The sequence below is a fragment of the Musa acuminata genome, unplaced genomic scaffold (genome assembly GCF_036884655.1).
Source record: "Musa acuminata AAA Group cultivar baxijiao unplaced genomic scaffold, Cavendish_Baxijiao_AAA HiC_scaffold_1137, whole genome shotgun sequence".
Lineage (NCBI taxonomy): Eukaryota > Viridiplantae > Streptophyta > Magnoliopsida > Zingiberales > Musaceae > Musa > Musa acuminata.
In genome coordinates, this window is record NW_027021349.1 from 1,192,574 (window position 1) to 1,264,662 (window position 72,089).

The window sequence follows — 72,089 nt, forward strand, 5'->3', positions numbered from 1 at the left end:
TGCATAGATACATATTATTATGCATATCGCTTGGGATAAGCTTAATCAGTGTTTTAGTACTTAGATTGAATTTGAATGTTCAAACAAATGTTTGTTTTAGATATCACCTCTTACACATTTGGCTCATAAAAGTCTTTAATGCCACTTTTGCTAAGTAATTTGGATAATTGAGAGCCCATAACCCGATTATCCAATCAATCAAGTACTCATTACCATATGCTTATATTTTCATTGTAAAAAAACTCACTAATTTTAAATTGTAATCGCATCCTTTGTCTAACATAAATTCATTCATATCAAGCTCTATTAAACTTCCTCAGAGCTTAAACTCATTAATCTAAGCTCAAAGTTAAATTTCTCATTATTCGTATCAAGCAATGCTAATGAACACTCAAGATATTTAGTCGAAATCGACTACATTAATGGATAAAAGATTTTCTCAATTTTGATAATTTACTTAAACTCATTAATCTAAGCTCAAAGTTAATTTTTATATTATTCGTATCAAGCAATGCTAATGAACACTCAACATATTTAGTCGAATTCGACTATAATGCATAAAATGCCATTAGATTTGCTTAGTTTTGATCATTCTTTGTTTGAGGCAACTCTATTAAACTTCCTCAAAGCTTCAACTCATTAATCCAAGTTCAAAGTTAATTTTCTCATTATTCGTATCGAGTAATGCTAATGAACACTCGAGATATTTAGTCGAAATCGACTACATTAATGGATAAAACACTATTAGATTTGCCTAATTTTGATCATTCGCTTAAACTCATTAATCCAAGCTCAAAGTTAATTTTCTATTATTCATATCAAGTAATACTAATGAACACTCAATACATTTAGTCGGACTACATTAATGGATAAAACGCTATTAGATTTGTTCAATTTTGATTATTCTTCGTTTGAGGCAACTCTATTAAACTTCCTCAAAGTTTAAACTCATTAATCCAAGCTCAAAGTTAATTTTCTCATTATTCGTATCAAGCAATGCTAATGAACACTCGAGATATTTAGTCGAAATCGATTACATTAATGGATAAAAGATTTTCTCAATTTTGATCATTTACTTAAACTCATTAATCCAAGCTCAAAGTTAATTTTTATATTATTCGTATCAAGCAATGCTAATGAACACTCAACATATTTAGTCGAATTCGGCTATAATGCATAAAACGCTATTAGATTTGCTTAGTTTTGATCATTCGAGGCAACTTTATTAAACTTCCTCAAAGCCTCAACTCATTAATCCAAGCTCAAAGTTAATTTTCTCATTATTCGTATCAAGCAATGCTAATGAACACTCGAGATATTTAGTCGAAATCGACTACATTAATAGATAAAACACTGTTATATTTGCCTAATTTTGATGATTCGCTTAAACTCATTAATCGAAGCTCAAAATTAATTTTCTATTATTCGTATCAAGCAATGCTAATGAACACTCAATACATTTAGTCAAATTCGACTACATTAATGGATAAAACGCTATTAGATTTGCTCAATTTTGATTATTCTTCGTTTGAGGCAACTCTATTAAACTTCCTCAAAGATGAGTCCAAGCTCAAAGTTAATTTTCTCATTATTCGTATCAAGCAATGCTAATGAACACTTAGTCGAAATCGATGAACACTTAGTTGAAATCGACTACATTAATGGATAAAACGCTATTAGATTTGCTCAAATTTGATTATTCGCTTAAACTCATTAATCCAAGCTCAAAGTTAATTTTTATATTATTCGTATCAAGCAATGCTAATGAACACTCGAGACATTTAGTTGAAATCGACTACATTAATTGATAAAATACTATTAGATTTGTTTAGTTTTAATTATTTTGAGGCAACTGTATTAAACTTCCTCAAAGCTTAAACTCATTAATCCAAACTCAAAGTTAATTTTCTCATTATTCGTATTAAGTAATGCTAATGAATACTCAAGACATTTAGTCGAAATCAACTATATTAATAGATAAAACGCTATTAGATTTTTTCAGTTTTAATTATTTTGACACAACTCTATTAAACTTCCTCAAAGCTTAAACTCATTAATCCAAACTCAAAGTTAATTTTCTCATTATTCGTATTAAGTAATGCTAATGAATACTCAAGACATTTAGTCGAAATCAACTATATTAATAGATAAAACGCTATTAGATTTTTTCAGTTTTAATTATTTTGACGCAACTCTATTAAACTTCCTCAAAGCTTAAACTCATTAATCCAAACTCAAAGTTAATTTTCTCATTATTTGTATTAAGTAATGCTAATGAACACCCGAGACATTTAGTCAAAATCGACTACATGAATGGATAAAACTCTATTATATCTGCTTAAGTTTGATCATTTTCTTAAACTCATTAATCTAAGCTTAAAGTTAATTTTTCTATTATTTGTATCAAGTAATGCTAATGAACACTCAAGACATTTAATCGAAATCAACTACATTAATAGATAAAACGCTATTAGATTTGTTTAGTTTTAATTATTTTGAGGCAACTCTATTAAACTTCCTCAAAGCTTAAACTCATTAATCCACGCTCAAAATTTCTTTTCCCATTATTAATATCAAGTAATGCTAATGAACACTCGAGACATTTAGTCGAAATCGACTACATTAATGGATAAAACTCTATTAGATTTGCTTAATTTTGATCATTTGCTTAAATTCATCAATCCAAGCTCAAAGTTAATTTTTCTATTATTCGTATCTGCTAATGAACACTCGAGACATTTAGTCAAAATCGACTACATTAATAGATAAAATGCTATTAGATTTGTTCAGTTTTAATTATTTTGAGGCAACTCTATTAAACTTCCTCGAAGCTTAAACTCATTAATCCAAGCTCAAAATTAAATTTTCTATTATTCGTATCAAGTAATGCTAATGAACACTCGAGACTTTTAGTCGAAATCGACTACGTTAATAGATCAAGCTATACTAGATTTACTTAATTTTGATCATTCTTTGTCTAAGACAACTCTATTAAACTTTCTAAAAGCTTAAACTCATTGATCCAAGCTCAAAGTTAATTTTCTCATTATTCGTATCTAGTAATGCTAATGAACACTCAGATATTTAGTAAAAATCGACTACATTAATTGATCAAGCTCTACTAGATTTACTAAATTTTGATGATCAATTTTCTACGTGAAAGCAGGAACAAAAAAAACATATGAATTATGGGACGAAGTGGCCTCCACAATGATCCAAAATAACTAAGCAAAGCGACTCTTCGCCTCGTTATTTCTTCTTGGACAGACTAAACACTTCACTCAGTCAATTAACCACGGTTAAAGTCCGTGACACTTGTACGTGACGCTACAGTGATCCCCGACGGATACGGTGTACGTGTGCTTGGGCTTGACGAGGGAGATTGGCAGGCGGAGGAGTGCATTGCAGACGCAGGAGTCGTCTATCTCCTTCAGCCACCGGCAACAACGGTTGCGGTGATGCCCCTTGGCCTCACCCTCGCCATGTCCATGGCTGTGCCCGTGCTCACTTCCACGGCCACGCCGATTCGCCGCGTGTATGATGGTGCAAGCGCGGTTGGCTAGCTCGAACTGCGCCAAGCAGTCGACGACCTTGGTCTGTGCAGAAGTCAGCTCGGGAAGGAGGAGGAGGAGGAGGAGGACGTTTGCGGCGGCCATCGGCGATTGCAGGACCGCCCTTGCCATCTCTTGGCCACCCTGCGGAGAAATGCCGGCTTCTTTTAGCTATTTATGGTGGCAGACGCTGGGTGGACAGGGCTCCAGTTTCTCACTTTCTTGTTGCCAAAAGATGACGGTAGAAGAAGGTGTAGTGCTTCATGCACCAAGCATGAGGGTTGGATTTTGTTGCACCAAGCAAGAAGGTGTAGTGCTTCATGCACCAAGCAAGAAGGTGTAGTGCTTCATGCACCAAGCATGAGAGAGAGAGAGAGAGAGAGAGAGCATGGAATTATGATCATTAGGTTTGATTCAATGCTAGGAAGTGAAGGTAGAAAGTAGTCTGGCAGAAGAAGCTCAAGTTGCATGATACAAATGCATCATTAGATTAGAGACCTAATATTTAGTAAATGATTAAGATAATATATAAATCCTACCACAATCGACACTATTTGGATTGATTGCATATATTGAAGTTAAAAGTATATATTTAAAATTTTATATATAATTTTAAGTTTCTTTATCTTTTCTTATACCACTAATAATATTCATTTCAACTTTTAAATACTACTATCATAAGCATATGTCTATACCACCTTTGTTGGAAATAGTGGTGCATGTGAGACAAAATGAGATGAGCTATGAATTGAAATAATCAAATTACATATATTAGGTTTAGCCCATAGTATAAAAGTCTTAAATTTTTATATTGAATTGATATCAAACCTAATATATGTTTTTTAATCCTAATGTTTGCCAAACTTGACTAATCTGATCTAACTTTTATTGCTATATTTCTGACATAGTATTAGAGTCAGATAGATAAAATTTGATCCGAATGAGTTAAGATTAGGAAAAAAGAAAAAAAGAGATTGATCCAAGCTTGAGCTTGTAATCAATTTGATCCGAATGAGTCAAAAAAAAAAAATATTGATCTAAGATTGGGACAAATAATCAAAGATAAGTTATAATTTCATTGAGTGAAAATAAGTCGATGAGAAAAATATTCGTAAGTGTGAGATGAAAGGAGATGGACTAGGAGGATAGTATCACATCGGTAAAGATCGAAAGAATTAGGTTACATATACTAGGTTTAACCCATAGTCTAAAAGCATAAATATTTTGATTGAATTAGTGTCAAACATGATGTATGTTAAATTGGATTACACATAAAATCTTAATTATTTTCGATTAAAACAATGTCAAATCATCTTAATGTTAATCAATTTGACTTAGACTCATCATTATTAGATTTATGACAATCTTAAACAATTGATATAAATTTTTTTACATTTAGATCCTATGCTCCAAATATTTATGTACTATTAAAAGGTAAAGATCAACTAAAATTCATATACTAATCAAAACCTACCCCTTACAACCAATGTGTTAGTAATCAGATTAAAGTAATATTGTAATCACATCAAATATTTAAGTTAGGAATTGATTTTCTTTCCTTACTTGTTATTATAATTTAAGGAAATCCTAATCTACTTCCTTGTTTGTTAATATGAATTAAGAAAATAACTAGTAAGTATTCCAAATATGATGATATCATATTTGGTAGTATATTAAATGGAAATAATTTATATTAAATAAATACGAAAATTAAAATTTATTTCCCTTAATAGAGGCTCACCTCCTATTTAAAGGGGAGGGATCTCTCTCTCCTTCGTTCCTCACCTAGTCGAGCCTGGCAGCGGGAGGAACAAGGAGTTACACCCTGTTGACAAGAGAACGAGGAGTTACACCCTGTTGACAAGAGGTAGGTTTTCCCTACCTTTCTTAAAAGTTTTAGCTTTTATTTTGATTCTTTAAATGTTGAAAGTTTTATAGTTTGAAAAATGTGTATCAATTCTTTAAATGTCAAATTTTTTTGTATTAAAGTAATCAGTTAAAGTTTTCAAAATATTCTCTGACCCATGATTAAGGTTTTTATTGTAGAATTAAATATGTTAAAAAGGTATATGTTTTATATGATATATTTTCTGTATTACAGTTTATCTTTAATCTTATCTGGATTAAAATCTTGTTATACTAGAATATGTTATCTAAAATCCCTTTTTGATATTCTTTGATCTGAATTTTAAAATATATTATTCTGAATGATTTAAAATATGACTAGAATATGTTGAAATTTTATGTGTTGAAAACATGATTTTTATTTGAATTTAGAAAGCTATTTCCTTGTGTTAAAAACTTATCTCCTAGTCCCTCTTTTAATGTCTTATGATTTCTAGTCAAATTGAGAATGTTATTTCTTTGTATTAAAACTTTTCTCTTCATCTATCTTTTAATGCATTATTATGTTTTCATATATGTTGTTAATGGGTATATGCTATGACTAGTCCATGGGCTAAGGCTGGATCAGTTTTATGTAATGCATGCTCAATCATGTATAATGCACATGACCAATAGATGGACTGGCTCAATCTAGCCCAATATTATTGTTGAACTTGAGCCCAAATATTGATTGAATTAAACTATACTTGATTAGTCTAGATCAATTCAGGGTGATTCCGAATTGATTGACTTATTCAAGTTAGTTTAACCTAAATTGAACTTAATCTAGTCTAAATTATACTAGTCTAGGGTGGTTCCAGACCAGTTAAATAAGGATTAGAGATCAGTTCAGTTAGGCTCTAGTAAATCGAGTTCAATTGAATCGATTAAACTAGAGTTCAAGTCAATTGAGGGTTAATTTATATTATTTGATATTGATGATTTTTGAAAGAGACGTTTTAAATATGTTATTTCATCCCGAAATGGATATGACCAGTGTGAGATTATATTCCTGCCAAGAGCACGTAGGGCGATTCCCTTCGGGGATTAGCGGGCCGTCAGACGTGGCGGCTGGACGGTTCCTCCATCCGCTGTTGGGAGGAACGTGTCCCCACTTTGGCGGGTGTGGGACACCACTCCATCCGCTGTTGGGAGTGTGATATGAGTTTGCCTCCATCCGCTGTTGGGAGAACACAAACTCATCCCGTAGGATAAAGCCTCTCCATCCGCTGTTGGGGGAGTGCTCCTTCGGGTACTTGATATACGCCAATGGGATGATTGATTGAATTTTGGTCATGTATTTATCTTGATTTGACTTTTGGGGTTCCTACTCAGCGTTGCTGAATTTTCTTTGTTTTTGATTTTCAGAGCAGCCTCCCTCTAGTACTAAATCGGATTCCAGTAGAGAGCGAACATTCCTCTACCGCTAGGTAGAGCCACTTGGATGACTCTTGAAGTTAACTTTTCTATTTGTAATTTGATGAATAAATGAATTGTAATAAATGGTTATAGATGATGAATAAAGTGATGTTTATTTATTTGGCCTGTGTGAAAATATATGAAAAAAAAAAAAAAAATTCAGGATGTGACAAATATAAACTAAGACATGATATCTTTGAGTATTATTGTCATCTTCTCCTTCTCTTTGAGAAAGGTATTATCCCAAGTTCTAAGATTGGAAACTCAAAAATGTGAAGTGAAGAAAAATAAAATAAAATAATATAAAAAATCTAAACTAAAATAGAACACACACACACACACATAAAATAAGAAAAAAGCCAATCTTAAATATGAGCAATATGCTTAGCTTGGTTGGACCTTATTATGGCCTCTCTCTCCTCCTTGCATGTTACATTTTGCTTGGCCCAACAGTTAAATAACAGAGAAGGATAGATATATGCTCAATTGCTTCAGTGATATCTCCACAAGGCATGCACTGAGCAGTGGTATTGAAGTTCAACTTATATGCAAATATTTCGAGTTAGATAATCTTTTTGTACAGTAGTTTATGACAGGAAAATTTTCCTCGAGGATTTCCAACCCTACCAGTGATTGTTATATGGATAGGAAGCCTTTAGGAAATTATAAGCAGACTTACCTATGGCTTTGCCATACAAATCTATTTATTATTATTATAAGGAATCGACGATATCTCTAAGCTCTTTAAAGTGTCTAATATAGTACGATTGAACATGTCTTGAAGAAGTTAGAAGTTTCGATCACCCGATCGGATTAACAATGTGACGAGGATAAAATCATTCCTTCATAACTTGATTCGTCGATACTTATATGACACAAAATAACAAACTACGTTATGCTAGATTTACCACTTGGTATGTTAATGCTTGTTATTTCGGATCTACCTCGCCAGTGACATTTCTAATAAAAAGATTTTTTTAAATATTTTTTTAATTTTTTTTAATTGAAATACTAGTTGAGAATATCCGATATATATGTTTTTTATCATATGTATCTCACTTTGGCTTTGTATTAATAGATCCGGTATGATATCGATGGTTTAACCCTAGCTCTACTTCTCGACACCTTGGGTCAGATCGACATGCTATATTTTGAACTCAAACCTAGTCGTCATATCGTCCCATCACCATGACAATAGAGTGCACAAATCATGCCAATTAGGTTGTAATTAGTGTTGAACAAAGGTAAGCTTCCATGGGATGAGTGTGCCGAATTTGAATGGTGTTTGCAAGTGTAAGAAACAAAGCTGGTTGACACAAATGAGACAATATTTCACTTGCGTAGGACAAGGACAGGATAATTAAGATGATCATAATCTAACAATGAAGCTTGTAGTTTATGGCTTCACATTAGAGAAGCAAAAAGCATCATAGGGAAGCAACAATGAGAGTGTTTTCTTCTGCAAGATGAGCCCTGAAACCATTCATCATCTGCAACAAAATCTTCACCATCACAATGCCTTTCTACAGATGGCTTTCCTTCTCGGAGTTTATGGGAACCAGACATCAACTTCTATCATATTCACTTTTCGACACCTTGATGCAACTTTCAACAGCTGAATGCAATTGATTTGGATGTGTGTTGGTTGGAGCACACGACAAGCTAGAAACCACATCTCTAATGAAGTCGTCAACGGACCTCCATGGATTCTTGGGATATGTTTCGGTACGTACAGTGATTGTCCTGTATGTTGGTTCTCTCTCAACACATGGAAGTGGTGAAGAGATGCTTCTGTCAAGTTTGTCTGATTGCTTCAGGGATGAGCTGTGGTGTTGTCTTTTAGCCCCTCTATTTCCTACTGATTCATTGATTTCTGTGTCAAATGATAAGTTATTTTTGTCATTTATTTCTTTTCTTTTTCTTGTTGATTTGTATCTTTCTCCAAAAAGATGGATCATCTCAAATCATACCCTAGATATTAATTTCAATTATGATGCATTAAACACCACAATTTTTTTTTCTCTCAGGAAAAAAATATATTTAAAAAAAAAACACTAAATTATGTCAATGAAAAATTCTCATACACCCGTCTCATCTATTGTGGAAGGGCCAGAAACCTCGAATTCAAGAGAAAAAAAATTTAAATTCTTCACTATATATTTAGATTTATCTTAAATTTTTGAAAAAAAATTAATAGCTAAAAAATATCATGAATCATATTAGTAATAATGATAATATTGAGATTTTATGATTTTATTATTGTAGTCTTCATGTGAAAAATCTTTACGAATGAATAGGAATAATCTTGTTATATAAGTTTGATATTTGTGCAGTATTCTATATATTAATTTCAATTATGATCCGTTAAACATCACAATAATTTTTTTTTCGCTCAGAAAATTTTTTTTTTTCCTAAAAAAGAGACACTAAATTATGTCAATAAAAAATTCTCATGCACCGGTCTCATCTCTTATCGGAGGGCTCAAAACCTCGAATTCAAAAGAAAATACTTAAATTATTCTCTATATATTTAGATTTATTTTAAATTTCTCAAAAATTTCACAATCATATTAGTAATGGTCCAGAGGAGATCATTAATTTTTCGACATTAATATTGGGACTTTATGATTTTATTATTGTAGTCTCTACGTGAGGGATTCTTTACGAATGAATAATTATAATCTTGTTATATAAGTTTGATATTTGTGGAGTGCTCTTATAACCTACAAACAAAAACATGCCAGCATCAGATCTTAAAAATGAAACCTCACCCCCAATATATATATATGTTGTTGTCTTAGAAAATAAGCAATTCTTGCTTGTGGTGTTCTGTACTAACATCTCTGGATTCTTTTGTCATATTAAGGCTAGTGTTTTGATTTCTTCCCTGGAAACATCAATAAAGTTATTGTTATGGTATCTGAGTTCTAATCATTTGTTATGCTTTTACTCTAGAATTTAGAATACAAGGAACATGTTGATATTTGCTAATCCTTTTGGCCTGTCTCCTTCCTAAACAAATGTTCTGAATTGATGATTTACCACATAGCATATACACATTGATCAATAATTAACAGTAAACTACTGTCCCAATACTTGCCAAAGGATGTGGATCTTTCAAGTCTCACTTCAAATGAAAACAGCCATAAAATAATCTTAATACTATTGGCCTGCAATTTTTCTCCTGTAAAAATCTCCAAATTGTTTTAAGTGGTATTGAAGGACAAAAAGCTCTATCAAATGACACTATATTTGCAAGGAATGGAGACAACATTCAAGGACTTGCAGGTTATTAGATCATAATTATCAACCATTGATTAAATTGGTGAATATAAAATTTCAAGGAACCATTAAATTGATGAATATTATATCATAAATTGATGAATACTATTGCTGCTGTCTCTTTTTCTTTGCTAGCTAAAAACTGATTCATGCCACAAAAATTATTCTTATGTAGCTTTCATATATATGTTATATCAGTGAAAAGTCATCTAATGCTGCTGAAGACATCTATTTGCTCATCAAAGCATCTTTCTTGAAGCAACTCCAATTTACTTTCTGAATGTTACAGATTAAGCTACATTTACAACATGTGAAGCCTGAAACACCCACCCTGATTTCTAAATGAATTCTTTGGAGGAAGAGATATCCCATGCTGAGTCAGTTACAGGGAGCTAAGTTTTCATATTCATATATATATATATATATAATATTTGGGAAATTACACTCTTGTTTTTTTATTTAAAAAAAAAAAAATTTAGAAACTTCATTTAAGAGATGAACAATTTGTATAAACAACAAAACTAACATTTGATTTCTGCATATAGGCCATTGGAAATATCTGATTAAGAATTAAATAGTTGCAATAGACAAAAAGAATTTGTGATTATGTAAACAGAGATAAGGCAAGGATCAATCACTAAATGTATATATCAAAATCAAACTCAACTAACTAGACAAAATATCTTCTCTAATGGTCCATTTTGATGGCCAATGGTCATTATCATTAAGATAGAGAGTGTTGGGATTCATTGAATTTTTTTAGTCCTAAACTAACGTAAAGAACATATTTTATTGAGTTATGTAATTCCAATAGGAGTCGGCTTGGCCTTCTGGTCGACTAAGGGTATAGTTGAGATTTATTATTTTGATTAGGAGTCCTCCAAATCCTAGTAGACTAAGGGGTGGAACTCTATAAATAGGGATGTATATGTTTCTTTACACTATCAAGGAAATACTTTTTAGTCTTTGGTAAAACCTAGGAGGTCGATCCCCTCGAAGTGATAAGAAGGCTGATCCTCTCGAAGTTATCTTATCCCTTTCTTCCCCTTCTTCTAAGGTAAAACCCTAAGGGTCTTATCATATGGTATTAAAGCCATGATCCTCGATGTTTCCACTACAACTCTCCACACCGATCGCTTGGCATCCCGGTGCAACTTCCCAACTATGCGATCTTGCTACTATGCTTGTTGCCCTCTAGCTCATCCACGTCGCCCTCTTGAGTGCCTCGAATAATGGCGACGATCAGCAGACCACCCCCTCGTCGCCTCGGCTAGGATTGCTAGCGTCCCGTCCCAACCGCGTGACTGACGCTGCTCCTAGCCACGACCCTCGGTGTTCTCGTTGCAACAACCATGCCTTCATTGCTGCCTCCTAGCCGTGCCACCGACGTTGCCCTCCAACTATGTGTCCTCCATGCAGCGACCGCAGTGAGCCCTCACACTGCTCTCGACTCTATCGTTGCTTTCCAACTGTGCAATCTTGCTGTTCTGCCCGTCGACTCATCCACATTGCCCTCTCGAGCGCCTCAAATAGCAGCAATACCAACAGACCACCCCCTCATCGCCCCGACCAGGATCGCCAGCATCCCGTCCTAGCCGCGAGATTGCCAGCATCTCGTCCCAATCACGTGACTGATTTTGCTCCTGGTCGCAACCCTCGGCATTCCTGTTGCAACAATCATGCCTCCACCGTTGCCTCCTAGCCACACCATTGGCATTGCCCTCCAACCACTCATCTTCCACGCAGCGACCACAGCGAGCCCTCACATTGCTCTCGACTTCGTCGTTGCCTCCCAACCACACCACCGACGTTGTCCTCTAGTTGCATGCCCTCCATGTAGCGACCGTAGCGAGCCCTCATGCTACTATCGATGGCCAAGGCTTCCTCGGCATCCTTGTAGCGATCCTTTATGACCCGACACCAAAAATAGGAGTTGGGAATTACAAATATGTAGTCCTTCGCAATGGCTACCGACAATTCAATGAGAGCTCAACTAGAAGCCTTAGAAGCCAAAATTGAGAATAGGCTATAGGAAACCCTTAATGATTTTAAAAGGAGCCTATTGGAGAATTTGAATAAGTTTCAACAAGAAGAGAGCTCAAGTCCAGCGTTAAACTGATCTAGAGACAAAAAAAGGCACCAAGAACATGACATAAGCTACCCACGTATGAATGTAGAATTTCTAAGATGGGAAGATGGGGATCCGACTAGTTGGATCTCTAGGGCAAAAAATCTTTCCGCTTTCACAGAACTCTAGAAGAATTCAAGGTGGAAATATCTTCAATCCAATTAGATGGAGATGTAATTCAATGGTATGATTGGTACGAAACCTGTCACGGGATCCCCTCGTGGGAGCAATTCAAGAGACGACTTCTTGTTTATTTTGGACCATCCGAATACAAGAATGTTGATGGACAGGTCGCCAAAATTCTTTAGACCTCTATAGTGCTACAATATCACAATTGATTTGAACAACTATCAAATCAAGCCAGAGATTAGTTTGAATGACAACTAGTGGATGAATTTATTGAAGGGTTTAATCCAGATATCCGGTGTAAAGTTAAGGCTTGCCAACCCCGTACTATGACCATTGCAATCTCATTTGCACATTTTCATAAAGAAAAAAATCAGTATGGAGAATCATCGAAATAGATGTGTCAACAAATAGGTAATCAACAAGTCGCCCACCCTATCTACTCTCAACCGAAACCCTAATACCCGAAGACTAACCCGAGAAGAACTCAATAAAAGATCAATGAAGGGTTTTGTGCTGGCATTGTGGTAAAAAGTGAAGTAAGAAGCATCGATGCAAATAAAGAAAGCTTCTGATGATTGAGCCAAATAAGGAGGAACTAGAAGTTGACGATATGGACTTTGATCATGAAGGTATGGATACTAATAAAAATATTGAACCTATCACACATATAGTGCATGCATTGGCCGGCTACTCTAACTCACAAATTATGAAAGTTGGAGGAACTTTAAAACATCAACATATTACTGTTTTGATTGATACTGGTAACACTAATAATTTTATGGACAATAAGATTGCTACTCAATTGGCTTACCATATTGATGGCTATAATAAATTTGAAGTAAAGGTCACTGATGGACATATTCTCACTTATGATAGTAAGTGTTCAAAGATAAAACTGATTATGCAGGGCCAAGATTTGCTTATGGATTTCTTTTTGCTACCCTTGGAAGACTATGAAGTGGTGCTTGGAATTAAATGACTATCAACCTTAGGTGATGTTTCCTAAAATTTTTTAAATTGATTATGAAATTTTTTATGGAAAGCAAGTGATCCTAAAGGGAAGATATAGAAATAAGGTCACAACTATCACTAGCCATCGGATGGAGAGGATTCTTCGAAAGACACACTAAATTCTTTGTACAATTGTAGAGCATTGAAAAGAAAGCGACAGTGCACAACCAGATCGAAGATGTCGAATAATTGCTCAAAGAGTTTGCAGATGTATTTGTAGAGCTACAAGGACTCCCACCTCTTTGACCTCATGATCACTGAATTCCGATTTTACCTAGGAGAGTACTAACTAATGTTCGACCCTATATCTACATATTTTTAAAAGGTAAAGATAGAGAAGATTGTCAAAGAGATGTTGGAAACAGAGGTCATAAGAGCTAGCGTTAGCCTATATTCCTCTCGAGTCCTATTGGTAAGAAAGAATGATGGCTCATGACAAATGTGTGTGAACTACAGAGCACTCAATAACATTATAGTGAAAAACAAATATCTTATTCCAGTGGTAGATAAGCTATTAGATGAATTGGGAGGAGCATAGATTTTCACTAAATTGGACCTACGGTTGAGCTATCACTAAATTAGAGTGCATGAAGATGATATGTAGAAAGCTATCTTTAGAATACATAACGACTACTATGAATTTCTGGTAATGCCTTTTGGGTTAACCAATGCACCCTCTACATTTCAGAGTTTAATGAATGATATATTTCGGGCTTATCTCCATAAGTTTATTTTGATTTTCTTTGATAATATTCTAATATATAGTCCATTCTTAGAGAGTCATTTATTACATTTATGGACTATCTTTACTATTCTTCATGAGCATTGTCTTTCTATCAAGAAATCAAAGTACAGGTTTGTGCAACCAAAGGTCGAGTATTTCGGCCATATCATCTCTCAAAAGGGTGTTACAATTGATCATTTAAAAATCCAAGTAATGAAAGATTGGCCAATCTTGGGACTCACGGGCTATTACCAAAAGTATATGAAGAATATGGCAAAATCAGTGCCCTCTTGACATCACTTCTGAAGAAAGATGCATTCAAATGGTTAGAAAAGGCAACTTAGGGGTTTAACTCTTTGAAGACTACAATGACTACTACATCAGTGCTTGCTCTATCTGATTTTAACAAGTTATTTATGATTGACTCTGATGCTTCTGGAATAGGTAAATAACCTATATTTATGTGGGAAGGTCAACCCATTACTTACACTAGTAAGGTTCTTTCCTTTTCTCATCTGAGTTTATCTATTTATGATAAGGAGATGCTAGCTATTGTATATCAAGTCACGAAGTGGAGACCCTGCTTAATTGACCGACGGTTTCAAATACGCATAGATCACAAAAGCTTAAAATATTTCCTGGAGCAAAAGATTTCTTCTTTAGAGCAACAAAAGTGGGTCACCAAGCTATTAAGATTCAATTATGAGATTACTTCTAAAAACAGGAGCAAGAATTTAGTTGCAGATGCACTCTCACGGCTTCCATAACAACCTGAACTAGTAGCTATCTCCATTCCTACTCGTGAGACTTTATAAATTATCAAGAGAAAATGGTTAGATAATTCTAAGATCCAGGATATTATTAGAAGACTAGAAGAAGCTTCAGGTTCTATTCCAAATTATAGGTGAGATTTGGTGAACTTACGCTATAAAGGCCGAATAGTTGTAGCACCATATTCTTCTTGCTAAGCGATAATTCCGAAGGAGTTCCATTCATCACCAATTGCTGATCATTTTTTATTTCTCCACACTTACAGATGAGTCTGATAACTTTTCTATTAGAAGGGTATGAAAAATTTTATCAAGAAATTTGTTACTGAATATGATGTTTGCCAATGCCACAAAAGTGAGACAGTAACTACCCTAGATTTGCTTCAGCCCCTCTCTATTCCTGATGTTGCTTGGACCGACATATCCATGGACTTCATTAATAGACTCCCACCATCACAAGGAAAAAGCATTATATTTGTAGTTGTGGAGTAGCTTACGAAATATGCTCATTTTTATGCTTTATGACATCCTTATACTGCCATAAGTATTACTCGTATTTTTGTTGAGAACATAGTTAAATTGTATGGGATTCCTCATTCCATTGTTAGTGACAGAGATAGGATTTTTACTAGCACATTTTGGACAAAACTTTTTTGTTTACAGGGTACCCATTTGAATATAAGTACTACTTATCATCCACAAACATATGAGCAAACTGAAGTGGTAAATAGGTGCCTAGAAAATTATCTAAGATGCTTTATCGGTAACAAGCTAAAGGAATAGACAAAATGACTTCCCTTAACAAAGTGGTGGTATAATACTTCCTACCAATTTCTTATTAAAATGACTCCTTTTGAATCAGTTTATGGTCGAACCCCACCTACAATTACAAAATATGTACTCAGCACCTCTAAATTTGATTAAGTATATAAGGAATTACTTGATAGAGACAAGATTATTCAGCTTTTAAGGGATAACCTTGCAGTTGCATAAGTAAGAATGAAATAACAAGTTGATAAATACCAACATGAACGAGAATTTATCATGGGTGATTGGGTTTTCCTTTGTATTCAGCCCTACAAGCAAACTTTCATAAAGGTATGGTCTTCTATGAAGTTGTCTCCTCGATTTTTCGGGCCTTATAAAGTATTAGAACGCATTGGACCAGTTGGTAACCGTTTAGATTTGTTGGCTAGCTCCAAGATACACCCAGTTTTTAATGTTTCCTATCTTAAAAAGAAGTTAGGTGAAGATAAGATAGTGCAACACCATTTGCTGGACATCTTTGCTGCTAGTGAAGTTCAAGTTCAATCGCAAGCCATACTTGATCGACGAGTTGTGATGCATCGTAGACATCTTGTGATTGAAGTTCTAGTGCAATGGGCCAACTTACTAAAGGAAGATGCTACATGATAGTTCTACAATATACTGAAAGAGAAGTTTCTAGAGTTTGATGCTGCTCATCCTTGAGGACAAAGCTGAATTAAAAGAGAAAGGAATGTTAGGATCCTCTGAATTCTCTAAGTCCTAAATTAAAGTAAAGAACATATTCTCTTAAGTTCTATAGCTCTGGTATGAGTCAACTAAACCTTCTAGTCGGCTAAGTGTTTAGTTAAGATTTGTTATTTTGATTAGAAGTCCAAGTCCAAAAGGACTAAGGGGTAGAACTTTATAAATATGAATGTATTTGATTCTTTTTACTATCAAGGAAATACTTTTTAGCCTTTAGCAAATAGTAGGAGATCGATCTCCTCGAAGTGATCAAGGAGGTCAATCCCCTTGAAGTAATCTTATCCCTTTTTTTCTCTTCTTCTAAGGTAATACCTTATTTGTTGAAGCTGTCGTGCTTAACCCGAGACCATTGTTTAATTGATAAAGAAAGATGACACTCATGTAGCTAAATATCTTGAGGCAATTGCTATGTTGAATATTACTTGTGATAAGGTGATTGTGGAATTAGGGAGCTGAGACTCATGTACCTCTATATATCAATTCAAATCTCCACTAACATCATCATGATGCAGGACTAACTTGGTTAAATTTAAATTAATAAATTTATCTAACCCTGTATACGATTCAAATTTATGGAGATACATAGTTTTACAACCATGAGATGCTGATTTAGAACCACTACAAACCATACGATTAGAATTTTTTGAAGTTAAGTCAAAATTTTGTTATCTAACAAGGATGTTGATTTGGATCCAACCAAGGTCCTCTGCTGCATATGTCTTAAAGTGATATAGTGTCGAAAGTGATATAGTGTCAGATGAAGAAACAATCTAAACTAAGATCCTATAAGATTTTATTAGGGGTGTGTGATACGATATATTTTGGCCTCCAAGACACGCCAGGTCATAATCCGTACTAAGACACTACACGGCCTCGGGAACCCCAAGACGAGGTCGCTCCCAAGACACACAAAGTCAGAATCCGTATTAAGGCACTGCTCAGCCTCGAGAACCCCGAGATGATGCCACCCCCAAGACACGCCAAGTCAGAATCCATACTAAGGCACTGCTCGGCACGTCCACCATGCTAATCTGCGTACGACCAACCCACGTACAGTAATATAAAGACCTCTAGCTAGCATCTGGCAAGAGAGGGCAAAAAATCAATTGATCACTCAACTGACTTTCTTGTCGGAGGGGCCTCGTCGGGTGATCTCGACGAGGGTCATTTTTGTAGGAAAACGCGGCCACCTCATGAAGGCGAGCTGCCAACCACCCAGGAATCGTCGTCCAGTGCACAAAGGAGAACAGCCAACCGGCCCGGATCCTGACTAACGCCAACCAGCACCCCTTCCCAAGGGCGCAGCCACCCTGTGAAGATGAGCTGCCAACCACCCCGAAGAAGGAGAGACGCAGCTCGGCGTACACAGCGCCCGAATCAGCACACTAAGGAACGCTGATCAGCACCTCGTCGTGGGTGCCCGATCGACCTCGGCATCCAGCTTAGCTGATAGAAGACTCCCGATATCGACCTGTGGATCAGTTTGTGCTGACTCACCAACCACGACACATTTGTTCACTAAAAAATTAGCGTTAGAAGGAGGGCCATGTCGCAAGAGCATCCCGCGGGAGCTCTCCCCGAGGGAGAACTACCGGCCTGTCACCCTTCTATCGGGCTCGGAGATCAGCCCCTCCCCATTCTTCGAGATGGGGGGATCCCGGCCTCGACGCCAGATCGCTACTAGCGCCCGTTCAATGACCCGGGGTTACCACCTCCCGGACTTACCACGAGACCCTCGGCCGTGTCGCCCGAGGCGTTCCTCAGCCTAACCAAGCAAGTACAAGCGATGGCAGGGATGATGCAGACGCTCATCCCACTCATTCCCTAGATCATGCAGCTAGCAGCTCCTTCGATCGACCCGACCCGGCAGCGGTCGAGCGGGGAGCAGGTCGGGGCCGGAGAAGCCCGAGAGCAAGCAACAGACCCGAGAGGTCCACCCAAGCAGAGCATACCCACGCCCTATCAAATCACACCGCCCGGCTCTGAGCTCGACACCATAACGTCCGACTCGACGGATGACTCGTTCAGGATCCAACTGTCCCAGGTCAACCAACGTCTGGACGCATTCTAGCGTGAGTTTCGAAAATCGTGGGGCGAGTCCAACGAAGGCAGCTCGAGCGGGTCCCCTTTCACTCAAGAAGTGTAGGACAAGCTGGTACCTCTCAACTTCAGGCTACCGACATTGGAGACATACGACGACACCTCCACATTCCGGGCTCAGATGGCCCTCTATGGCACTTCCGATGCATTGATGTGCCAGGCATTTCCGACCACTCTAAGGGGACCGACATGAGCATGGTTCAACCGGCTATGCCTATCCTCGGTCTCATCCTTCGACCAACTCGCCGAGGAGTTTGAGCAGAACTTCCTCGCGAGTGCGTGACCTAGGCCTTCCATGGCCACCCTGCTTGTGCTATCCCAGCATGAAGATGAGTCGCTCTCTCAGTTCGTGGCACGCTTTGCCACTGAGATCCGGGGATTCCCGGATGCTCACCCCTCTCTTATCATGCAGGCATTTCTGATAGGCTTGAAGCCTTCAAGGTTCTTATGGTCACTGATCGAGAAGCCGTCGGTAACCATCCTCGAGATGCTCCAGCGCGCCAATCAGTACATTGCCGCTGAAGCTCTGGTGGCGGGAAAGCACATGAATAGCAAGAGGCTAAGGGCAAAACAATCCCGGGGAACAACTTCAGCAGCCTCGGTGCAACCCCGCCAGAGGCCCGACTGACAAGAGCTACTACTCTCGAGGCCTCCGCCTCTCCCTTTGAGCACGTTCCACTGGGACTACGACCATGACACGGAAGATTGTCGTGACCTCCAGAATCAAAGCAAGGACTTCATCCGAAAAGGTCACCTCGGGCGCTATCTCGAGGAACCCCGAGAAGCAACTCCACGTCCCAGGGGACCCATCGAAAGATGCCTCGTCATCCAAAATCTCCCGTCGAAAAGCCACTCGCGATAAGAGGTTCACAGGCTCTCCAGATTGGTTCCCGACCTACGGCCTGCCGGCCCAACTCTTGCCCGAGCCTCTCCAGATAAGTTCCCGACCTGTGGCTCGCCAGCCTAGCTCTTACTCGAGCCTCTCCAGATCATTTCCCGACCTGTGGCCCATCAGCCCAGCTCTTACCCGAGCCTCTCCAGATCGGTTCCTGACCTACGGCTCACCGGCCCAGCTCTTGCCCGAGCCTCTCTAGATCGGTTCCCGACCTACGGCCCGTTGGCCCAACTCTTGCCCAAGCCTCTCCAGATAGGTTTCCGACCTATAGCTCGCCAGCCTAGCTCTTGCCCGAGCCTCTCCAGATCGGTTCCTGACCTGGGGCTCGTCGGCCCAGCTCTTGCCCGAGCCTCTCTAGATCGGTTCCCGACCTACGACTCACCGGCCTAGCTCTTGCCCGAGCCTCTCTAGATCGCTCCCGACTAGTGACCCGTTAGATCCAATTTGGAGCCAAGCTCACAACTCGGTCCCCAAATTCAATTTAGAGCCGAGCTCACAACTCGGTCCCCAGATTCTATTCGGAGCTGAGCTCACAACTCGGTCCCCAGATTCAATTTGGAGTTGAGCTCACAACTCGGTCCCCAGATTCAATTCGGAATGAGCTCACAACTTGGTCCCCAGATTTAATTCGGAGCCGAGCTCACAACTCGGTCCCTAGATTCTATTTGGAGCCGAGCTCACAACTCGGTCCCCAGATTCAATTCGGAGCCGAGCTCACAACTCGGTCCCCAGATTCAATTCGGAGCCGAGCTCACAACTCGGTCCCTAGACTCAATTCGGAGCCAAGCTCATAAACTTAATCCCCAGATTCAATTCGGAGCCGAGCCCACAAACTCGGTCCTCAGACTCAATTTGGAGCCGAGCTCACAAACTCGGTCCCTAAACTTGATTCGAAACAGAACTTATTCAGTCCCCAGGTCCTATTCAGAGCTGAATCTATCCACTCGGCCAATCTAACGCCCGAGCCATATCTCGGCCAATCTAATGTCCGAGTCGCATCTTGACCAAATCCAACGTCCGAGTCGCATCTCGGTAAATCCAACGCATGAGTCGCATCTCGGCCAAATCCAGCGTCCGAGCCATGCACCTCAGCCATCGAATGCCCAAGCCATGCATCTCAGCCAATCCAATGCCCGAGCCACGCCTTAGCGCACCTCGGCCAATCCAACGCCTAAGCCATGCCTCAGCGCATCTCGAACAACCTAACGCCCGAGTCATACCTCACGGTCGATCTGATGCCCGAGCCGCATCTTGAACAACCTAACGCTAGAGTCACACCTCGCAACCGATCCGACGCCCCTCCCCGTCCAATGCCCAAGTCGCTCCACGTCAATCCACGACTCGCAGCTCTAACCGGGTCACCTCGATCCGCTCGTCGAATCACAAAATCGGGGTCCGTAACTTCGACCCGCACCAAACTGGTTATCTGATCGACTAAGCACAATAGGCCCCGACAGCTCAATTCGCAGAATCAATCCTGCTCAAGGCACAAGGCGTTGCCCCTCTAATCGCCCTACCCCACCCACCCCCACCCCCCCCTAAGTGATCAATATCCCTCCAACCCAAGCATGCCTCCTGGCCCGTTAAGGCCCCCGCGACACGTCTTGATGTGGGGGGGGGGAGAGAGAGAAGTGATACATCATATTTTGGCCCCCAAGACACGCTAGGTCAGAATCTATACTAAGGCACTGCTCGGCCTCGGGAACCCCGAGACGATGCCACCCCCAAGAAACGCCAAGTTAGAATCCGTACTAAGGCACTACTCGGCACGTCCACCACGCCAACCTACGTACGACCGACCCACGTACAGTAATATAAAGACCTCTAGCCAGCATCTGGCAAGAGAGGACAAAAAATCAATCGATCACTCAACTGATTTACTCGTCGAAGGGGCCTCGTCGGGTGATCCCGACGAGGGCTATTTTTGTAGGAAAACGTGACCACCTCACGAAGGCGAACTGCCAACTACCCGGGAATCGTCGTCCAGTGCATGAAGGAGAACAGCCAATCGACCCGAATCCCGACCAACGCTAACCAGCACCCCTTCCCGAGGGCGCGGCCACCCCGCGAAGACAAGCTGCCAACCACCCCGGAGAAGGAGAGATGCAATTAGGCGTACACAGCGCCTGGATCAGCACACCAAGGAACGTTGATCAGCACCTCGTCGTGAGTGTCCGGTCGACCTCGGCATCCAGCTCAGCCGACAGAAGACTCCCGACATCGACCCGTGGACCAGGCCGTGCTGACTCACCAGCCACGACACATTTGTTCACTAACAGTGTGTATCCGAAAAGATCCATCTGATGCATAAGTTAATTTTTCGTTTGGAGGATTCGATCAAGGAATTTTTTTTATTTGGAGGATTTATAATTTTTTTATTTTAAGGAATTTATATATTTGAACATATCTCAAAGATCTCAAATGCTATCACCCAATCAAAGAATAATAATTTTAATATTTTTATTTTTTATCATAAATTTGTGGAAAACAGAATTACCGAAGAGAGTATTTAGGATCACTTGTAATTCAAAAACTCAGCTCAACAAAGAAAACTTTGTAGAAGCAATCTAAGTTATCGATTCAAACGGACGATCCAGATTACATCTAGTAATCTACCAAATCACATCAAGCGGGAGAGACTACGGAGCATCGACTGATACTTCCATTCCTCTTCTCTTGTTTTGTCTCTCATGGCCAGCCAGCTTACATGGTGGATATCTGGTTTTTTGCAAGTATGTACAGCTAGAGAACACTGGATCGAACTCAACTGTCATGTCCCCAACTTGTCACCTTGGGCAAATGTTGAGTTGGCCACTCCACAGCGACAGCCTACTGATCCATGTGACTTCCTCTGTCCCTCACTTGTCTTTCCAACCTCATTATATATATATTTATATATATACATATAAAAATAATATATTATTTTAAATTAATAACTTTCATATTTATATAGTATGATTAAGGAAATAATTAAAATTAATTTTCTTAATCATATGGACGAGTTAAAATTTTTTTTCAATCAACTAAATTATTAATTAATTTATTTCCTGATGGATAATATGATTTTTAAGAAGTAAATAGTTTATATTCTATTTTTGTGTATGAATCATAAGAAATAAATATTATATTTCGTATGTGAAAGTAAAATAAAATTAAATTAAAAATTAAATTATTATTTATCTTTCAGAGAAAGCTCATCTTCTCGAGGCTCGTTTTCCTTTATTCCTTACCAAGCTTGGCAATGGAATGATCGAGGAGAGGATTCATTGAAGTGAGGATTCTCGAGGAGAGGTATGATCTTTCATTCTTTTCTAATAATTATTTATTCATATTTTGAAATATTTGATATTAGAATTGTTATAATTTTATTATGCATAATAATATTTTAATTTTAAAATTTTATAATAAATAAATAATGATAATTGATTTGTGATGTTAAAATGATTAGTTGACTTATAATGGTCTCTTAAGCTTAAGTAAATTTTTTTTTTTTTATTTTGGATTAATATAATAGTTTAGTTTATTTAATTAGATATATCTATATTTCAAGAATTATATATGAATTTTTATGATTTAGTTAGTTTTAAATTTAAGATCAAGAATTGAAATTCTTTAATTCATGGATTTGAGTTATTTTTAATAAAAAAAATAACTAGGTATAACTCGTCATGTATGACCCAATTCATGTAGCTAAGCAAGACCCAACCCATGTAGCTATATATGACTCAACCTATATGGTCAGGGATAACCCAGCTCATGTGGCAAGACGCTAGTCTTAGGTGTCCTGCAAGCCAATCACGTGAGTGATAACATGTGTGATATGATATGCACTCTTTTTATTTAATATATTATTTGATATTTTATCATTTTATCTTATATATTGCATATATTGTGATGTCCATGGATCTTTGTAATGTGAATCAGATCATGATTAGATCATGATATTGAGACCGATTTGCCTTTAAACACAGACCCTAAATAATCCCGGTTATAGGTCACTCGAGAGGAACATCGAGATAACTGAATAGACTAGTGTGTTGTACACCTATCCATATGATAGAGGTAGTTGGTCTCATAATTATTCATATGGGGATACTAGGGATACCGCATAGGTGCTCATTGGAGAATGAGTTCACTAATTGATCCACTTACAGAATTTTGGATGATTGATGATACCTCATTGTCAAATAGCGATTCTATCATACCCCATTGCCAGACAACGATTCCGTCATCTCAGTAGTGTATATGATCCTTGGACTTGAGACACCAAGGATGTCCTGCATGAGTACTTTACTCTTTGATACCGAACTTATAGGCTTGGAAGTTTCAGATCTAGCACAACCAATCATCGGGAGTGGCAACCAACTTTACGAGAACTATAGATGATCATCCTCTCTTGATGTAATGAGAGAAATATCTCATATGTTCTCACTCAAACAAATCCCTCGTCGCGATCATTCAGATTGAGAGAGAAAGAGTTCTTTGAGAGAATCCGATTAGAGCAAGACTCGAGTAGAAACTAGTGTGGGCCTAACAGCACCATACCCGGTATACGATCTCTAGGATATTAGATGAATGAGAGATTATAGGTACATAGTAACTGAGGATAGATAGGCCCAAAGGATTAGATTCCCCTATATCATCTGGGGATTGTGGTGTAATGACATAGTACGTTTGTAGTCGATGAGTCGAGTAAATTATTATGGAGATAATAATCCACTAAGCTAGAAGGAGTTCTGACAAGTATGACTCATGACCAACTCGATATTGGGCCTAGAGGGTTACACACATATGGTAGGTGTTACGACGAGTAGAGGTTCGAATATGAGATATTCATTAGAGCCCCTATCTTATTGGATATCCAATAAGCCCTTGAATCATTGAATCATATAGATGAGATCTAATAAGAGCTAATAAGAGATTATTGGGTACAAACATACCAATTTAAGAGGCTTGGATAGTTTGACAGAGATCTAGTACCCAATAGGGTAGAATCCATTAGGGTTAAGTTGATATGGGGCCTCTAAATAGGAGAGAACCAAAGGGTCATAGGCTAGGCCTTTTTTGTTGCCACTTCCTAATCTCCTCTCTCCTTCTCCTTCTCAGCCAATAACCCCTATTTAGGGTATATGGAGATTTGGGTAATGATTCAAGGAGCGTCTTCACAGCCTTTATCGTGTGGATCACCTCTAAAGAGGAGGACAGTTGACATCCTTCATCCTCTCCTATATATCGATAGAAATTCAGAAATATATGATCTCCTTAGATAACACAACTTTATGATATGAATAGTTTTCGGTTTCGTATGTTTTTGCGCACCAATCTTCGTATGACGATGAAACCTTTTTGTGAAAATATGGGAATTAGATTTTTATGCACCAATCTTCGCACCAATCTTTACCTATGAGGTGGTAGTGATCGCAACACAACAGGTAGGGAAGGAGAATTAGGTTTTTGTATAAAAGGATAATTTTGCCTATCTAAATTTTAGAAATTTTGAGTTTTATCCTTTTTGTCCAAAGTACAATCATTCTAAAGGAGGTGTGAGGATTACTTGTAAAAGAGAGTTGTAAATGTTTTCTTCTAAGCTTCTGAAAAGTAGAAAAGAGTTGTAACAAGGGTAGTTGATCTTTGCCCATTGAAAAGGAGATCGTTAGTGAAAGTCGGTGGCCTCGACAGAGGAGGAATCAGGAGTGGACGTAGGTCGCGATGATCGAACCACTATAAATTCAATATGCATTTCCTTTTTTGCTCTTTATTACTATTGCTTACTGATTTAATTGCTTACTACACTTATATTCTAAGTTAAATATATTTTCGATACCAGTTTTATTAAATAAATTTTTTGAATCATTTCTCAATTTTGAAAGCACTAATTCACCCTCCCTTTTAATACGTTTGTAATCCTAATAGATAGATGTTCTCTTAACCATAAGGGTCGAGGTCCGAAAGGCACCTTGGGTCAATCTTTGAGTTGTTAAACTAAGAGGGAACTAAAGGACCATAGGCTAGGTATTTTTTACTAGTATATCCTATTCTCCTCCCCCCTTCTCCTCCTCAGCTAGCAGCCCCTATTTGGGGCATGTGGAGATTTGGGTAGCGATCTCCAGGGATTTATAACAATTGACCTCCTTCATCATCTCCGATAGATTTATAGGAATTCAGGGATATACGATCTCCCTAGGTAACATAACTTTCTTATATATATATGTAATTTTTGGTTTTGTAGGTTTTTGCATACTAATCTTCTTACGACGACCATTTTGTGAAAATTTGGGAATTAGGTTTTTGTATACCAATCTTCGTCGGCGGGGTGATAGTGGTCGCAATGCAACGGGCAGGGAAGGGGAATTACGTTTTTGGATAAAAGGATAATTTTTCGCCTTTGAATTTTAGAAATTTTGAGTTTTATCCTTTTTATCCAAATTACAATCATTCTACGGGAGGTGTGAGGATTACTTGTAAAAAAGAGTTATAAAAGTTCTCTCCTAAGCCTATGAAAAGGAGAAAAGAGTTGTAACAAGGGTAGTTGATCTTCGCCCGTTGAAAAGAAGATTGTTATTAAAAGCTGGTGGCCTTAACGGAGGAGAAATCGGGAGTGGATGTAGGTCGCGATGATCGAACTACTATAAATTCAATGTGTATTTCCTTTTATGCTCTTCGTTACTTTACTATTGCTTACTGATTTAATTGCTTACTATACTTATATTCTAAGTTAAACATATTTCTGATACTAATTTCATTGAACAAATTTTTTGAATAATTTCTCCATTTCGAAAGCATTAATTCACCCCCTTTTAGTGCCTTTACGATCCTAATAGACAGACGTTCTCTTAACCTTAAGGGTCAAGGTCTGAAAGGCAGCTTGGATCAATTTTCGAGTCACCGAACTACTGAGTTGACAAGTTGCTTAGACAACTTCGAAAAAGACTAAAAGGTAGTTCCGATTGGTTATGAATCAACTATCATACCGAATATCCACAAGAATATTTTGAGAAGATTGAGAGACAATGTGGATCAGTTATGAATCAGCTTCCTCTATGGAATATCTATAGGAATTTTTTGATGAGATCAAGGGACAGTTCTGATCAGTTACAATCGATTACCAACATATTTTGAGAAGACCAAGGGGCAGTTTGGGCTAGTTATAAATTGCCCCACAACCCACCCCCCCACCCGCCCTCTCTCCTCGACCTTGGTCTTTGTACAAGACAAGGAGGGAAAGACTTCATATCACCTTGGACGACTTGGACCACGTTATGCTGATACAAATATTTATCACTCAATTTCTTGGATGCATGGATGAATATAAATGAAAGATTATAGTTGTTTATGTATCCTTGCTTAGGGTAGATAGAGGAATTCTCTTTGGGGATTAATTAGCCATCAAACGTGATGGTTAGACGGTTCCTCTATTCGTTATTGAGATGAATGTGTCCCTACTTAGGCAGGTGAGGGATACTACTCCATCTATTATTGGGAGTGCGATATGGGTTTCTCCATTCACTATTGGGAGGAATTCATCCCGTGGAGTATACATCTCCATCTTTGTTATCTGACTATTATGTATGTGTTGAATATGACTGATGTATGATTTTATTTATTACATAAGAGTTATCATTATTTTTTATGTATGAGTTTTATAATGAATCGATATATTATCATTTCATATTGGATTATTAATATTTATATATGTTTTACGAATATTAAAGATTATTTTCATGATTTTAGATATTTTTCTACCCGCATATGCGGTTGTTGATATATTTTTATCTTATATTTATTTTCAGAATAATCTACTACTTCGTAATAGATTTGAAGCTTGGATAGAAGATTTTTTTTTTGTTATTTGTCATCTTATCAAAAAGATGTGATTCTTTTTTTAGTTAATAAAATATTTATTATTGTAAAGATTGAGATTTGAATTCAAGGATAAAAATATATATATCTTCCGTCAGTTATGGATAATAAAATAATAATTTATTATTTTTTATAAATATAGGATCTGACATCTCCTTTCTAAAGAAAAGTCTTTCTTCTCTTTCTTTCACGACAATACATCACACCACTTGTTGCATATGATTTTAGGATACATCACTCACCGTCTTCTATTGACCACATAGAAGGCAGGGAAGGTAGAGAGAAGGCTTCAATGGCCATAACGAAGGATGTGGAGAATGGTGTAGGCATGCATGATGCACAGGGTAACGAAGCGAGGCAGCCTCTTCTCATCCACCAGAAGGAGTCTTCAGCTGATAGCCAGGGATCGATATGGATGGTTCTGCTTAGCACTGCAGTCGTGGTCTGTGGCTCCTTCGAGTTTGGATCATGCGTAAGTTATTCATCATCATCTTCAATCTCCAAGTCTGTGAATTCTTCATGATAAACCTGTGCCACTAAATGCTAGTACTATTATGAAGATGGCCAGAACCGATACAGAATAAGAACATTGCTGTTGCTGGAATTTTGCTCATATTTCCTAAAACATATCTCTTCAGTTCTGTTTCAGCTGAGGTTGATGGGAACTATGTATTTAGGATAAATGATCCTAAAATTTGGATCTTATAAACTGGTCACTGGCTCAAGTTGGTGTTAATCCAAAACAAGTTGTAATTAGGATAAAAGGGTACACGGTTTGATGAATCAGTCTGAAACTATGAAATCTATTGATGCTCTGAAAATTTTCTTGTGAGCTCGATATGTATCTTGAATTTTGTAGGTTGGCTACTCTGCACCAACTCAGTCAGGGATTACAAAGGACATCGGCCTCTCTCTATCCGAGGTGAGTTCACAATGTCATATCCAGACCCATTAAATCTCATTATGTCAATTGTTCTTGGCTATGACAATCTTAAAGATGTTGAGAGAGAAAACAAGAGGAAAAAAAAAACAAAGCATAAAATCAAAAGAGTAAAACAATTTAATGTAACAGATTACACCCCAAGTTATTGCCAGATTATCATATTACCATAGAAATGTTAATGAAATGCAATAGGAACATAATTATCTTGCATATCATAAATTTAATGAATGCAATTCTCTATCAATTTTGCAGTACTCAGTTTTTGGTTCGATATTAACTATTGGGGCGATGATCGGTGCAGTCACAAGTGGGCATCTTGCAGATTTTATTGGTCGAAAAGGAGTAGGAAGCACAAGTCTTATGCATTAATGTGCAAGATTTACTTCTGCACACACTCACTAGATCTCTATCTATATGATGCAGGCCATGAGAGTGTCTGCTGTCATCTGCATTATTGGATGGCTTGCCATTTACTTTGCAAAGGTTACCACTAAAATTGCAAATTTCTTCACTGATTTGCTTTTAAGAGACTTTTAAGCTAATTAAATGTTGTTTCCTTTCTAAGGGTGCTGTCTTGCTGTATTTTGGAAGAATTTCCTCAGGATATGGGATTGGAGTACTTTCCTATGTGGTATGATTTATTGAATTGTTTCTTTGTTATAATTTTTAGCAGACAATCTCACTTCAAGATGTTAAACATGGTCTGAATGATTAATGTTGAGAAAAAGAGAATGTTTTGATGACATAACAACAAAATGCTTTTAGGTGGCCAGGAACTAATAAAATTTGACAGGAACTAGTATCATGCTGAACAAAGGAGAGATCGAGAAATAGGCTTACAATTTAGGGAAACTAATCACTCACTGAAGATAATAGATTTATAATGAGATCATACCATCACAGGTACCTGTTTTCATTGCTGAAATAGCACCGAAGAATCTGCGAGGTGGACTTGCAACCCTGAATCAGGTAAAGCATAAATTTTCCAACCATCAGCATGATAATACAGTAAAAACTCTCCTTTGCTCACAATAATGACCTCGATACATGTTATTACTTACGTTGCACTTCTTTCTCACAGCTGCTGATATGTGGTGGCCATTCGGTTGCTTTCGTAGTCGGCACTCTTGTTACCTGGCGCACGCTGGTGTTAGTCGGTAATTATATCTTAAAATGTTTATCTTATATTCACTATGGATGCACAAAACACAAAAAAAGATAACAATTTATGAAGACACTACAAAGTCAGACAAATGTTCATATTATGCTAACTGATATTAAGCACAAAAAATAGCTGAATTGGCTTTATGCAGGATTTCTCCCTTGCCTTCTTCTACTTCTCGGACTTGTTTTTGTTCCAGAATCTCCAAGATGGCTGGTACCTCTTCCATTTAGTATACAATCGGGCCCAGTACACAATAGAATAAATCTTCCTTGGTGACATGAGAATAAATTTCAGGCAAAGGTGGGGAACCAGAAAGAGTTCACAGCTGCATTGCAAAAGCTTCGTGGAGAAGATGCTGATATCACTCAAGAAGCAGAAGAGATTCAAGTGTGTTTATTAGCATAGTGTTTCTCATTCTAAAGCATCAAAGTTAAAGGATGAAACAGTAACAGTAGACTAAACTTGCTATGCAGGAATACATTGAAGACCTTCAGACCCTTCCCAAGGCTGGGATTCAAGACCTGTTTCAAAGCATATATATCCGTTCTGTGATTGTAAGCGACCTCTTAAATTCATTAGCCGCAATAAACTTATCTGCATGAAATTTGATAGATCACATTGACCATGTTCAGGTAGGTGTTGGCCTCATGGTGTTTCAGCAAATTGGGGGCATCAATGGAGTTGGATTTTATGCAAGCGAAATTTTTGTATCTGCAGGTAGACAAATAGCTTCAGACAATATGAGGTTACTGTATTTTGACTCTTCTTGACAACTACAAATAAAAATTGAGGATTATAATGCATGTTGTGACTGCAGGATTTTCCTCAGGCAAACTTGGGACCATTCTGATGGGATCCATTCAGGTTTCAATTCTTTCAAATGCTTAATCATCTACGAATTACTATTACTAAAGTTATGCTACTAAGAGTCTGATACATAGGTACCCATCACAATGGTGGGAGCTATTTTAATGGACAGGAGTGGTCGAATCCCTCTGCTAATGGTAGGCAAAGTGTGGTTCAAATTCTTTGCTCTGCCAATCAGCTTCAAAGGAGTGACAATCTTTTGCAATGCAGGTTTCTGCATCAGGGACTTTCATTGGTTGCTTTATCACAGGGACATCATTCTATCTCAAGGTAAGTCTGAATCAAAGACTCTGGAGTGAGCTTGACTTTGGTTGAAGTTAACCATACCTGTTGAAACAGGCACAGGGAATTTATATGGAATGGGTTCCTACACTGGCTCTCTGCGGCATATTGGTAAGCAAGAACATCAAGTTTGGGGTTGTTTTCATTGGGGGATCCATCTAACATTCTAATTCCAAACTATCATTGCCAGACTTATACCAAATAGCCAACTGCACTAAATTTGACTTAATAAAAGCTTCTACCAATTTTACAAAATTCCATGTGCCATATCCAATTGCATAGTTGTGCACAGTTCAACAGTTGGTGATTATGTAAATGATGTGTTCCATTATTTGCTTTTAAGCAAACTCTAAAGCTCCAACTCACTCCATTTCAACAAGTAGGTGTACATGGGTGCATTTTCAATAGGAATGGGTGCTGTTCCTTGGGTCATCATGTCTGAAGTAAGATAATTTTGTTAATTTTCATTGCAATCGAAAAGGCTATTTGAGATCTCACATTGTCTCCACTTCTTTGTTTTCCACAGGTATTCCCCATAAACATAAAAGGAATTGGAGGAAGCCTAGTGACTTTGGTGAACTGGTTTGGTTCTTGGGCAGTCTCTTATGCTTTCAACTTTCTCATGAGTTGGAGTTCAGCAGGTAAGGGGTCTGCTACTACATTATGCACTGCATTGCTGGTGCTCAAAATTATTTAGTAATCATGTATAGTCGCAATCTAATATGACTGATAACTATCCAAAGAAAAGGAAAGATAAAAGAGGCAAGTTCATTCTAAGAATCTCGTAATAAAGATCATAAAATTCGAAGTTGAGTACCTTTTCTACGTATTAGAGTAATCACATTACTAGAAGGATTCCACATGCCATTCAGAAATTTAGCTCTCTGTTTGTGTTTTTTTTTGTTAAGAACTCCATGAACAAATAATATGGTAGATTTCATTATAGTAATATAGGAGATCAAAGAATGAGGAAAGCTTGTTGATGTAGAATAAAATAAAATTAAAAAAATAAGTGCTAGAAAGGATTCTAACAAACTAAGGAAGAATGAGAGAAACCAACTTCATATAGTGGAAAGATCTTCACCATACTTGAAGATATTATTTTTTGATGATTCCATAAGCTCAGAAGGGATTTTTATTTATACTAGTTTTAAGTCTTGAAAACTAGTTAACTAATAATATAGGATAAAAGAAATATAAAATGACAAGTGGATAACTTTAGGCTCTTTAAAAATAATCTTCTTCTGTTTGTTCCATATTAATCCCCTCCACTCGAGAAAAACTCGTCTCGAGTCTATGTACGGATATAATGAATTCTTATTTGGAAAGTAGTTATACAAGTCTATAACATTGAAGGTCTTTGAGATCCCCCCCAATCATTTGGTAAATCAATCACATAGGCATTGTTATTTATTTTTTTTAAGACCTTGTAAGGACCATACTTCTTGGGCTTTAATTTATTATAAGTGTCTATAAAAAATCTCTTCTTTCATAAGTATACCATAATCATACCTCCTTCCTTGAACACCTTCTCTCTCCTATGCTTACCAGCTGCTTCTTTATACTTGGTATTAGTAGCTTCCAACTTCTTCTTCACTTCAGCTTGGGTTGATTGTATTTGCTCAGCCATGTTGTTAGCTAATACACTCATTCCAGGAGTCACCATAAATGTAACTAAATTTAGAACATGCTTCGGCACTTTAGTGTAAACAAAAGAGGATGGTGACGCTCTGATAGAACTATGAATTTTGCTGTTATAAACAAATTTAACTTGTGCCAATGCGAAATCCCATTATCTTAGTTTGTCACCACAAATATAACGAATCAAATTTTCCAGAGTCCTATTAGTTAGCTCCATCTGACCATTAGTTTATAGGTGATATGTTCTGCTAAACTTCAAACTTACGTCAAATCTTTTCCACAAGATCAGCAAAAAATAAGATAAAAATTTAGAATCTCTGTCAGAAGTGCTTGATTTTGGTACCCCATATAGGCATATAACTTCTTGAAAGAATAGCTTGGCAATATATATCGTATCTAAAGTCTTCCAACATGGTATGAAATGAGCCATCTTGGTGAATCGATCCACAATCACAAATACAGAATCAACTCCCCTCTGAATTCTTCACAATCCCAATATAAAATCTATGAATGAATCCTCCTAAATGTCTTCTAAAACTAGTACTGTCATATACAAGCTAGTGTTTTGCGACTAGTTCTTTGTAGTTTGATAAGCTAGATATTTTCTTATAAAATTACTAATATCTCTTTTTAATTATGGCCAAAAGTATCTCTCCTCGATGCTTGCTATTGTTTTGTCTCAATTGAAATACCTGTTAAGTCCTCCTCTATGTTAATCTTGAATAATCTTTTCTCGTATAGACATCCTCGGAACACATAGGTTATTATATTTAAATAAGCAATCATCATGGATATAAAAATCACCCATAGGTTGCCTTGTCAAATGCTTCTCCCCAAGGATTGAAATATCGTACCGTATCGGAGTTTCGACATTTTCTCGGTACAATACGATACTGTATATCGAGCAGTATATCGTTCAGTATACCACTCGGTATATATATATATATATAATTCGGTGGCATCGCCAAAGCGATGTCGCCTCGTTTATATATATATATATATATATATGTATGTATATATATATATGTATGTATATATATATATATATACATATATATATATATACATACATATATATATATACATACATACATACATACATACATATATATATATATATATGTATGTATGTATATATATATATATATATATATATACATACATACATATATATATATATATATATATATGTATGTATGTATGTATGTATGTATATATATATATATATGTATATATATACATATATATATACATATATATATTTTATAAAAGGCGACATCGCATCGCCTTGGTGACGTCGTCTTTTCCTTCTCCCACGCGAGGCGACGTTGCTAAGGTGACCCGACGTCGCCGGGGCAACGCGACGTTGCCTTGTTTATATATATATATATATATATATATATTCTTTTAAAAGGTGACGTCGCGTCGCCTCGACGACATCACCTTTTATAAAAATATTTATATATTCCACTTGCATCATATTCTACTTTAAAAAGCCTTTTAAAATTGAGTAATGCAAGCACTGGTGCAATAGTCAACTTTTCTTTAATCTTAGAAGCCTTTCTTGGTAGCCTCAGTCCATAAAAACTTTCCTTTCTTCAAACAATTAGTGATAGGAGTAACAATACTACTAAAGTTTATAATGAATCTCTAATAGAAAGTAGCAAGATCATGAAAACTCCTTACTTCTGTGACATCTTTGGGGTAGGCCATTCTCAAATGGCACAAATCTCTTTTTCATCTATATGAATCGCATCAGCACTCACAATGAACCCTAGGAAGATTAGTCGATTTATCAGGAAGTCATACTTCTTCAAATTGATATATAACTTATTGTCTTGCAAAACAATTAGGACTTATCATAAATGATCCATATATTCTTCTCTACCGTGACTATAGATTAGAATGTTATCAAAGTAGACTATTACAAATTTCATGATTAATGATTTAAGTACCTAATTCATAAGTCTCATGAATGTACTTGGTGCATTGGACAAATAAATAACATAACTAAGCATTCATATAAGCCTTCACTTATCTTGAATGTAGTCTTCTATTCATCTCCATGTCTTATGCAAATTTGATGATATCCGCTACAGAGATCAATTTTTGAGAATATCTTGAAGCTTTATAGTTGATCTAACATATCTTCTAGTCAAGGTATGGGAATGCGATACATGGCTATGATTTTGTTAATGACTTTGCTATCTACACACATCCTTTATCTTTCATCTTTTTTGGGTGTCAACAAAGCTAGGGCAACATGGGCTCGTACTTTCTTGAATATATCCCTTCCACATCAATTCTTCTACCCTCTCCCTCAGTATTTCATTCTATTTTGTGTTCATCTAGTAGTGAGATAAATTTGGTAGACTTGCTCCTAGAGCCAAATCATTTTGGTGTTGTATATCTCTCACGGGTGGAAGTCTATTTAGTAATTCTTCAAGAGTAATCTCTTTGAATTCTTCCAACATTGATCTTAATTCTTTTGGAATCTTTACTTTAGGTGGCTTTTCTCTCTTCACAATAAAAGTATAGCATACTCTTGTTTCTATAGAACGGACAATAAATTCTTACATAGAGTTGGAAATAGACATGAAAGACTTTCCTTCCACTTTAGAAGTGTTGGATTTATCTCCCTTTTTGTTAGTCGGTAGAATGACAATCTTCTTACCGTTCTACCAAAATATATAGACATTCTTTCTTCCAAGATGAGTTGCATTCACATCATACTGCCATGGCCTTCCAAGTAGCATATGACATACATCTATGTCGACTATTTTACATATAACTTTTTCTTTGTAACTTTTCCTAATTGAGAGAGGAACTCTACAGATCTTAGTTATAATGATAGTTGGGCCTTCTTTAATCTACCTTAGCTTGTATGGTATTGGATGGGCTTTCATCTATAATTTTAAGTATCTCACTAGTGATTTGGATATAATATTGTCATAGGTTACATTGTTTATAATCAATGCGCAAACTTTGTTATGAATATTATATTGAGAATGAAATATTTTCTTATATTGAGATAGATCTTCTGGCCTTGGGATGAGTAATAATCTTTTTACAACACATGCGATATGTTTCCTTTCTTCCTTTGTTATTTCAGCATTATCAATATCATTAATCGTATCATCTTGGGCATCTCTTTCTTCTTCAAAGTCATTTTTGTGATGTACGGTTGATAGTTTTACAAGCATGACACTCGTTGGAACGATGACTAGGTTCCCCACATTTGAAATATTTTCTAACCAAGGGTTGAGCATATCGATTATTTGAGGTAATTAGGATATGCTTAGCTTCCCTTGTTGCTCCTCCAATGTTTGTGCCTTGATTTGTTGGTTGTATTTCAACCTTTAATGCCATATTGTGAGCTTCATCTGCTATCCATATCAGAGTTAAAGACATTCTATCTTTAATTACAAATTTTAGTCCATTGACATACCTTGCTATATGTTGGTCTTTTGACTTTGATAAGTTATATCTAGCTAAAAGGTGCAAGAATTCATCGGTATACTTGGTTATAAATTGAGTGCCTTAGATGTAATTTTGGTATTGTTGAAATAATAGTTGTTCATAGTCTAGGGGTAGAAGTCTTCCTTTGATAAGTTGCTTCATCTTTCACCACGTCTAAATCGGTGCCTTCCCTTATCTTCGTTTGTTATATTATAATGTACCCCACTAAGCTATTGCACCTTCTTTCAACTTGTATATAACAAGCTTGACTTGTTTGTGATTAGGAACATCCATCATCTTGAAAATTTTCTCTACTTAATAACTCCAGTCAAGAAAAGCTTCATTATTGAGGTGGATATTAAAATTGGGGAGGTCTACTTGGAGGTGGTAGTCCTCAAATAGTTTATTTCATCTTGTTAGTACTTGATGTCTTTCGTATCGTTCATTGTAATCTTTTGAGTCATCATCATATACTGTTGGTTGTTGTAGGCAAATAGTACCACATCGATTGTAGTGTCAAGGTTGAGCTACACCTATACCTCTCCTTTGGTTGGCTTTGTGATAGTCCACAATTCCTTTTTCGTCTGACTCATATTCATAGGCTGGTTGCCTATGCTGGATTGTAGGGCTATGTTGATTATTAGGTTGGCCATTAGCATCAACTCTAGTGTAGTTGATTCTACCATCATCATGAACTCTGTTGGCGCCTATACCCATGTTAGTATGTCATGAATCTCTCGAAGTTCCTAGGTCATTCTCACTTCTTGTGCTTCTAATATAGCCCATAGAGTTGGCACTCATCAATCATTATTGTTGAGATTATTACTATTATCTCTATCACCAAGTCATCACCGTCGAAATTGCCATTGTCATCGCTAATAACACCGTCACCATTCCCACCATTATTGCCACTAGACTCATCTTGATGGGCTATAAGATTATACTTGACAAATTAAATTTTTGATACATAAAATCTGCTATAAGTGGCAAGTGTAGAGCATATCTCTTAATTTTCTAACCACAGACCTATTATGCTAACACCAAGAGTAAGGCTCTGATAGACAGACGCATAATGTAAATAAAATTACAAAAATACTACTAGAAAGGATTCTAGCAAACTGACCTGATAAGGAAGGATGAGAGAAATCAACTCGTTATAGTGGAGAATATTTTTATAATATTTAAAGATATTATTTATTGATGATTCTATAAGCTTAGAGGGGCTTTTATTTATACTAGTTTTAGATCTTGAAAACTAATTAACTAGTAACGTGGGATAAAAAATATATAAAAGTAATAACTGAATAATTTTAGATTTTTTTAAAAATAATCTTCTTCTGTTTATTCCACTTATTCTGATAACCTAATACAATTGGACTTTGACTTTTCTTTTAGTGGTGTAATTTAGCAAGATGAATACCTGCTCTTTCTTCACCTGTTCTACAGGTACCTTTTTCATCTTTTCAGCAGCTAATGCAGCAACCATTGTATTTGTGGCAATGGTAGTACCTGAAACAAAAGGCCGTTCATTGGAAGAGATCCAAGAATCACTGAATTCCTCCAAGTAAGAGAAAGATTATTAAGATTTTGTTGGTAAATTGTTTCTTGGGGACTACCAGGAGTTGCTGTGCATCTGAAGTACAAGAAGATGGCAAATTACAATCCATTTATCACTCTCTAAGAGCTAATAATTGATTATATACTGGAATAGATTGTAATACTGCAATGGAAGCTGAGGATCCAAATGATGTCAACAATATAAATGACTAATATCAACATCAAAATATGTACTTCTGGTTGTATCTTATCATGAAGGAAATCAGAACTTGAAGATACTCTTTTGAACTTGCGATGAAATTGATTTAGTCATTATCTAATGATACTCTTTTGAACTTGTCCTTAGCTTTTCAGTAGGGCATCTTCATAGTTGTAACTACACATGGTAATATATAGGACACTAAAAAAGATTTAGATCTCACCTCTGTGGAAGTCTTAGATCCTTCATTTCATAGGTTTTTCAGTAGGGAGATGGACATTATAAGAACTGTAGATCTCATCTCTGTGAAAGTCTTAATCATTCATCAGATAGAAAAGGAAAATTAAGCTTCTTAAAATACCTCTGATCAAGAATCATCTCGAAGATTGAAGATGGTGTCTGATACCTAGGGGAAGTTTGCAAAATTAATCTTCAAAAAGAAAAAAAGAAGCCTTTATCATGTATAAAAGGCAGGATAAACTTGATATCCTCTCGGCACCAAGTGCAGTTCCCATATGTCAAACTTTAACATAATAGCAAAGAAGAAACTAGACAAAACAAGTTCTTATAACTTGCCAAAAATTCAATGCTAGCAAGTCCTTTGTTATCCCTTCTGCAAAAAATTAAAGCACCTCATGATTATTCACCAAATTCACCTTGTTGTTGTGATTTTGATAAGCAAATCATCTAAGACAAAACCCAAGTTGCTTTGTGCTCCAAAATTTGGGACACCTATAGATGATGAAACAATTAGTATAAGTGATATGAGAAGAGTTAGAAGATAACCCAAGAAGACTGTAATAGAATCAGATGATCTTGATTAATTAATGATAATGCCTTGCAAAACCTCAAAATGATCCATAGAGCCTACCACAAATAGCTGAGACAGTTGGTATGCACCAAGCCATCTTCTGAAGCATCTAATGTTGGCTAAAGGTAGACAACTGTGAGGAACTCGAGTTGGGGATGAAGGACTACAAATAGGACACCAAGCAGCTAAAATTCTAGTAGATAGCCTGGCCAAGTTCTACTCATCGTACATGACTCAGCAGACAAATGATCAGATAAAAGTACTTCAAAAAGTTATATATAGTGTAGAGATTCTTACCTGAATGCGGCTGCTTGATGCTGCATCCACAAGCAGTTATATGCCACCAATTCACAGACCTTTCAGCTGCAAGTGCGCCACAAATGCCCGAGTTCTTTATGGCATTTCAACAAACAGTAAATAAGCGTCCATGAAAACAAAGGCAACACCGTCAAATTTCAAGCATAATTAACTGGAGAGGAGGAGAAAAAGGTCAGCTTGCACTCGGAAATCAGGCGAAACATCAGGTATTTAGATAGAGAAAATGGTTTTGATGAGGATTAAATAGTTTGTGAAAATGTGAGCATATTATTTGAAAAGGACCTTGATTATTTAGAGCTCCTTTCTTGATGTTCACACTCCTTCAAAAACCCATCAATCGTTGTTGTCGATCACCGCTCCCAACGATCCCCACCACCCTTACCATTGATTGCTACCCCCATCCTATCCCTCACCACTCCCTATCGCCTACGCAAATTGTTGTCACTAACTCTCCATACTAATAATCACCATTGATCACCGCCTTAGTCTATCCCTCATTGCCCACTCTCTCTTGTGCTTGTTACCATCGATCACCATCAAAGGCCTGCCCCCCACTGATCCCTATTGCTACGTACCCTAGTATCATAGACTCTCCCTGTTGCTCATTGTCGCCAATCACCACCCATGGCCTGCCCCTCATCACTCCCTATCGTTGATGTTATCGACTCTCCCCGTTGCATACTATTGAAAATATAAGGACATTTAACTAAAATAAATAGTATATTAAGTATAGATTAATCAACTAATGAATTATTATATCATCTGATGCCATCTATCATCTTTTATTTGAATGCCTAAATTATAGTATTATTCTTAAACCATACTACCCAGATAGGATATATGAATAATATCAAGTATATAACTATCGTCTATACTCGACATATTGAAATGGCAGAGTGAAATCCATTTTATATTATTATTAATAGGAATATAAATATGTACGATATAGCTGAAAAAAAACCCCTTAAAAGAATCATTAATAGAATTGCAAGAGTGAAATAAAAACACACAGCCACAACAAAGTTGATACCTTTCGGTAAACACAAACTATAGCCAACTTAATGATAGACAAGCGGAACAATAATTGACCATGCACGACGGCAAGTCAACCGACATAGTTTAGTAGTGCATTCTATGATCCTAAAATAGCACCGAACATATACAGTATATTTCCACATTCAGATGACCTTAAACTAAGGAACTTTATTACATAAATGGCAAAACCATCTGCCGAAGAAACCATTTATGACTTTTAGTCCTAACCATCTGATTGCATGCCTCTAAGCATGTTCATGATAGAAAGGAAGAGGTTGAGTATGTCGAGGTAGAGGACAACTGATGCCCAAATGTACTCATCGTAGTTGTAGCGCTTGATCAAGTTGTCAGTGTCATACACGATGAAAGCAGAGAAAACCACAGCTCCAAGCCCACCAAATATCGCAACCGATGTCGGTCCAAGAGGGAAGAATATCTGCAGTATCAGTCGTTCACAACCACATTGTCAGTTGAGAAAGAAATAACTAATCGAAAGAAATTCTCCGAGAGGGCATTCTTAAGCTAAGAATATGATATCATAATGTCCACCCACAAGCAACAAAAGAACAAAACAATTCAGTGAAAGTTTTCTAAGAGTAGGTTCTTCAGCGAAGAAGATGATATATATGTTTAAGCGTAAGCATCAAACACTATGGGCAGAAACTTTAGCAATGAAAACTGGAAAAATTATCAACGTAAATTGGTTGGAGTCGAAGCTTTGTTTTCTTTTCTTTGTATTATCTTCCTCGATGGTCTTCTTCAAAACTTAAAGCAAGTCCTTTACTGATCTAAGATAATTCCTCTGCTAGTTGGGACACATCTAATGCATGATTCAAGATCTGGGAAATTCTATGACAATAAACTATCCCAGGGCCTGTTATCGAGATTTCTTAATTTATGTGCTTATGAGTGTTGCAGGTCTATATCAAACTGGTTTCCACCATCTTGAGAGTTCAGATGTTTCAGACTGATATTGGACCCTCAAGTTATAAAGGGGATCAAATGAAGAGATTATTCATCATGGAAATTTTCTCGTTCCAAGAAGAGTTTTTGTGTTGCTGCTGTAAATAATTAGAAGGGAGGCAAGAGATGAAGCAGGTGCTTCACCAACTCATCAAAGGGAAGGCCAATTTAGGTATTTGATGTATTTATGTATGATCTGGTGCCTTCTCTCCAAGTGCCATCAGCACCCATACGTCAGCACCATAAATGCAATTTCATAGCTGCCAGCCAAATCCAGGGGATAAGTGAAATTTCAATGCCTGATTTGGTGTATCACATTTCCAGCCAGTAGGGTATGTTGATATGCAACTTAAACTCTTAGTTACAACATGCAGAATGACGGTCATTAACCAATCTACTTAACAAAACTAGGTTTGACAATATGCTTATTTTTAAAATCTTTCAAAAGTGACCTTATTTATTTGAACTCCCAGGATCTCAATAACTATTCTTGCATGCCTTTCAGTAACTTCCATCCTATAATATTTCCATATGGACATGCTCTAGTTTTGAATGCTTCCATTCTTAAGTACATAGGAGCAGTCAACATCCTTACTGAACAACTTTTAGAGGGAGCACAGTAAATTGCAGTTTTGCAGACATCAACATAACAGAAACTCCTAAGACCTGTAGCCAATCAATATCGCGGACTAATAATGTCACCAATCATATATATCTTTGTAGATTGCATTATTTCCAAGCTGCTCTTGGCCTAAAATTTTGGTACCCAGTTAGTAAGAGAAAAATCCGGTTTTTGAGAAAAGTTTGCTTATTGTAAAATTAAATATGTAGAGCCTAAGCACTAACAATGCTGAAACAGATATCGCTACTTCAATGTAATTGAACAAAACAAATTTTTTTTCAGAAACAACAGATCGATTGACAAATTGTTGCAACATAGCATGATCCTTAGCCCCCTCGCAACAGCTAAGAGGCAGCAATAGGAGGCCAGACCAGACCAACATCTACACAGAATAGAACTATCACATTGCATCTGGTTCCAAGAAAGGCCTGACTCGGCCTTTTCTTTGTTCAACCAAGGGCCACAAGGACAAGGATCTAACTCTTTCTGGGTTAGGACTATACCTCTAACAGTTGGCGCGAACCACTCGATTTACTGTGATTAACTGTAATATAATATAGGAACTTAAAGGAAAAAAATGAGATATGTCAAATTCTAGTTAAGTGGGAAAGGCCCAGCTATGGCATGGTGCAATCCAAATGCTAACGGCTTGAGGAATCAACAACAAAAACAAAGAGGTACAGCCTTTGTAAGTCAATCTAACACACAGATGCAAAAAAGAACACTATGTACTGTGAATTGGTCGTTATAAAAAAAGGGCTTGAATAAGAACTACGAGATGGAATACAAAGAATTAAAATTGAATTAGGTGCTAATGTCTTGGTCAAAGTGTTACACAAGGAGATGCTACAGACTTGGTCCCTTTTTAATATGGTTAGGAGTCTTAAATATGTTGTTATATATTTAGAGTTCTATGTGGAAGTCAATATCTCTCATAATAGGATGGGTAACTAGTTAACTAATTTTGTGAGACGATGCAAGTATATTAAGATTTGGAGATCTGACTGCCCCTAGAATCATACTTTATGTTGCACTTTGATGTGCAGGCTTTTTTGAAACATATTTCTGAAATAAAGGTTTAGATTGTAAAAAGTAGCAGCTGCAACAAATAGGGTTATTTATTTCTTTAAAGCTATTGCAAAAAAGAATGGCTCTCTTGCAAATAAGAGTGCAGAATGATAACCTCAAAATAAAGTCAGAAAAGACCACTTAGAATCTCCATTGTCATCCTTGCCATATTTTAGTTATAAATTATTCCGACAATAAAATATCTTCTTTTTTTTCCTGGTATTTTGCTCTTGGAAGCCTAGTTTTCTTCCTTGAATTTAAGAAGCACTTTTTAGAGGTGCGTAATACCTAAAAGTTTAGTGTCAGTTCAAGGTTGTATAAAGTCTATTCCAGCAACCTATATGTGTTCGAATGGTATCATTGATGCCAATATTACAGGAGCTGAGTCCCCTCATTATGTCAGGGATTCAATGACTCGAAGAAATGAGAATGCGACATGGTTCTTCAACACCTCAACAAGTCTGATGGCGTCAACCTCTATACAACTTTAACACCCCAACAAGTTTGATGGTGTCAACCTCTATGCATCTTCAACACCTCAACAAGTTAGATGGCATCAATCGAGTGTGGTAGATTTGAGGAAGGCACAAAGCCTTTGTCATATCATGATCTACATCAGATCATTGCTTAAGTTACTTTACAGACTTCAACAAGAAAGTCACCTGGAATGAGAACTTTCGTGCTTATACATTTTGACTTTTGATGCCTCCATAGAGCTTTCTAATGCTATTGCTTGTCATAATTTTACATAAAGATAGACTGGAACATAAATATACAAATTGACACCTTAAAGAAAATTTTAACTCAATACCATAATAATTGAACATGAATAACCCCCAGGTAATCTGATATGAATGGAGAAAATATTGTCTGTAATTCAGTATTTACTAATGGTAGGTTGGCTCCTGAAGGTAAATACAAATAATTGTCATTTGAACTAAATAATATTTTCTTATAAACAACTTTAGATGTCACTCAAGTTATCTGTGGTAGAAGCATAATATTATGCATATGGGACCAAAGGTTCTTGTGAAAAAATAATAAACAGTCATCTGAATATTCAAATTTGAATAAAGAGTTTCTCAACCATATGGTTGATTTCCAATGCATCTACAAATTGCTTATCATTTAGAATAAACAGAAGTTTAAAAAAGATTCTTAAAAGCCAGACAAGAGTTAGTTACATCCTTTTGCGAATTAGTATAAGAAAATTATCCTTTCATGTTGCTTCAGCATACTTCTTAGTCTAGATAAAATCAAAAATTAAATTGGCATACCTGGATAAAAGTTGACAAAAATAGCACCATGAGACCAGAAAATACAATTGGTCCAAGGTAACTGAAGTCCTTCCCCTTTCTTGAAGCCCAGAAAGTATATCCAGTCAAGGATAAAACGACAGCAGAAGTTAAAATCAATGCTTCCAGAACAATCCTTCCTGCACAGTAATTGAAGCAATAGGAGTTTATTAAAGCAGCATAGAGACTATTGACACAAAAAAAAGACAGAAACTACAATGAAAACCAACTCGACAATAGTATTACCTTGAGTGTTTGCACAGGCCACACCGACACTTAAGCTTAGACACACAGTGAACAGTCCAAGGAACAAAAAGTTTAGTGGATGCTTTTGTTGATAATAGTATAATGGGCACAACACTGGAAAACAACATTAAGTCAGTTAAAGTGCTGTTTGATATTATGACAAAACAAATATCTACAACTTATATCCACCTCTCTGGAATGAAAGCTAAAAGATATATACATACTCTTAGTAAACAGTTCCTTCTAGCATAAACTGAAATTTGAACTTCATTCATGAATAAAAACTAACAAATATGATCACCAAACATCAGGTCCAGGGTGTACAACTGGTACCTGGGTGTCCGCTAGAAAATGACATATCAGCAGCCATGATAAAATTTCAAAAATATCAAGAGATGAAGAAATAGGAACATGATTCCTATTGTTGGATCAAGTTCTAAATGGGCATGCATATACATCTATATGCATGTCAATATATATATAATGTATATCAATAAATATGTATATAATTCAGAGCATCCATATAAATATGTTTGTATATCAACATATATGTGTATATATATAATGTATGAAGAAATGTGGTATGGACACGCTGGTAATTAGATCCATTGCCACAGTCCCTGCAAACCTACCAATGGCAGGGGAGAGATGTCAGAGAAGTTTTGTTTCTATTTTATAAATATTCCTGAGTTCTTGATATTTTCTAGCTCTAAATTACTATATGAAACATTTATCACCATGAACAATCTAAAAAAAATCCAAGAAATTTAAAAGGAATTCAAATATCTATCAGCTAATCCAAAGGTACAATCAGCACATTTAATGAATACATGGGCATATATTTACACATGAAGCATGAAAGTAGTGTACAGTATAATTATATGTTTATCCATACATGTATCTATATTTTATATCCACACATAGTAGCATAGGTACAAATACAAATATGGATGTATATATAAATATATAAAAGGAGAGAGAGTTAGGCATACAACCTCAAGCTGGAGATAAGTATGCGGAGTCAGTGCATAATATTTCCCCAAAGAAAATAAGAAAAAGAACATAGAAATAGAGAATATTGAAGCTATAATAGAAGACCCTAAATCACTAAAACTCCGTGTTTAGAAACAAAGACAGGCATGCAAATTCTCATCCTACGCAAATACCTAATTAAGACACAATTAATATATCTCATGATTCAGTGCCTATACAGTTTTCATGGCATTCATTTTTAATGATAACCAAAGGAGACATTTCTTTAAAAACAATCCTAACACTTGTGTCCACATCATCGTGGCATTATTTTATCCAATTGCAACATATGTGTGGCCAAATGAAAGGAAAATTTTGTTGGAACCTGAAGGGAAAAACTCCGGGATCCTTTTCTAAACTTCCTACTTAATTTTCACTCATATTGCATTTTTATCTATTTAATCGGAGTATTGATTTTTGTAATGTTGTTCCGACAAAGTTAATCAAGAGCTAATCATGCCGATAGACCAAGTCATAGCATTTAGATCGAATCGGATTTGTTATGGTCACATGCAATCTAAAACCTTAACATTATGCGAATTACCGAGAATCGAAGGGAAAAGAAATCAACCGAACCACCATCAACAAATATCAGATCCACAGATCAAAGAACAAGAAAGCAGGAGGGATCGGGGTCGTACAGAAGAGGGGGAGAAAAGCGAGGCAGAGAGCGAGGCCGGGGCTGGAGGCGAGGGCGGCATTGACGGGGCGGTAGAGGACTGTGGCGGCGGAGACGGCGGTGGTGAGAAGCACCTGGGCGGCGAGGATGCCATAGACTTTGCGGACGAACCCCCATCGGAGCTCGTTGTCGCCGCGGGAGAGCCCCGGGTAGAGCGTCCCCGCCTCGATGTCGCCGCCGGGGGCGGCGCCTTTTTCCACCCGCTCGTAGCCGTGCATTCTTCTTCTTCTTCTTAATTGGAACAATTGGACGGGGCAAAAAGGCCGGCGTCCCACTCCAATTTATGTCCGGTGCAAAGCGAAACGGATGAACGGACAGGAATGAGAGTTGCAGAATCCTTCCGGATCATGCGGTTGGAAACGAATCTTCACGATCCCCTTTATTCTCCGCTGCGTACGGCCTCCAACTCGGGTCGGGTTTGCTTTTGTGGTTTTCGGATTCCCACGTCCGATCGATCCGCTTAAAGCAATTAAAATATCCATTTGATAAGGGTCGCACGCCTGGATGATCTGACGTCAGGTCACACTCTGTCAATCACCACGTCGGTATATCGAACGGACATTATAATTCAATACATATAATTCATCAAATATCCAAAAATGAGGTAATTTCTATATCTTATCTTAAATTATCTGTATATTTATATTTACAATCTCAATAGGATTTATACACTATTTCTGAAATAATTAACCCTATTTTATATCAAAAAATATAAAAAATTAGATACTAAGGTTATAATTCAAGAAATCTACTACATATTCTTAAGTCTTACATATTGTCATAATAACAAAGAAGAGTGAATAGTCACACTATTTTTCATAATATTTTGTAACTTTTATAAAATAAAATAATATTATGTAATACATAAAATATTTGTTTAATGATGAGTAGTGTACCAAACCTAGTGTAAATTATTGATATGAATATACCCTCATATTTCATTTAAGGGTGTTTTTCTTGCAAAAGGAGCTTACTATTTAGAGTCTTTTCTTAGTATTCAAAACCTTCTTACTATTTACATTTTCTTAAAAAATTAATTAAATAATAATTTATTATTTACAATCTCTCTAATTTTATTTTTACCCTTTTTTTTTTCTACCTCCTCTTGGATGTTTAGATTGTCTCATTTTTATTATCTGATTGGGAGGACAAGGATAAAAAAAAAAAAAAAAGGATTGTGGATAAAAAGTGAGAAGATTTTATTGGAATAAAGTTATAGAATGAGGACATATATGTCTATTTATAAATGAGTAACTTATAAATATTAAAAGACCTTGATTTTATTTTTCTTAGATAACACCCTTTTTTTTTTTTCTTCCTGTAAATGCCCCACTCTTTCCCTGTCGTCACCTTCGTCTTGCGCGAGACCTCATTGCTTGTCTTTTCTCACATGTTCCCAAGGCGCCCAATGCCCCTACTCCCAATATCCATCATCAACCATTCAATCATTCGTAATAAATATTTAACTAATATAACTATCATCCGTAATAAATATTTAACCAATATAAATAGCTTGTAAGAAAGCTCTAATCCATCAATATTTCTCAATCATTAGTGATGGATATACTGTAAATATTAACCATTGTCTTCTTAGATTAGTGATATTCATTTTTTTCTTAACCCATCCAAATCATGACTTGTAAAGGTGCAAAATAAATGGATTTTCATATAAATCCTATTTGCTGGAATCTTTTTAAGAAGGTGGGGCTCAATGGTAATTTACCTTTGCAATCATATTCTCACTGAAACTTGATTGATTATAATATACAAGATTCCATGAATTATAGGTATTATTATTTATGTTAGTGTTAATTTTGATTGCTTTTTTAAATCTTATCGTAAGTAGCTGACAAAAAAAATAAGAAGAGGATTCCAAAGTTTAGAATGAGCTTTGAGTATTAAAAGTTAGTGACATATAAGTCCTTACTATAGTACTCATTGTCTGATCGTTTTCATTTATTGAGGCCAAACGCATTAACGGAGAAATACTCCCTTCAGATCTGATGCCGATGTGATGTCTTCATTTAGCTCATCGTACTGAGGTGACATGCTTATTTAGCTCATCTTCGCTGATGTGATATGTTCGTTTAGCTCATCAGTCTTCATTGATTGTAGGTAAATGACATATCAAATTATTAGATGTACTATTCAACCCATAAATTTCAGGTTTTATAGGCTTTTTAATATAAAAAAAGGATGAGATTTTTATAGATTCCAATGGCTTCAAAATTGAAATAAAAAAGTGTCACATCCCCAAATTTCGGAGTACTAGTGGTACCACCGTCATTTCTACTGCCTGACAAGGATGGTACCACCATTGGCAACATTCACTATCGGCGGTACCATCGCCCAGTCTGGGCGGTTCCACCACCCAGATAACCTGGGGCACTGCTTTCTAAGCGGTGCCATTGCCGGCCTTGGCGGTGCCACTATCGGTCATGTTTTCAGGTGCTAAATTGGCTGCTCATTTCGATTCAATTTAGCCTTGTTAAAGGCCCAGTTGACCCCTAATTAAGTTAATGGGATTACCTCTCAATCCTAACTTAATTTAAGATCTAACTACCTTAATTAAGACATAATCATAGCACTTCTTGTTCCTGTGCGTCAATTGCTCTTCGGACGAACATCCGATGAACTCTCGGCAATGCTTCGATGGACTCCAAGCAGGCTCCTGGATTTTATGATGATCTTTTTTACGAGTTCCGATGAGCTTCTTTGGTAAGCTCCTGGACTTCTCGACAGAACTTTCGATGAACGTTCGGACTTCTGATGAACTCTTGAACTCCTAATTAGATCTCGATCTTGACTCCAGCATAACACATGCTTTGTATCTTACTGCTATCATAGTTAATCCTACATACTTTTCTTAACATAACACCTTTGCTCTCGACATCATCTTTTACCTCACTCTAGACATCCAATGCCACCTCGGAGGTGCTCAAGTCCATCGTCAACCATTCAATCATCAGTAATAAATATTTAATAAGCTTGTAAGAGTGCTCTAATCCATCAATATTTCTCAATCATTAGTAATAGATATGCTCTAAATATTAACCATTGCCTTCTTAGATTAGTGATATTCATTTTTTTTCTTAGCCCATCCAAATCATGGCTTGTAAAGGTGTAAAATAAATGGATTTTCATATAAATCCTATTTGTTGGAATCTTTTTAAGAAGGTGGGGCTCAATGGTAATTTACCTTTGCAATCATATTCTCACTGAAACTTGATTGATTATAATATACAAGATTCCATGAATTATAGGTATTATTATTTATGTTAGTGTTGATTTTGATTGTTTTTTCAAATCTTATCGTCAAGTCTGCTGACAAAAAAAATAAGAAGAGGATTCCAACGTTTAGAATGAGCTTTGAGTCTTAAAAGTTAGTGACATATAAGTCCTTACTATAGTACTCATTGTCTGATCGTTGTCAATGATGGAGGGCCAATCGCATTAATGGAGAAACACTCACATCAGATCTGATGCCGATGTGATGTGTTCATTTAGCTCATCGTACTGAGGTGACATGCTTATTTAGCTCATCTTCGCTGATGTGATATGTTCGTTTAGCTCATCAGTCTTCATTGATTGCAGGTAAATGACACATCAAATTATTAGATGCACTATTCAACCCATAAATTTCATGTTTTATAAGCTGTTAAATATACTACAATGTACACTTTCGTACTGCAGAAAAGGATAAGATTTGTTAAAATAAAGAGATAAATGAGTTGTAGAAGAAGAAGTCGAATGTTATTGACATATCCTCCGTCTTTATATACAGGTTAGAAGGAGAAGTTTCCTCAACGGGTTAGAGGATTTCCCTCAACAGAGTAGAGAGATTTCCTCAACAGTTAGGGAAATCTCATCTACTTATCATGCCCCCGCAAGATGGTGCTCCTATCAAGGAGGCCAATCTTGGACTGATGTAATGCAAACAGCTTACGAGCTATAGGCTTCGTAAGTGAGTCGGCCAATTGATCAGCCGTATGAACATGAGAAACACGGAGTTGACGGCGGACAACTTGATCACGTACAAAGTGGAAGTCAATAGCAATATGTTTCATGCGGGAGTGGAATACCGGATTAGCGCACAGATAGGTAGCTCCAATATTATCACAATATATTGTAGGAGTGGAATCGATGTTGAGTTCCTGGAGAAGATTCGTGATCCAATTGAGTTCTGCAGTGGTAGCGGCAATGGCACGGTATTCAGCTTCAGTTGTAGACCGGGCGACTGTCTTTTGCTTCTTAGAACTCCAACTGATTGGATGAGCACCAAGGAAGATAATATACCCCGATGTGGATGTTCTATCATCAAGGTTGCTCGCCCAATCAGCATCGGCAAATGCATGAAGACGAAGTGGAGAGTGTTTACGAAAAAAGAGTCCATGATTTAGAGTCCCTTTAAGATATCGTAGAAGTCTCTTGACCGCAGACCAGTGTAGAGTAGATGGTTGCTGCATAAACTGTGATAATTTGTTCACAGCAAATGAGATGTCTGGACGCGTGAGAGCTAAGTATTGTAAAGAGCCAACAACTTGGCGGTATTGAGTGGGTTCCGTAGCAGGACTTCCATCTGATAATTTGAGAGAACCGCTAGTAGAGATGGGGGTTGTAACTGCATTTGCATCCTGCATGTTTGTCTTTAATAACAAATCTTGAATGTACTTGCGTTGTGATAAAAGGAGACCGGAAGATGTGAAGGTAGCTTCGACGCCCAAAAAGTAGCTCAAGGGTCCGAGATCCTTAAGCGAGAATCGAGCTGCCAGCTGTTTGACGAACGCTTGGATGCTGGCGGGATTGTTGCCTGTGACAATAATATCATCCACATATACCAGAATATACATTGTGTTTCCATGATGATGTCGCAGAAACAACGAAGTGTCAGATTTGGAGTTAAGAAAGCCGACAGAAGTCAAAAATGAGCTAAGTTGAGTGTACCAAGCTCTCGGAGCCTGACGAAGTCCATAAATGGCTTTCCGAAGTTTGCAAACATGCTGTGGATACTGAGGATGAGTAAAACCGGGGGGTTGTTGCATAAAAACATCTTCGGATAGAGATCCCTGTAGAAAGGCATTATTAACATCCAATTGTCGTAATTGCCAGCCTTTAGTGGTAGCCAGACTCAAGATAAGCCGGATTGTAGTGGGTTTAACAACAGGACTAAACGTCTCAGTGAAATCAACTCCAGGTCGTTGATGGAACCCTTTGGCGACCAAGCGTGCCTTATATCGAGCAACTGAGCCATCTGGGTTCCGCTTAATTCTAAAGACCCACTTACACCCGATGATGTTTTGTGAAGGATGAAAAGGAATTAGATCCCATGTTGAATTATGGAGGAGGGCAGTATATTCCTCGCTCATGGCAATACGCCAATGCGGAGATTTTTGGGCTTGAGTGAAGGTGGTGGGTTCAATGTTGGGGGATGAGGAATTCATGACAGCTTGTAGGTTAAGTACTTGACGAGGTTTAAAAATACCATGCTTAGAGCGAGTGGTCATAGGATGATTGGAGATGACAGGATTAGGAGGTAATGTTGGGTGAGGATCAGTGGCACAAGCCGGGTCAAGTGGAGACACGTCAGGGGCACTTGGGCGAGAAGGAGGTAAAGAGGATGGTTGTGTTTCGGAACATATTGCCCCATCAATTGGAGAAGAGTGGAGTGGAGTAGGAACAGAGGAAACGGGCAAGTGTTGAACTGGAGTGATATAGTGCGGATCAGGAGGGGAGGAAGTAGACGAAGACATGGGAGGCTCGTCCGATTGATCCGAAGGTATACTCCAGTGAGATAGTGAAGTGGTCCGTATGGCAGGATATGGAAGGGTTTGGAAAGGAAAGTTAGACTCAACAAAGATAACGTGACGTGATACAAAGATTTTGTGAGTGTGGAGATTATAGCAGCGGAAAGCATTATGGTCAAGTGAGTAACCAATAAAGACGCAAGGAGAAGATCGGGATGTTAACTTATGAGAGGCATAGGGACGTAACCAAGGATAACATAAACAACCGAACACGCGGAGTTTACGAAGGTTAGGGGGTTTGTGGAACAGTGTGTCAAAGGGGGACTGGTGTTGTAGAACTGGTGTAGGCATCCGATTAATTAGGTAGACAGCAGTTTGAAAGGCTGCTGTCCAGAAAGTTGAAGGCATGGAAGCCTGATGTAAAAGTGTGAGTCCAGTTTCTACTATATGCCGATGTTTGCGTTCGGCAGAACCAACTAGTTGAGGAGTATGTGGAGGAGACTTGAGGTGAGGAATGCCACAAGCTGAGAGATGAGACGCCAGGGCTTGATATTCACCGCCACCATCAGAGTAGACTGTTTTAATGGTAGACTGAAAATAGTTTTCGACCAACTTCTGGAAAGTGGAAAAAACGTGAGAAACGTCAGATTTATGAGAAAGAGAATATATCCATGTGTACTTGGAGAAGTGATCTACAAAAATAACATAAAATCGAAACTTATCAAAAGATAAGATTGGAGCAGGACCCCAAACATCAGTATATATAATTTCAAAAGGTTTAGAGGAGGAAATTGAAGATGAACCAAAAGGCTGCTGATGACTCTTATTACTAAGACAAGCATCACAATGCATCATAGAATTAGGGGACTTAAAAAGAGGAAGAGAGTGACGAGATAATAATCTCTGCTGAATAAAGGGTGAGGGATGGCCAAGCCGACGATGCCACACATCAACTGGAGCCGCAACAGAAGAATGAACAGTGGGCTCGGTCATTCGAGAGGCTGACGGCCATTCATAAATGTTGTCTTTATTCGGGCCTTGGACCAATGATGCCCCCGTGCTCAAATCCTTAACAAGAAATGAATCAGGAAAGAATTCAATGGAAGTATTGTTATGTTTGCAAAATTGAGAAACAGAAATGAGGTTGCGTTTAATATGAGGGGCGCATAAAACATCATCGAGAGTAAATGTATTAGAGTCAGAATTAAGCGTTGTGGAACCAGTATGAGTTATAGAAAGTCCTTTACCATCACCGATGATGATATCTTCATTGCCGCCATAGGGATTGTGAAGAGACAAATTCTGAAGATCAGCGGTGATGTGATGAGAGGCACCAGAGTCGACAATCCAGTTGGACTGGCTAGGTGTCGGAGTAGTTAGGAGATTTGCCTGTGGCCAGTGTGACGGAGTAGGGAGGCGGGGACGAGACCGGCAAACTTTAGCGGAATGGCCGACTTTGTCACACAGTTAGCAAACGACCCGTCTCTGATGGCTCGGTAGGGCAGGACACCAAGACGGATGATGGCTGGAGTCGTCACTTTGCTAGAAGGGATGACTAGGAGGATAGGAGGGGTGTTGCATGGAACTCACAGAATCAAGAGGCGTAGTAGCCAAACCTTGGGTGATGTTCGGTGAGTACCGAGTGTTCTTCCGTTTAGACTTGTGACTGACTTGAGCTGTGACAGTTGATCCAGGCAGTTTGTCCGCACGCTTCAAAGACATCTCGTAGTCAGTCAACTTATCATAGAGATCTTCAAAAGAGATTGGCGAGTCGCGTGCCCGAATTGCAGCAGCCAATTCTTTGTAGTCGGTGTCGAGACCATTGAGGGTATGAATGACAACCTCTTCGTCACATAGGGAATGACCTATCAAGGCCAAGTCATCGATGATAACCTTGATAAGTTGTAAATAATCAGATATAGTACTTCCCTCTTGTTTTGTCTCCATAAGCTTGGATAGAAGACTGAGCTTGCGAGTACGCGAATGATTTGCCAGGGTGGTTTGTAGTTTAGACCATGCATCGGCAGCTGTCACACATGAAGATATCAAGGGAGCAACGGATCCAGCAACTGAAGCTTGAATGGCTTGGAGAATGAGACGATCTTGACGTAGCCACAGTTTGTGAGCTGGATTGGGTACTGGATTAGGATCACCGGGGATGTTGAGCATGGCCGGAGGACAACTGAAAGAACCATCAACGTAACCTAACAAATCATATCCAAATAAAAGATTAGAGAATTGAGCTCGCCAGGACGTATAGTTGCCACCCTTTGATAACTTAAAGGGGATCAGCGTGGCAGCATTGATGGAGATAAGCCCTGTAGAAGAACAAGAAGTGGGAGTCCCTACAGGAACTGAAACATCAGAAGAAGTGAACGAAGACATTTTCCTTCTTCTTTTTTTTTTTTTTTTTTTTTTTGTAGAAGGCAGCGAACCTTGTGTGATACTCAGGTCACACAAGGTGGAGAATGAGGGAGGGGGCTGCTGCTATAGATTGCTTGCTTTTGCTTGCTGTAGCAGATTGAGCAATCTACAACAGTGCCAAAAGCTGCCGGCAGCTGCTGTGGATTGCTGCTTGCTGCTGCAGATTGTAGGGACTGCAGTTCGCCGGGAGATGGCTGCAAAAACTGCAGCGGTACTCAAGACTGCAGTTCGCTGCTGTGGATTGCTGCTTGCTGCAGCAGATTGTAGAGGCTGCAGTTCGCCGGAAGATGGCTGCGAAAACTACAGCGGTACTCAAGACTGCGGTTCGCCGGAAAATGACCGCAAAAATCTGCAGCAGTACTCAAGGAAACTGCAGTGAGAGAAATCTGTAGCAATTAGGTGTATAGAGAAAAGCGGCAATGAAAGCTGCTGCGATAGAGGAAGGAAGATGCAGCGGTTGCGGCTGCTGCTGGCCGGGAAGTGGTTGCGACAGCGAAGGAGGAAGACGCGAGAAAGACACCGTCGTTCGCCGTTCGTCGCTATTGAGGAGGAAGACACCGCCGTTGAGGAGGCGTCGTTGTGTAGAGGGAAACGGCAGCGAAAGCTGCTGCGGTAGAGGAAGATGCAGCAGTTGCGACAGCTACTGGCCGGAGAAGTGCAGGAGGCGGCTGCTGCGATAGAGGAAGATGCAGCAGTTGCGACTGCTACTGGCCGGAGAAGTGCAGGAGGCGGCTGATGTCTTCTCTGGTGCTGCCCAACGTGGGGCTGAAGGACCACGTTGTCCTTCCGGCGAAGAAGAAGGAAGAGGAAGGTGCAGCAGTTGCGACTGCTACTGGCCGGGAAGCGAGGAAGACACCGCTGTTCGCCGTTCACTGCTATTGAGGAGAGAATGTTTTCCTCCTTGCGTGACGGCGACGGAGAGTGTCTGCTGTAGGCAGCAAATAGGAGAGGGAGCAAGGCCGGCGAAGAAAAGCAAGACCGGTTAGCACTGGCTCTGAATCCGTGTCTTGGTGCTTCTTCAATGACTCCGCTTGAGGCAACGTGCTACTGTGGCCGCTTGGCTAACACATGGCGATGCTGCTGTCGCCAAGAGGAGCTGCTCTGATACCATGTTAAAATAAAGAGATAAATGAGTTGTAGAAGAAGAAGTTGAATGTTATTGACATATCCTCCGTCTTTATATACAGGTTAGAAGGAGAAGTTTCCTCAACGGGTTAGAGGATTTCCCTCAACAGAGTAGAGAGATTTCCTCAACAGTTAGGGAAATCTCATCTACTTATCAAGATTTTTATAGACTCCAATGACTTAAAAATTGAAGTCAAAAAGTGTCACATCCTCAAATTTCGGGGTACTAGTGGTACCACCGTCGTTTCTACTGCCTGACAAGGATGGTACCATCGTTGGCAACATTCACTATCGGCGGTACCATCGCCCGGTCTGGGCGTTTCCACCACCCAGATAACCTGGGGCACTGCTTTCTAAGCAGTGTCATTGCCAGCCCTGGCGGTGCCACTATCGGTCATGTTTTCAGGTGCTAAATTGGCTGCTCATTTCGATCCAATTTAGTCTTGTTAAGGGCCCAGTTGATCCCTAATTAAGTTAATGGGATTATCTCCCAATCCTAACTTAATTTACGATCTAACTACCATAATTAAGACATAATCATAGCACTTCTTGTTCCGGTGCGTTAATTGCTCTTTGGGCGAACATCCGATGAACTCTCGGCAATGCTTCGGTAGACTCCTGGCAGGCTCCTGGATTTTACGATGATCTTTTTTACGAGTTCCGTCGAGCTTCTTTGGTAAGCTCCTAGACTTCTTGACAGAACTTCCGATGAACGTTCGAACTTCTAACGAACTCTTGAACTCCTAATTAGATCTCGATCTTGACTCCGACATAACACATGCTCAGTATCTTACTGCTATCATAGTTAATCCTACATACTTTTCTTAACATAACACCTTTGCTCTCGACGTCATCTTTTACCTCACTCTAGACATCCAATGCCACCTCAGAGGTGCTCTAGTCCATCGTCAACCATTCAATCATCAGTAATAAATATTTAACAAGCTTGTAAGAGTGCTCTAATCCATCAATATTTCTCAATCATTAGTAATAGATATGCTCTAAATATTAACCATTGCCTTCTTAGATTAGTGATATTCATTTTTTTCTTAGCCCATCCAAATCATGACTTGTAAAGGTGTAAAATAAATGGATTTTCATATAAATCCTATTTGTTGGAATCTTTTTAAGAAGGTGGGGCTCAATGGTAATTTGCCTTCGCAATCATATTCTCACTGAAACTTGATTGATTAATATACAAGATTCCATGAATTATAGGTATTATTATTTATGTTAGTGTTAATTTTGATTGCTTTTTCAAATCTTATCATATTCTAAAGTTTAGAGCTTTGAGACTTAAAAGTTAGTGACGTATAAGTCCTTACTATAGGACTCATTGTCTGATCGTTGTCATTTATTGAGGCCAATCGCTTGAACGGAGAAACACTCACATCAGATATGATGCCGATGTCATGTGTTCATTTAGCTCATCGTTCTGAGGTGACATGCTTCTTTAGCTCATCTTCGCTGATGTGATATGTTCGTTTAGCTCATCAGTCTTCATTGATTGTAGGTAAATGACACATCAAATTATTAGATGCACTATTCAACCCATAAATTTCATGTTTTATAGGCTGTTTAATATACTACAGTATTAATGTACACATGGACTATATACTCTCTCTACAATGCACGTTAGAGGAGGAAGAAGCTACAAGGAGTTGCTCTTCGTATGCTTTCCCCTAAGACATGATCTCGAGTGCCTCTCGCGTCTGTCCGAGGATGTTGAGCACAGTCGCTGCGATATGAGACGGCGTCAGTCCAGCTTCCGCCAGCTGATCGCGCGGCGATCCATGGTCGATGTACCGATCCGGGAGAACCAGCGGCCGCCACTGTCGCAGAGAGAAACCATCAGCCGCATCAGTGAACACGAATCACGATCTCACATACACATACGTACACTCGGTCAGTGTGGGAACGCAGGTTTGATTACCTTGAGGGTGCCGTCGAGGAGGCCGTCGAGGGCCAAGAACTGGACGACGTGGGAGCCGAAACCGCCGATGGATCCTTCTTCCACGGTGAGGAGCACCTCGTGCGACCTCGCCAGGTTTCGGATCAGGCTCCGGTCGAGTGGCTTGCAGAACCGTGCGTCGGCGACGGTGATCTTTAGGCCGCGTTCCTCCAGCAGCGATGCCGCGGCCAAGCAGCTTTGAACTGCTGTTCCGTATCCCAGAAGAGCCACCCTCTCCCCCTCCTTCAGTATCCTCCCTTTCCCCACCTGCAAAAATTACTTGGAAGAAGAATTTAAGTTTGCTTGACAGAGGATAAAAAATCCATTGTTTAATTTAAGAAATACTCATTTGAGATATATTTTTTTTTCTCGAGTCCGATTCAGAGATATCAATCATCATTTTTATATTTGTTTTAATTTAAGAATTATTATTATTTTATTATTTTAGTTTTATAAATAAATAATTTAATTTTTATAGGTAAAAATGTAACACCCATTAGTTTCATATCGAAAATGGACAGGATTAAGATTGACTTATAAGAGTTTGATGAGTGTACTATTATCAACTTCAGCTTAAGCATTTTGATCAATGGTTTAGATCAAACGAAGTTGATAGGCCAGTTAGCCCATCAGACTCGCGTCATTATAAAAAAAATATAAAAATAATTTATTTTTTTATTCAATGAATACAAAGAGAAATAATAAATAAATAAAATAAAATAAAATAAAAATAAAAATAATACAAAGAAAGAAAGGAGAATTACCTCAAGTGGAATACCCTTGTTTCCGGGGGGAAGCGGAACACCGATGCCGTTGCCCCTGGGGTACCGGAAGCAGGAAGGCCGGTCGTCGATGGCCGCCGCGGTGGCCACCATGTGGAACAGCTCCGCTTCGTCGGAGGGCGCCATGACCACCATGTTCGGTAGGCAAGCCATGTAGGTGACATCGAAGGAGCCGCAGTGAGTCGGCCCGTCCGCTCCGACGAGTCCCGCCCGATCCATCGCGAACCTCACCGGCAGCTTCTGCAAGTCCACGTCGTGTATCACCTGCGCCACGCAATCCAAGCTCCTCAGTCGGCATCGATGGCGGCGACGCTGCAACGAAGAGAGATCGAGCTGTACCTGGTCGTAAGCCCGCTGCAGGAACGAGGAGTAGATCGCGCAGAATGGCTTGAGGCCTTCGCAGGCGAGCCCTGCCGCAAACGTGACCGCGTGCTGCTCCGCGATCCCCACGTCGAAGCACCTCGTCGGGTAGCAGCGAAGGAAGTAGTTGAGCCCTGTTCCTCCTCCCATGGCCGCGTGGATCGCGACGATGCCTTCGTCCACCTCCGCCTCGGCAATCAACGCCTCCGCGAAGTAGTTCGTGTAAGACTGCGTCTTGGAGCCCGATTTGAATTGCTTCCCTGTCGCTGGATCGAATTTGGCGACACCTGCAGAATCCAATCCCGTCTGAGGCCAAATCCCAATCCACATCGTTCATGTTTTTGATCTGGAAGCTCACCATGATACTTGTCTGCAGCTTTCTCGGCGTAGGGATACCCTCGTCCCTTCTCGGTCACGACATGGATGAGAACAGGGCCTGTCGTCTTGGTGCTCTTCACGTCCTTGAGAATGGCGACCAGGTCATCTATGTTGTGCCCATCGACAGGACCGATGTAGTAGAGACCGAGCTCTTCGAACAAGGTCGACCCTGATCCACCGATCATTCCTCGAGCGTATTCGTCGACTTTGGCAGCTATTTCGTGCATGGATCCACCGATCTGCTTTGTGACTCCCTAAAAACTCAGACGGCTCACGGTTAGATCCTATGTTCTTGCTGACGAGGAATAATGAGGAAGAAATGTGCTCGGCTACTGACCTTAGCGACCTCCCTCAGTTCCCTGAGTGGCTTGGAGGACTGCAGTCTGCTAAGGGCACTGCTCAGAGCTCCAACTGGAGGAACAGGGCCATCAAGAGTTGCAGTGGGCAGAGAGACCTGCTTGTTGTCATTCAAGATCACAATCATGTCGGAGTCGAGATAGCCAGCATTGTTCATGGCCTCATAAGCTTGCCCCGCGGTCATGGCTCCGTCCCCAATCACTGCCACTACGTTGTTCTTTCTCCCCTTCAGATCCCTTCCGACTGCCATCCCTGCTCACTCGAAACCATAGCTCATCAGATGCTCATGTGAGGAGGAACGAGCGATGGAATCCAGTTGAGGGTGTGCGGCATACCGAGGGCTGCCGATATGCTGGTCGAGCTGTGGCCGGCACCGAAGCAGTCGTACTCGCTCTCCGACCGCTTGGTGAACCCGGACAAGCCATTCGTCTGCCTCATTGTCGCCATCTTGTCTCTCCTTCCCGTCAATATCTTGTGAGGATACGACTGCAACACAAACTTTGCAAGATGAGAAGAATCCACCCGTTTGGTGGTACACGGAACGCAGAGGAGAAAGATTGCGAACCTGGTGGCCGACATCCCAAAGGATCTTGTCCTGCGGAGCGTTGAAGACGTAGTGGAGCGCGACGGTGAGCTCGACCACGCCGAGGCTGGAACCGAGGTGACCGCCGGTCCTAGACACGTTGAAGATGATATCAGAGCGGAGCTCGTCGGCGAGTTGCTTCAGCTCCTGGGGAGGAGAGAGATCTCGAACAATGAAAGAGAGTTCAGGGCATGGAAACAGAACGAAAGCTGCGGTCATCGGAGACATACCCGGACCGAGAGATTCTTCATGTGGATGGGGAAGTTGACGGTGTCGAGGAGTGGAGTTGGCGGTCTCTGTGAATGATACTCCCCGGTCTCTGATAGCGATGCACAAACACAGGCCCTTTTCTTCGGCTGAAAACACAACAGAGCAAATCATGGTCAACGAAGCAGCACGCATCTGTGAGGAAGAAGAATAAGAAGAAGCCGAAACCAGCCTTGAGAACTCTTGTGGGCTGGGGCTGCTGGTGTTGGAGATCAGTGAAGGAGGGAGCTGCGCCGAGGAAATGGCAGGGGAAGGAGAATGCGGAGAGAGCCATGGAAGGAGCAGAGGACCGGGGGGGGGGGGGGAGGGCACTGCAAGCGCGGTGAACTAGTAGTGATGGTGGGCGAACATGGAGGGGAGGAGGAGGAAGAGCAGGGGGAGGAGGACTTGTAGATGATGGTGGTGAGCGAGGCCATGCTCTGCCATCGACCTCAAGCCCACATGTCGCTGTCGCTGCTCTGCTTCGCCTTCGTTTTCAGTGGACAAGGCACTTAAGAGATATGGGCACTCTGTCACCCCATTGGGCCACCTCATCGCAAGTATCACCAAAAGATAAAGTGCATCTGTTATAATAAGATAATAATAATAATAATAATAATAGTAATAATAATATAAATAAATGCAAAAAAAGATTAATATCCTTTTTTTTAATTGAAGGTGGGCTTGTGTTTGGGCTTTTAGCTTTCAAGTGGAAATCAACCATTATATGAGTCATCCAACATCCTAGTGGTTAACATATGATTGATAAAATAATTAAAAAAATTTAAATTTCATGGTTAAAAAAAGAGATTATAAATTAAAAATAGTTATAATTTACTTCTCATGAGAGATATCATGTAAAAAAAAGATAATAATTTATAAGAATTAAGTCGTAGATATACGAGTTCTTCGATCTAGACTTGAACTATATATGATCTAGTTAGAATTTCTTATTTATTTAAAACTTATATTATTGTAGTTCAACTTTGAATTCTAGTATTGATTTAGATATTCAAAAAGAAGAAATATAATAAAAATTAAATAGTTATTATGTATGACTAATTAATTATATTATTTCAAAAAATTAAAAGATGTTATTCTTGACAAAAGTTTCCTTTTATTAAGTTTATTAAAAATATATCACGTGCTAACCGTGACAATATTTAATTGTGCGGATGTTTCGGATCCTGGAGGCAAATCCGAATCCGACCAGTTTATTATCCGTTAAAGATAAAGGACGATCCGTCGACGTGGTTGGCACGGGGTGGGTCGAAACATGAGCGAACCAAACCCCTGACGCGCACACGAACGAAACGCGTAGAACGAGGGCACGCACGATGGCAACTCGACGCGGTAGAGACCGCATGGATCGGTGCTCCCCAACACCTGTCACTTCCTCAAACAGTTCGCGTACGCATGCCGAACGGCGCACCACCACCTGTGAATCTTCCTCCTCCGAACAGTTCGCAGACGTACGCCGGAGGGCCCACCGGACGGTGCTCGTCCACACCTGTCATTTCCTCGAGAATTTGCGGTGGTCATGCCCACTGATGCACCACGCGGTGCGGTGTCTGTCAACGCATGGTGATTTCCTCGAACAGTTCGCAGGTAAATGCCAGTCTCACACGTTGCCCGGTAGTGGGGCGGCGCAAAGTGCGGCCTCCACCTTAGCGGAAAGCCGTTGACGGATATGACGGAGTACTCCTAACGCACTTCGCCGCGACTACCGGGTCTCGGGATGGTAACAGTCACTCGCCATGAGAAGGAACAATTGCAGTACGTATCTCGTCCAGGCGCTACAGCTCTCAGTCAAGCAGTTCAGTCTCTTTGTGAAGAAGATAAGCAAAGCAGCCTGGTTAATTATATTAGGTGTCGTCAAATTCTTAGTATCTTTCGGATTCAAGTAAAAGGGCTTCTGGAATAAATATTCAACGAAAGGAATAATTGCTGGACACCGAAGAACCACCGTTGCTAACACTAATGCACTCGGTGAAGCTATAAACGTTGATTTTTTTTTTCCCTTGTTGATTTTAGACCTAGTCTTAGTTTGATAGTGTACGATGGTGTCATGAGTACCATCAATTGATAAGTTGGTACGATTGGTCTATTACCGATTGATGAGTTGGTGTAGGCTCATGTGCTTCTTCTTGATTGACTGACGTGGGAGACTTGGTAAGGTGAGACCATGTTGGAAATCCAGTCGAAAGTCGTTCTATCGACGACGGTCAAATTGGGATGATCGGGTAGATAGTGTGGGATCTTTCTAGTTGCAAGGTTCCTTCCTGGGGCTGGGTCGATCGAGTATCCTCGAGCGAAGGGTTGTCTTATGGTTGCGTGGCTGTGCCCTGACAGCGGGGTCATCTCCTGACCGTTGACGATCCAGCGTGACAGGCCAATGCCGTGAGTTGCTCGGCACGACCCTTCCAATAATTAAGTCAACGAAGGAGAGAAGATAACAGTATAAACTGTATGACTGAGTTAGTGTGTAGAGAGTCCCCCCCTCAATGTGAGCTAATGGGTTCTTTTTTATACATGATCTGCGGACCTTATGACTGGCCTAGGATATTTACCCCCATCAAAAGGATATCCTTCGGGGTCTTTCTTTGAAGGGCGTACTTGCGTGCTCTGATAAAAGTCTGTTGGCTGGGGTGTTGCATCGGTTCGGTTGAGATATGATTCTAGGGTCTTTATGCTAAGTGCACGGCTAAGGAACATGTAAGCTCGGCCTATGTCACGACCCGAGTCTGATGAGCCAACTGGCCAATAACTCCATTTTGGTCCTTCAACTACGGACCAAAATACTTAAGCGGGAGTTAACGTAGTACACTCATCAAGCCCATATAAGCTAATCCCTAGCATAGTGCATATAAGGTTTAACTCAGTGGTGGCTCCACGCCGTGATGAGTTCTCGACTCCAAGTAGGAGTTAACATAGTACACTCATCAGGCCCATATAAGCTAATCATACACATTGCCCACTTCTGATGTGAGACTAATGGGATGTTACAATATCCCCAACTCAATTATGATTTTGATTGTGGGTCACCTAGAGTTTCAATTATGATTTGATTTTTAATATATTATGTATGATTATGTTAGAATTCTATAACTTTTTGAATGACTTCCATCTGAATTTTGTACTTAAAAGTTATAGATTTATTAATATGAAGTATATAAAATCTCCTATTTTATGTAAGATGGTTCTATTTAAGCTAATTTAATATGCTTAATTTAGTATAAAATAGTTGTCATATATATCATGTGAAATAAAAATATATCTTTGAAAGATACATATTATCATGTTTAGTGTGGGAGTGCACAAATATTTATGACGTGCAGTATGAAATTGTTCATACATGTCATGAAGTATATTATGGGAGTACACGAATATGATATAACGTGTGATGAGCATATATTTTATGATGTGCGGTATAAAAATGCACATATATAATATGACATATAGTGTAATAGGGATGTATATGTTATGATGTGCAATATAAAAGTAAATATATATGCTATGACATGTAATATAGGAATATATATATATATATATATATATATATATATATATATATTATGACATACGATGTGGAAGTATACATATATATATTATGAAATATGATGTGAAAGTTAATGAATATATTATAATTCATAATTGTATGCACTGTCAAGTATCCTTACATATGCATATTTTGATTGACTCTAAATCAAAATTATATCTTTGCATTAGACATATGTCATACTATGATGCATTTGTTATGAAATATTTTATGTATTTGAATATATGACATGCGATGTGAGTATATATACTATGATATGTAGTGTGGAGTTCATGAATATGTTATGATTTTCTATTGCATGTGCTATGAATTATTCTTGTATATGTGCATGTATAAAAATACTTTAGATCAGAATTTTATCCCTTTAATATACATCTATCATGTTATGGGATTGTATATTGCCAACCATGTGACAAGAAGATGCAATTGTTATAAAATATTATACGCACTTGCAGATACGACATGCGACGTGAGAGTGCACATATGTATATGTGATAATATGTCAGGTGGGAGTTCAGGAATGTATTATGATATCCTAGTGCATGTACTATGACCTACTCATGCACAAATATATTACGATATACTTTGAATCATAGGGTTATCTTTTTATTATGTATGTACCATGCTACAAGGTTATACATTACTAAAGAGATAATAAGAAAATGAATTTATTTCACCTAAATAAAGCTATGGAAGTTTATACTTATTAAGTTATTACTAATTGTAGATTCTATTTTATAGGTAAGGATATTATTAATTTATTCATATGAGGGGCAATAATATAAGCAAACAAATATAAATAACGATCTATGAGTATATTTTGATGTACATAAGTTTGGGATAAAATATAGATAGAATATGCATATGTTGGTTGAGATTATATGACATATATGTACAAGGAGAACTTTCTCCCTCTAGCCTTGGGAACTTTTAGTCTCACATCGGTAAGGGAAAGCTTTCTTCCTCTGTCCTTTTCTATGTATATCAAATCTTATAGGAGTTTTTTAAAGTAAGAAGAGAAGTTAAAATTTTGTTTTAATATTTAAAATATATTAATTGTGATTGTTTTTAATATCCTCACATTCATTCATTAATGAATTTCTTAAATACGAAAGGAACAATTGCTGGACACTGAAGAACCACTGTTGCTAACACTAATGCACTCGGTGAAGCTATAAACGTTGATTTTTTTTTTTTCCCTTGTTGATTTTAGACCTAGACTTAGTTTGATAGTGTATGATGGTGTCATGAGTACCATCGATTGATAAGTTGGTACAATTGGTCTATTACCGATTGATAAGTTGGTGTAGGCTCATGTGCTTCTTCTTGATTGACTGACGTGGGAGACTTGGTAAGGTGAGACCATGTTGGCAATCCCGTCGAAAGCCGTTCTATCGACGACGGTCGAATCGGGATGATCGAATAGATAGTGTGAGATCTTTCTAGTTGCAAGGTTCCTTCCTGGGGCTGGGTCGATCGAGTATCCTCGAGCGAAGGGTTGTCTTATGGTTGCGTGGCTATGCCCTGACAGCGGGATCACCTCCTGACCGTTGACGATCCAGCGTGACAGGCCAATGCCGTGAGTTGCTCGGCACGACCCTTCCAATAATTAAGTCAACGAAGGAGAGAAGATAACGATATAAACTGTATGACTGAGTTAGTGTGTAGAGAGTCCCCCCCTCAACGTGAGCTAATGGGTTCTTTTTTATACATGATCTGCGGACCTTATGACTGGCCTAGGATATTTACCCCCTATCAAAAGGATATCCTTCGGGGACTTTCTTTGAAGGGCGTACTTGCGTGCTTTGATAAAAGTCTGTTGGTTGGGGTGTTGCATCGGTTCGGTTGAGATATGATTCTAGGGTCTTTATGCTAAGTGCACGGCTAAGGAGCATGTAAGCTCGGCCTATGTCACGACCCGAGTCTGATGAGCCAACTGGCCAATAACTCCATTTTGGTCCTTCAACCACGGACCAAAATGCTTAAGCGGGAGTTAACGTAGTACACTCATAAGGCCCATATAAGCTAATCCCTAGCATAGTGCATGTGATGTTTAACTCAATGGTGGCTCCACACTGTGATGAGTTCTCGACTCCAAGCGGGAGTTAACGTAGTACACTCATCAGGCCCATATAAGCTAATCATACACATTTCCCACTTTCCGATGTGAGACTAATGAGATGTTACAATATCCCCAACTCAATTATGATTTTGATTGTGGGTCACTTAGAGTTCCAATTATGATTTGATTTTTAATATATTATGTATGATTATGTTAGAATTCTATAACTTTTTGAATGACTTCCATCTGAATTTTGTACTTAAAGTTATAGATTTATTAATATGAAGTATATAGAATCTCCTATTTTATGTAAGATGGTTCTATTTAAGCTAATTTAATATGCTTAGAGATAAGATTATCTTCTTTTCTTTTAATATGTCTTAAAAGCATCACTTGGAGTTCCATAAACTTTAGAATTAAGTGAATAGCATCTTTGTGCACAAAGATACAAGCTTTAGAAGTTTGGATAGTCTTAACCTAGTTTCATTAGTACATAATAGGTGATGTTAGATGAATTGTGGGGATACTTTAGCCTCTTAATACTTCTATTTTGAGCTAAAACATTATATACATTTAGTTTTATATATCTCCTAAGATTCTGTAGAATTTTGTGATAATCTAAAATAGTTTAATCAGAAATAATGGTAAAACAAGTTACTTCATAAAACTATATAGTTGGTTGATTGGTAACCATTATGTCATAGATTATAGTTGAATTATTGGCAAATTGGTGATGAGATTTAGGTAAATTTATAATTTGGGTATAGTCTCCTCTCTAACTAAAATTTTGCTATAAATCATTATTTATAATAGGAGTTATAAGTAACTTAAGATGGGTATTTAATTTGGGCATATCATGACCCTATATTCCAAATTAATATATTTGCAGCTCCCTAGCACACCTAATAGCTGAGGACCATGACCATGCATTGGCATATATATTTTAGTATAAGCATAAGCTTAATTTAGTATAAAATAGTTGTCATATATATCATGTGAAATAAAAATATATTTTTGAAAGATTACATATTATCATGTTTAGTGTGGGAGTGCACAAATATTTATAACGTGCAGTATGAAATTATTCATACATGTCATGAAGTATATTATGGGAGTACACGAATATGATATAACGTGTGATGAGCGTATATTTTATGCTGTGCGGTACAAGAATGCACATATATAATATGACATATAGTGTAATAGGGATGTATATGTTATGATTTGCAATATAAAAGTAAATATATATGCTATGACATGTAATGTAGGAATATATATATATATATATATATATATATATATATATATATATATATATATATATATATTATGACATATGATGTGGAAGTATACATATATATATTATGAAATATGATGTGAAAGTTAATGAATATATTATAATTCATAATTGTATGCACTGTGAATTATCCTTACATATGCATATTTTGATTGACTCTAAATCAAAATTATATCTCTACATTAGACACATGTCATACTATGATGCATTTGTTATGAAATATTTTATGTATTTGAATATATGACATACGATGCAAGTGCATATATATTATGATATGTATTGTGGAGTTCATGAATATGTTATGATTTTCTATTGCATGTGCTATGAATTATTCTTGTATATGTGCATGTATAAAAATACTTTAGATCAGAATTTTATCCCTTTAATATACATCTATCATGTTGTGGGATTGTATATTGCCAACCATGTGATAAGAAGATGCAATTGTTATGAAATATTATACGCACTTGCAGATACGACATGCGATGTGAGAGTGCACATATGTATATGTGATAATATGTCAAGTGCGAGTTCAAGAATGTATTATGATATCCTAGTGCATGTACTATGACCTACTCATGCACAAATATATTACGATATACTTTGAATTATAGGGTTATCTTTTTATCATGTATGTACCATGTTACAAGGTTATAATTACTAAAGAGATAATAAGAAAATGAATTTATTTCACCTAAATAAAGCTATGGAAGTTTATACTTATTAAGTTATTACTAATTGTAGATTCTATTTTGGAGGTAAGGATATTGTTAATTTATTCATATGATGGGCAAGAAGATAAGCAAACAGATATAAATAACGACCTATGAGTATATTTTGATGTACATAAGTTTGGGATAAAATATAGATAGAATATGCATGAGATTATATGACACATATGTACAAGGAGAGAACTTTCTCCCTCTAGCCTTGAGAACTTTTAGTCTCACATAGCTAAGGGAGAGCTTTCTTCCTCTGTCCATTTCTATGTATATCAAATCTTAGAGGAGTTTTTTAAAGTAGGAAGAGAAGTTAAAATTTTGTTTTAATATTTAAAATATATTAATTGTGGTTATTTTTAATATCCTCACATTCATTCATGTAGGTGGGCGATTATCTATCATATAGAGGGGTGAATTTCTTAAATACATTATTAAGATCGCGTATGACATGATTCCGAATTTATTTCTTAATTTTGTTAATAATTTTACTGAAGTTGGATATTTATTATTGCTCTTAACTATCTAAGACTAAATCGAGATATTGAAGTGTTCTTTATATATTGTTGGTTGGCATGAAATCTTTTAGGTATTTAGTTTAATTGCTCTTCTTATCTTATAATGAGTAGTTATTGATATCTTTGTTTATTTGCAATCTTGAAATCTTATATTTGCTTAGTTATGCAGACAAAAGTATTGTCTCAATATGTTTATTTGGTTTTCTACACATAGGAGCTGATTAACACATCATTTTCACTCTGCCAAAAACGAAGACAAGAAGGATTCCTCATCGTCGGATGAGTATAGTTTGTGGTGCAGATCAGAATAGGAACAGCGAGCTCTTTGGAAGTTTTATCTTCACGCATCCTGATGAAATGCAAAACTGGATGTTAGGGATTTAGATTTATTTCCAGCATAGTATGCTTGAAAATATGATTTCCTTTTCACCAACTTTTGATAACTGACGCTTTTGAAATATAATTTCTAGAAATTATTAGTTCATTTCTCTTTTTTGATCTCTTTTTATTATCATTGATCGATCTGATTTTAACAGTTTAGATTCTTATAATTATCGACTTTTAAAGGAAATTTTGTTGTTTTAGCAGAGTTTCCTTCGAGCTTAACAATTATTTCAGAAAATTGTTGTCATGTTTCATAATGTTGCACAAACTATACTAACTTGATCAGTATCTTGGTAATAGATCATCTATGTATGGCTGATCATTATTTGGAGGGTGATGGGATATAAAGAGAAATAAACTTTTATATATGAACAAATAACCATAACATGCAACGGAATTAAATGAAATCACAATCAAATATAACACAAAGATTTATATGAAAAACCCCTCCAACGTGAAGGGTAAAAATCACATAGCAAAATAGAGATAATCCACTACAAGAATAATGAATATACAAATCTCAATCTTATGCCCAAAACCCAAGCAACAATCTCAAGAGAATAACTAGGATATAAGGATTATGTCACTGTGCACAATATCCAAATTCTCCTTAAGTAATCACAGTAAGAACCTACTATAAATTGGATCTAACCTGAGATGAGAACATTGCTGGATGATTGAGAACAGTATCTCTTCATTATCTTTGTCTTCTCTTCTTGTTTTTTTACCTTTTTTTCCTTTTTTTTGAATCAAATTGTTGCTGCAGTTTTTGTCCTGCAGTTTTCTCCTAAAAAATTTATAGCCACCACACCCTCTAATTTGATTTAGGGTTAGGTTAAGAGAGGAGGTGGGCTATGAGCTGTTAAAGCCCACTATGGTCTGAACCTATAGGCTGTCAACCCAACAGAGGGATCAATCTGTGTCTAGTCTAAGGATTTAGTTATCATCTTTATGAACAAAACATTAGAAGAAAATGGTTTAGTTTAATCTGGGGTGGAAATAAAGAAATCAACAATGTGTGATGCTAGTCCAGATGTATGAGAGATGATGTTATTGCTGTTGTAGAACGCAAGAATATCCTGAAAGACCTTGTCTCCAATCTTCACTAAATTGCCACTAAGGAACCACAACTTAAATAATGTTCCAAGTTGTTTAATTTTGGCTGCTTGAATTGACTTTGTTGGGTGTTTGGGGGACCTTTGGAGCCATGGAAACTAGTGTTTGATTCTTATTGTCAGCAAGGGCTTCAGAACACTTATGTAGCTATGAGTTTAATTTCTTAGGTAATTGTTCTGTTCCCAATCTTACCTACTAGACATGCAGTTAATCCATATTCCCTTTGCAATTCTTATATAGTCATCTATGCCTGCTTGAATAGAAGATGTAAACATGCTATATGATTGTTTTGTTACATGATGCATTACACTGGATTTAGTTTGACAAAGATCAACATAAAGTTCAGTTTTTTATGCTCAGATATTGCTGAACAGATGGTGAAAATCCATAACAACAACTTTGGAAATTCCAAGAGGAACTGAATTGACAAGAGACACAGCCTGACTGCCACTCTCAGGTCTTTGCATAGCTCCAAGATGCAATTTAAACCTCTTCGTCTAAAAATGGTTTTATTATCTCAAGATTTTATATCTTTATGCATTTGACTTGCTCTCCATTACAGTTCTATAGATAACAAATGACATCCTTGCATAGCTGATCACATGTTGTGAGTTGGATTTCAACTAGTCCACAAGCAAAATGGAAGCTGCAGCATGCCAGAAATCTTCTCAAGCTCCAGCTTCAAACATGTCAGTGAAATCCTTGATTATAAAAGGTTGTTTGTTGATTCCTTGACTTAGATTTGATTCTAATCCTACTAATTTTTAGTGCCACATAGGTCATTCTTTAGTGTTATATTATGCAAGACTAAATAATTGAATTTCTATTCCGAATATTAATTCTTCCTTTTATCTCTAGTGATTTCTATCATATTTCAAATTCTCTAGTGATTTCTCTATGTTCATAAAACTGCATTCTTTTACTCTTCAATTGTTGAAAGCTTAAATTATTTGCTATAAAAAGAATGTGATGGCTATGAAGTTGTATGTTTATTGCTGTGATGCTTCAGCCACAACCTTTGTGAAGTAAATCGATCTTCCAAGTCCTGCCAATATAAAATGATCAGATATAACTTTAGAGAATGACACTTCAACAGAAATACTCTCTACCACTGCTGTCTCTATTTTGTTGCATGGTATATGTGACTTGGTTTCCAAATGATATTAAACCAAGGTTTAAATACCAAGCCAAAAATTGTATGCCATGGTTGTTTGCTAATAATGTATGCAGAATCTTTCTGTCTAAGATAGATAAGAAGAAACTGAACACAATTGCTGAGGTAAGCTCTATTGTGCTTCTGGATTCTGTGCCATGGAATTTCCTGAATGATTTTACTTCAATTCATATTCCTTTTACTTTTCTTTGTTGCAAGGAAAAGTAGTTGTTGTGTTGAAACATAAGAACCAAAAAGCTAATAACTTAGTATTGTTCATGTTCATTGATAGAGCATTAATTTTTCGCTCAAAAGCGCTTATGTAAACTTCCCTTTGGCTCTTGAATTATAGTATCCTATATTTTGTAGAGGACAAGCACATGTATGCTCATATTCTTTAGTAATACAAATCACAAAACAACACCTCAAGCTTTTGTTGGTACCTCTCGGAGATAAATTTTAGACTTATTTTGTGAGTCCTTGCTCTATTAATATCTGAAGTTAGTTAATATTTAGACTTGTTTACATATCTTGCATATTTATAATAACAGTAATGGTGTTAGAATTATATGTAGATGTAAATAAAAATTATTTTCTCTTTAAAAGAGATTTCACATTATCTATCTAGGAAAGTTGTCATTGATTGATATCACCTTTAGAATATTATTTTTGAACAGCTAAGTGATGTTATTTATATTTTTTGAACCATTTCTTTTAATGATGTTTTATTCATATTAGAAACATATTATGAAACATATCCAGATACTTGTATGTTGCAAATTTAGAACTGCTTATGATTATGTTGAATATATAAAAATATACATTGTGTTACCAAAACATGCTCAGAAGTATATCAAATATCAGGCACATGTGATATTTTACATACTAGACATTGCTAGAAAATTTAATTATTATGTTCAATTGCATATACAATATCATTAGCAAAATCTTGTTAAGTGTTTAATTTTCCTAGAAGAGTGTGGGAGCCTTTCCAATATCAATATCTTGTTTTATTTATTATGTGCTTGAGGAAGAAATTACAAATGCTAGCATCTTACTTTAAACTAATTAAACTATTTAGTTTATAATAACCCATATGGACGATTAAGATAGACCCATGCAAAGATAGATAGATAGATAGATACACATAACAAATAGACCCATGCAAAGATTGATAGATAGATACACAAGGTAGATTAAGATTGCACATCTCTCAACTATTTAGGATTTTTCTCTGATTGACTGACATTACATGCATCGTGCGCTTGGTGGCATGCCTACGCCATCATGGTGAAGGTGAGGAAGAAGAAGTCGAAATCAGCCTTGAGACCGGATTGCACATTTCGAGCTATGGCATCCTCATCCTCGTTCGCTCGTCAGCATCAGTAGCCCACCGAAGTTCTCAAGGTTGATTTTGACTTCTTCCTCACCTCGGCCATGTTGATGTGTGCTGATTCTTTGGCCATGATTTGCTCTGTTGTACTTGCAGCTGAAAAAAAAGAATACGTGTTCGTGCATGCTATCTATCAGAGACCATGCAGTACAATTAATTCACAAAGGTTGGAATCTCTTCATTAGGATATGCTGTCGCTGATGGCATCAACTTTCCTTCTATTTCTATGCCCTGAACTCTCCATCATTTCAGATCTCTCTCTCTTTTAGGAGCTGGTGGTTTGTTTCCATGCGAGTTACTTCTTCTCTTGAAGGAGAGAGATCTCGAACGATGAAAGAGAGTTTAGGGCATGGAAACTGAAGGAAAGTTGATGTGGATGAAAGAGACTTATGCTATGAGACCAACTACCTTTATCATATGAATGGGTATACAACATACTAATCTATCTAGTTATCTTAATGTCCCTCTCGAGTAACTTATAACCGGGATTA

General features: G+C 37.8%; 3 protein-coding genes and 2 long non-coding RNA genes across 9 annotated transcripts; 1 reads left to right on the top strand and 4 right to left on the bottom strand.

The window, feature by feature from the left end:
• The first annotated feature begins 27,557 nt into the window (after nt 1-27,557).
• LOC135670932 (sugar transporter ERD6-like 16) lies at nt 27,558-37,479 on the top strand. 2 transcript variants are annotated; one of them, XM_065178705.1, is made up of 18 exons: nt 27,558-27,737; nt 28,125-28,187; nt 28,461-28,550; nt 28,632-28,691; nt 28,774-28,839; nt 29,112-29,177; nt 29,290-29,365; nt 29,522-29,586; nt 29,668-29,760; nt 29,847-29,927; nt 30,006-30,090; nt 30,191-30,237; nt 30,315-30,377; nt 30,451-30,510; nt 30,580-30,633; nt 30,906-30,965; nt 31,049-31,163; nt 37,069-37,479. In XM_065178705.1, exons 1-18 carry the CDS (start codon nt 27,558-27,560, stop codon nt 37,188-37,190), a joined length of 1,446 nt encoding a protein of 481 aa, XP_065034777.1. In that variant the 3' UTR covers nt 37,191-37,479. The 2 variants fall into 2 exon arrangements, with proteins under 2 accessions (XP_065034777.1, XP_065034778.1); XM_065178706.1 differs by lacking the exon at nt 30,906-30,965.
• Nucleotides 27,664-30,186, bottom strand: LOC135670933 (uncharacterized). Its single transcript, XR_010512566.1, has 5 exons — nt 29,836-30,186; nt 29,536-29,728; nt 29,270-29,342; nt 29,116-29,168; nt 27,664-27,801 (listed from the first exon to the last, which is right to left on the bottom strand). It is a non-coding gene; the product is annotated as an uncharacterized LOC135670933 (long non-coding RNA).
• Nucleotides 37,480-37,510: 31 nt separating the features above from the next.
• Nucleotides 37,511-39,156, bottom strand: LOC135670934 (uncharacterized). 4 transcript variants are annotated; one of them, XR_010512570.1, is made up of 4 exons: nt 38,790-39,156; nt 38,487-38,580; nt 38,250-38,352; nt 37,511-38,110 (listed from the first exon to the last, which is right to left on the bottom strand). It is a non-coding gene; the product is annotated as an uncharacterized LOC135670934 (long non-coding RNA). The 4 variants fall into 4 exon arrangements; XR_010512567.1 differs by having other exon boundaries at nt 38,250-38,580; XR_010512568.1 differs by having other exon boundaries at nt 38,250-38,658.
• A 388-nt stretch (nt 39,157-39,544) lies between these two features.
• On the bottom strand, nt 39,545-45,706 carry LOC103999742 (BI1-like protein). The gene is made up of 4 exons (XM_009421578.3): nt 45,410-45,706; nt 43,737-43,850; nt 43,473-43,630; nt 39,545-39,978 (listed from the first exon to the last, which is right to left on the bottom strand). The coding sequence occupies exons 1-4, from the start codon at nt 45,663-45,665 to the stop codon at nt 39,766-39,768; spliced, it is 741 nt and encodes a 246-aa protein (XP_009419853.1). The 5' UTR covers nt 45,666-45,706; the 3' UTR covers nt 39,545-39,765.
• Nucleotides 45,707-56,258: 10,552 nt separating this feature from the next.
• Nucleotides 56,259-59,877, bottom strand: LOC103999741 (probable 1-deoxy-D-xylulose-5-phosphate synthase, chloroplastic). Its single transcript, XM_009421577.3, has 10 exons — nt 59,591-59,877; nt 59,382-59,507; nt 59,134-59,298; nt 58,904-59,054; nt 58,549-58,820; nt 58,192-58,465; nt 57,813-58,120; nt 57,456-57,737; nt 56,674-56,958; nt 56,259-56,572 (listed from the first exon to the last, which is right to left on the bottom strand). The coding sequence occupies exons 1-10, from the start codon at nt 59,690-59,692 to the stop codon at nt 56,423-56,425; spliced, it is 2,115 nt and encodes a 704-aa protein (XP_009419852.2). The 5' UTR covers nt 59,693-59,877; the 3' UTR covers nt 56,259-56,422.
• Between the last annotated feature and the right edge of the window lie 12,212 nt (nt 59,878-72,089).

Coding starts and splice junctions, on each gene's coding strand:
- LOC135670932 (XM_065178705.1), top strand. CDS start 27,558: ATGGCCATAACGAAGGATGTGGAGAATGGTGTAGGCATGCATGATGCA. Junction 29,761..29,846: donor AAGAAGCAGAAGAGATTCAA/GTGTGTTTATTA, acceptor CTTGCTATGCAG/GAATACATTGAAGACCTTCA. Junction 30,966..31,048: donor CTTGGGTCATCATGTCTGAA/GTAAGATAATTT, acceptor TGTTTTCCACAG/GTATTCCCCATAAACATAAA.
- LOC103999742 (XM_009421578.3), bottom strand. CDS start 45,665: ATGCACGGCTACGAGCGGGTGGAAAAAGGCGCCGCCCCCGGCGGCGAC. Junction 43,631..43,736: donor GGCCTGTGCAAACACTCAAG/GTAATACTATTG, acceptor ATTACTGTGCAG/GAAGGATTGTTCTGGAAGCA. Junction 39,979..43,472: donor TTTTGTCAACTTTTATCCAG/GTATGCCAATTT, acceptor CTGATACTGCAG/ATATTCTTCCCTCTTGGACC.
- LOC103999741 (XM_009421577.3), bottom strand. CDS start 59,692: ATGGCTCTCTCCGCATTCTCCTTCCCCTGCCATTTCCTCGGCGCAGCT. Junction 59,055..59,133: donor TTTGGGATGTCGGCCACCAG/GTTCGCAATCTT, acceptor TTTGTGTTGCAG/TCGTATCCTCACAAGATATT. Junction 56,573..56,673: donor TCCTCGACGGCACCCTCAAG/GTAATCAAACCT, acceptor TCTCTGCGACAG/TGGCGGCCGCTGGTTCTCCC.